General features: G+C 42.8%; 2 protein-coding genes and 2 pseudogenes across 2 annotated transcripts in view; all 4 read left to right on the forward strand.

Moving 5' to 3' along the window:
- The window catches only part of LOC115191468 (tripartite motif-containing protein 16-like), a 13,188-nt pseudogene extending 10,821 nt beyond the window's left edge, over positions 1–2,367 (forward strand).
- A 14,843-nt stretch (positions 2,368–17,210) lies between these two features.
- Positions 17,211–31,337, forward strand: LOC115191464 (tripartite motif-containing protein 16-like). The gene is made up of 6 exons (XM_029749311.1): positions 17,211–17,839; positions 18,171–18,266; positions 29,201–29,434; positions 30,148–30,307; positions 30,433–30,492; positions 30,728–31,337. The coding sequence occupies exons 1-6, from the start codon at positions 17,243–17,245 to the stop codon at positions 31,246–31,248; spliced, it is 1,668 nt and encodes a 555-aa protein (XP_029605171.1). The 5' UTR covers positions 17,211–17,242; the 3' UTR covers positions 31,249–31,337.
- Positions 31,338–38,385: 7,048 nt separating this feature from the next.
- LOC115191414 (tripartite motif-containing protein 16-like) lies at positions 38,386–52,325 on the forward strand (annotated as a pseudogene).
- A 10,597-nt stretch (positions 52,326–62,922) lies between these two features.
- The window catches only part of LOC115191415 (tripartite motif-containing protein 16-like), a 10,054-nt gene continuing 5,476 nt past the window's right edge, over positions 62,923–67,500 (forward strand). Inside the window, exons 1-2 of the mRNA XM_029749270.1 lie at positions 62,923–63,576; positions 64,826–64,921. Coding sequence (XP_029605130.1) covers positions 62,992–63,576; positions 64,826–64,921 — 681 coding nt within the window. The 5' untranslated portion in view covers positions 62,923–62,991. The remainder of the gene's footprint in view (positions 63,577–64,825; positions 64,922–67,500) is intronic.

Consider the following 67,500-nt stretch of genomic DNA (forward strand, 5'->3'; position numbering starts at 1 on the left):
TGTCTCTCTCTGCCTCTCTCTGTCTCTCACCCTCTCTCTCTCTCTCTCTCTCTCTCTCTCTCTCTCTCTCTCTCTCTCTCTCTCTCTCTCTCTCTGTCCCCCTCTCTCTCTGTGCCCCTCTCTCTCTGTCCCCCTCTCTCTCTGTCCCCCTCTCTCTCTGTCCCCCTCTCTCTTTCCCCCTCTCTCTGTCCCTCTCTCTCTGTCTCTCTGCCTCTCTCTCTCTCTCTCTGTCTCACTGTCTCTCTCCCTCTCCCTCTCTGTCCCCCTCTCTCTCTTTCCCCCTCTGTCTCTGTCCATGTGTCTCTCTCTGTCTCTGTCTCTCTCTCTCTGTCTCTCTCTCTCTCTCTCTGTCTCCCTCTCTCTCTGTCCCCCTCTCTCTCTGTCCCCCTCTCTCTCTGTCCCCCTCTCTCTCTGTCTCTGTGTCACTGTCTCTTTCTGTCCCTCTCTCTCTCTCTCTCTGTCCTTCTCTGTCCCTCTCTGTCCCTCTCTCTCTGTCTCTCTCTGTCTCACTGTCTCTCTCCCTCTCCCTCTCTGTCCCCCTCTCTCTCTGTCCCCCTCTGTCTCTGTCCATGTGTCTCTCTCTGTGTTCTCTCTGTCTCTCTCTCTCTGTCTCTGTCCCCCTCTCTCTCTGTCCCCCTCTCTCTCTGTCTCTGTGTCTCTGTGTCTCTGTCTCTTTCTGTCCCTCTCTCTCTCTCTTTCTCTCTCTGTCCTTCTCTGTCCCTCTCTCTCTGTCCCTCTCTCTCTGTCTCTCTCTCTCTCTCTCTGTCTCTGTGTCTCTGTGTCTCTGTCTCTCTCTGTCCCCCTCTCTCTCTGTCCCCCTCTCTCTCTGTCCCTCTCTCTCTCTGTCCCTCTCTTGCTCTCTCTCTCTCTGTCCCTCTCTCTCTCTCTGTCGCTCTCTCCCTCTGTCCCTCTCTCTTTCTCTCCCCGTCTCTCTCTGTCCGTCTCTCTGTCCCCCTCTCTCTGTCTCTCTCTCTCTGTCTCTGTATCTCTCTGTCCCTCTCTCTCTCTGTCTCTCTCTCTCTCTCTCTCTGTCCCTCTCTCTCTCTCTCTCTCTCTGTCCCTCTCTCTCTCTCTCTGTCTGTACCTCTCTCCCTCTCTGTCCTTCTCTCTCTCTCCCTCTCTCTCTCTCTCTGTCTCTCTCTCTCCAGAGTTATCAGTCTATCTCCAGTATCAGTGTATCTTAAGACTTACCCAGCTTCGTTGTCCGTCCTCTTCAGTAATTTGGAGATGTGAGTAAGACTGTGTCTGAACTGAGAGAGAAACTAGAAGACGTCCTTAAAGGACAATGGACCAAGATCTCCACTACAGGTGTGTTGAAAACAATAAGAACATCAACTTTAGACCATTGAAAGTTCCCTACTAGTCATATACATGTGGAATATGGTATGATGATAACATTCCCTCTCTCTGTCAATGTGTTTGTGTGTCTGTAGTGAATATAGTGGATGTTGTACTGCCTCCAGAGCCCAAGACCAGAGAACAGTTGTTACAATGTGAGTCTCTTTATTGTGAAGTAACTAACAGTCTCTTTTTACTGACACTCCTAACAATCCCTCTAGAAAGATATAGCAATAGTAGATCTAATCAAAGCCTGGGTATCTATCTGACTCCTCATATTTCTCTGATTTGATCTCTGCTGTGCTCTACTCAAAGACAGGGTAGATACAGAATCAGACTTAACTTATTGTTCTGACTCCCCTCATTGGTCTCTGCTCTGCTCTTCTCCCAGATTCCTGTCAGCTCACACTGGACCCAAAAACAGCATACACACTCCTCTCTCTGTCAAAAAGGAACAGAAAGGTGACCTATACAGACCAAGACCAACCATATCCTCACCATCCAGACAGATTCACCAACTACTGTCAGGTTCTGTGTAGAGAGGGTCTGTCTGGACACTGTTACTGGGAGGTGGAGTGGAGTGGTAATATTTTTACAGCAGTCTCATATAAAGACATCAGCAGAACAGAGACAGGGTGTGAAGGTGTATTTGGACACAATAACAAGTCCTGGAGTTTACAGTGCTATAGTGATGGTTATTGGTTCAGACACAATAATGTTGAGACTAAAGTATCAGGCCCTCAGTCCTCCAGAGTAGGAGTGTACCTGGATCACAAGGCAGGTACTCTGTCCTTCTACAGTGTCTCTGACACAATGACCCTCCTCCACAGAGTCCAGACCACATTCACTCAGCCCCTCTATCCTGGGTTTTATGTCGATGGTACTGCTGAGCTGGTTAATCTGTAGTATGGTCCACATAGATACTAGTCATGCTGGTGTAGTCTATAGCTGATCTGGTTAAACTGTAGTAGGGTCCACATAGATACTAGTCATGCTGGTGTAGTCTATTGCTGAGCTGGTTAAACTGTAGTAGGGTCCACATAGATACTAGTCATGCTGGTGTAGTCTATAGCTGATCTGGTTAAACTGTAGTAGGGTCCACATAGATACTAGTCATGCTGGTGTAGTCTATAGCTGAGCTGGTTAAACTGTAGTAGGGTCCACATAGATACTAGTCATGCTGGTGTAGTCTATAGCTAAGCTGGTTAAACTGTAGTAGGGTCCACATAGATACTAGTCATGCTGGTGTAGTCTATAGCTGAGCTGGTTAAACTGTAGTAGGGTCCACATAGATACTAGTCATGCTGGTGGTGATGGTCCCCAGATGTAATGATTCATTCTGCTCTGTTTTATATACAATGATTTAACTGATTTGATCTTCAGATGTTATGAATTAAAATTCAATGTATTCATATTTTTGTAAATGCAATTTTTTAATCTTGTACATTTCCATGAATCATGATGTATGGTGTTGATGTATATTGGTTGTCATTCAGAACCATTGATATGTTTTCTCAGTTGGTTCTCTGTCTCTATGTAATTCTCCTCAGTATCATTGATCAGCTTGTAGGCTCGGCCCTAATTGATGTGTTCTCTGTCACCTGGAGCTGCATGGAAAATGGTCCAGGAACAAAAGGACAATTCAGGACTAGTCAGCCCACTACAAGCTGGAATCACTTACTTTCTACTAAAGTATATGGTCTGGTTTCCCAGACACAGATTAATCCTAGTCCTGGACTATAAAGTATGTTCAATGTAGATGTCCAGGAAGCCGGCCCTAAATGTGTCATCTTTCATCCTCCCATACTGCTCAGTCCAGCAACATTAAACCTGTCCAGCTGGTGGTGCTATTGACCAAACAATAAAACCAGCAGATATCTTGACTTGCCACTCAGTATATCAGTAATGTTCAGAATAGTACTTTAATATCATTGGAGATTGATGGTCTTTTTAATCCACTATCCAGAGTCAGGAACAGATGAAGTTAGGTCTGCTACAGCTCAGTGATTTAAATATGATTTATGGTGATGGGAAATAAAAAATACAACACTAAACTTCATGTAGTAATAGTTTTCCTTTGTTATTTATTCCAAGGTGTGTCTTTAACTTGTAAATGGATTGTGTGGAGGTGAGCTAGTGGTGTGGCTGATAGAATAGAATGAAAAGGGAGGAGGGGAGGAAGAGGGGAGGAGTGAAGGGCTGTTCAAGAAACCAGATGAGGAAGAGAAAGATGTTCAGGGGAATTACTGTCTCTGTTCCAAATGGTTCCCTATTCCCTACGTAGTGCACTACGGTGCTTCTGACCAGGTCTAAAGTAGTGTTCTACATAGGGAATAGGGTGTAGATTTATTACAATATCATGCTTTAGTGTTTGGCACAAAAAAAATATTAGATCTCCACCCTCCCACTTCATGTCTGTCATCCCCCAGTTCTGTTAAGACTTCCTCTCATTGAACTGGGCCTCAATCTAAATGTTCACTTTGTATTGATAGTCCATACTGGGCTTTACTATGGTTCTACATACAGTACCTGTATTGATAGTCCATACTGGACTTTACCATGGTTCTACATACAGTATCTGTATTGATAGTCCATACTGGGCTTTACTATGGTTCTACATACAGTACCTGTATTGATAGTCCATACTGGGCTTTACTATGGTTCTACATACAGTATCTGTATTGATAGTCCATACTGGGCTTACTATGGTTCTACATACAGTATCTGTATTGATAGTCCATACTGGGCTTTACTATGGTTCTACATACAGTATCTGTATTGATAGTCCATACTGGACTTTACTATGGTTCTACATACAGTATCTGTATTGATAGTCTATACTGGTCTTTACTATGGTTCTACATACAGTACCTGTATTGATAGTCCATACTGGGCTTTACTATGGTTCTACATACAGTATCTGTATTGATAGTCCATACTGGGCTTTACTATGGTTCTACATACAGTATCTGTATTGATAGTCCATACTGGGCTTTACTATGGTTCTACATATAGTATCTGTATTGATAGTCCATACTGGACTTTACTATGGTTCTACATACAGTATCTGTATTGATAGTCCATACTGGGCTTTACTATGGTTCTACATACAGTATCTGTATTGATAGTCCATACTGGGCTTTACTATGGTTCTACATACAGTATCTGTATTGATAGTCCATACTGGGCTTTACTATGGTTCTACATACAGCATCTGTATTGATAGTCCATACTGGACTTTACTATGGTTCTACATACAGTATCTGTTCCTGGAGGGTTTCTGCTCACATATTCCTTTATCTCCACAACTTTATCTGATTCTCTCTCCCAGTGCTTTTACATTTGTGAGGAGTAGAGAAGGAAAGCTACACTTCAGGAGGAAGGAGAGATTATTGGGACGCCCCCATGGAGAGATGATAGAGGGATGTGAAAGAGGAGAGAGGTAATGGTTGTACTCCCCCATGGAGAGATGATAGAGGGATGTGAAAGAGGAGAGAGGTAATGTTTGTACTCCCCCATGGAGAGATGATAGAGGGATGTGAAAGAGGAGAGAGGTAACGGTTGTACTCCCCCATGGAGAGATGATAGAGGGATGTGAAAGAGGAGAGAGGTAATGGTTGTACTCCCCCATGGAGAGATGATAGAGGGATGTGAAAGAGGAGAGAGGTAATGGTTGTACGCCCCCATGGAGAGATGATAGAGGGATGTGAAAGAGGAGAGAGGTAATGGTTGTACTCCCCCATGGAGAGATGATAGAGTGATGTGAAAGAGGAGAGAGGTAATGGTTGGACTCCCCCATGGAGATATGATAGAGGGATGTGAAAGAGGAGAGAGGTAATGGTTGTACTCCCCCATGGAGAGATGATAGAGGGATGTGAAAGAGGAGAGAGGTAATGGTTGGACTGGACTTATTTATTCTCTCATTACTGACTTATTCTGTCTCAATAACATAATTGCAGTTTACAAGATAAGTACATTCAAGGAAGTATCCATGTATTACAGTTTTCACAGTGTAACAGAAATGTTGTCTGAAAATATAGCCATGAATTGTACATCTTGTCTCACACAATCATTGGTTCCTGTAGGTGCAGGGTAGAGATATGACGGGGAGACGGTCATACCCTCCTCCTCAGACCTTTTGGTCGAACGCCCAGAATATGTTAAATTAAGATAGGAGACGGTGCCAGACACATGCAGGAACCAACCCAATGAAACATGTCTATGTAGCTTTCTTGCTGTATACTGTCATAAAGTTGCCCTGTTGGGGCGGTTTATGACCCCCCATAAATACCATTCCCCCTTTTTCTCTCCACTCTACAGAATGGACTCTTGGAAAGACCTTTGTTAACGTAGAGAGAGTATGGTAACATCAAAAGGTTTACTTATTTATTCTCTCATTACTGACATTCTTTATCACTGAAGTAATTACACAACATGATTCATGTTAGATAGATAATGTTCTCTTCCTCCTATAAGAGTCATTGACGTGTTGAATGAGATAGGACCCTGCTTTCACCGGGGGATATTTGTTGGACCTGTCACAACTGGTGCACTAGCCGTTCTGGGGGGGGGAGGGGCAACAATTTTGGACCCCCTTGTGGCCCCCCTAAATGTGAGGTATGGCAACAATAACGTGAGGTATGACAATAAAGGTATGTGAGGTATGACAATAAAACGATATGACAACAATAACGTTTAATGTAACTGGCCCTTCTAACAGTACAACTGGCCCCAGCTTGGCCCCCCAGTTGAAATGGTCTAGAACCACCACTGAATGGGTGATGATGGCCTCCTCTTCCAGCTGCACAAAGAAAGCCAGGGACTGCAGTGTGCTCCAGTCTCCAGCAGGGGGCAGTAAAACCCTATGGACCTGAAAGGGAAAGTGAGGAGTAAAAATCAAAGGTGAATTTACATTGATGTTTCCACGGAGACCTGAGTCATATTCACTAGGAACCAAACTGAACTCAATCAGGGAGGGACTAACTGAACTTAAGAAAATAAATGTTTTCATTTTCTGTTGCTAAATGTTTTGCTACAGTGTGCCCTAACAAATACAACCCATTTTTCAAATACTTTGAGCATTTCCTTTAGTTTTCCAGGTGGGAGGGGTTTGTTTGTACTTTTAGGACTTTTCTATTGATTCCATTACAACAATCTCATTCAACCACTGCTCATTAAGTATTGAACATTATTTTAAATAGTAATTGAACGCAGGTCTGTTTCCACATGCAATAAGCCTGTAACGTCTTGTACGATCCCAGGTAAAGGTGTTTCAAATGGAAGGGCAAGTCTCACCACTGAGAGGAAAACATCAGTGGTCCACCTCTGCATCAGGTCAGCTATGTTGATCAGTACTGTCCCAGGGATGCTGGGAGCAGAGATGAACTCTCCTGACCTGGTACCACCTATGGAGTTGTCATTTTAATATCAGTTTAACCCCATTACTGCTATAACACACATCAACCATGTTAATAGAATGAAATGGATCCAGGTTCCATTTATTCTACAATAGATTTCATCACAGGCCACTTGGTAAGTGTGTTAATATCTCCAAAGTGGTCTGAAATCAAGATGACTGCAGGTCTCAATCCCAAACTAATGGGGGGAAATGTCTCCATCTAATAAGATGGTATTTAGAGGTATGGAGAAAAACTAGTTGGACAAACTTTACTATTGGGGAGAACAAATTCTATTAACTGATCGTCTTTGGTCTGCAGCGCTTTGAGGAGAACCGTGTTATTTTGAGTAACATTCAACAAAACAGCATGCATGTTGTCAAGTTGAGCGCTCCTGTTTGTAGATAACTCTTCTGATTTATCTAGTTTGGCGTGGACATCATCGTATTTAGTTTTGGCTAAATCGAGTTGTTCCTGTAGCATATGATTTTGTTCCTGTAGAAAACAATTTTGTTGAAGAGCTTGTGCTTGTTCATCGTCGTACGTTTTTGCAATTACATTTAATTGTTCAGTTTTCGAACGCAGTTCCATAGCTAGCAGAATTTTTCCCTTTTCTGCATTTGTCATTGTTTTCCCGGTTCTCTCCACCTGTCCCTTTATGTCTACCGTTACCTGCTCGTGCTTCAGCTGTGCACTGCGGTATTGGACAGATGCCAATCTCGGATGGCAAGACATTAGGGCTAGACTGGAGAGAACCTTTACGAGGCCTGCGCCCGATGGTTGATTTTGGAAAGCATTGTTGTCTGTTTTTCCACTAATGGCATAATTAGGGTTGTTATCGCTGCTGAGGTCAGAGATCAATCCATTTACGGGTGGAGGTTCACTAATTAGCGGGCGAGTGGGGACCACCCCCTCTGATAGCTTGCACATTATTAGAACATTTGAAAGAAAATGTGTTTTTCCTAATTTTCCAAAATTTGGTTTTGGAATGTGGGGAGCTGCAAAGACGATTTTAATCTATTTATAGACGTTAACCTCTCTGGCGCATGTGGGACGATTTCGTCCCACCTACGTAACAGCCACCTGAATTCAGTGGCGCGATTTTTGAATCGTTTGAAATACTATTACTTCAATTTCTCAAACATATGACTACTTTACAGCTATTTAAAGACAAGACTCTCCTTAATCTAATCACACTGTCCGATTTCAAAAAGGCTTTACAACGAAAGCAAAACATTAGATTATGTCAGGAGAGTGCCCAGCCAGAAATAATCAGACACCCATTTTTCAAGCTAGCATATAATGTCACATAAACCCAAACCACAGCTAAATGCAGCACTAACCTTTTATGATCTTCATCAGATGACACACCTAGGACATTATGTTATACAATACATGCATGTCTGTTCAATCAAGTTTATATTTATATCAAAAAACAGCTTTTTACATTAGAATGTGATGTTCAGAAAAAGCATACCCCCCGCAAACTTCCGTGGAATTTACTAACAGTTTGCTAAATTACTCACGATAAACGTTCACAAAAAGCATAACAATTATTTTAAGAATTATAGATACATTACTCCTCTATGCACTCGATATGTCCGATTTTAAAATAGCTTTTCGGATGAAGCACATTTTGCAATATTCTAAGTACATAGCCCAGCCATCACGGGCTAGCTATTTAGACACCCACCCAGTTCAGCCTTCACCAAAATCACATTTCCTATAAGAAAAATGTTCTTACCTTTCTTGTTCTTCGTCAGAATGCACTCACAGGACTTCTACTTCAATAACAAATTTAGGTTTGGTCCCAAATAATCCATCGTTATATCCAAACAGCGACGTTTTGTTCGTGAGTTCTAGACACTATCAGAATGCTACATCACGGTCACGAGCATGGCGCATGGCGTGACAAAAAATGTCTAAATATTCCATTACCGTACTTCGAAGCATGTCAACCGCTGTTTAAAACCAATTTTTATGCCATTTATCTCGTAGAAAAGCGATAATATTCCGACCGGGAATCTGCAATGAGCCTAAACAGCCGAATGAAATTTCTCCACGGGGGCGAATCGTGCACGCGCCTCATTCAATGGTCCTCTGATCGGCCACTTACCAAAGGCGATAATCTGTTTCAGCCTGAGGCCGCCTATATGCATATTCTAGCTTCTGAGTTGGTGTAGGAGGCAATTAAAAATGGGCACATATTTTTTCCAAAATTCTCAATACTGCCCCCTAGCCCAAACAGGTTAATTGGAAGAACCTAGAAAGGTATGTTCGACAATTTAACTTATTAAATTGAATGAGACGATAATCCATACAATCTCCATTGATTGGATATCATAAGTGTAAACCGTAGGTCAAATGTTGGGACCCTTCACCACTAGGGTACGCTCCTCCCTGGGGCTGAAGCCACATGGGATTCACTCCCGTCAGTAATGGGTTTTACTGAATGTGCCTTGCTAAAGCAGATTTTACTGATTAATCTATTTATGATATATCAAACCTGTATAGGCTATCTGGGAATTAACTTTGAATTACCTGAGAGGTTGCTTCATCAAGGTTAATATGCAAAGTTTAAGTTGTCTCGTTTAGTTGGAAGAACCTAGAAAGGTATGTTCGACAATTTAACTAAATAAATTGAATGAGGCAATGATACCCAAGCAATTCAGATTGCGGGGTTATCATAACAGTAATGTGGTTTAAATGTTTAGGGTACATTCACCACTATACTTTCCCTTAAGGCCGAAGCCACATGGGATTCACTCCCGTCAGTAATGGATTTTACTGAAGGTGCCTTGCTAAAGCAGATTTTACTGATTAATCTATTTATGATAAATCAAACCTGTATAGGCTATCTGGGAATTAACTTTCAATTAACCTGAGAGCATTGCTTCATCTAAGTTAAGTTTGGAAAAAGTTAATCATGTCTCATTGTAGACGCCCAATCAATTTTGGATATTATTTAAAAGATCCACTTGAGAAGGTAAATCTGGCAATTTCACTTGTTAGTTAAATTGAATGAGACGTCATATCCAGTAAATTGCGATTGTCTGGATATCTTACCGTGATCCACGTTTGGATTTCCCCAAGAGATGTACTGGCAATTCTTCACCACCAGGTGAAGTACAAAGGTCGGGACTCCCGTCGCGCTAGCGGAGGAATTTTAAACGTGGTACGGGGAGGGTAAAATGTTCCCTCTCTGTTAGCTTGCAGTAATGCTAAGCTCTTCCTAACTTTGTTCAGAAGTATCACTTCCAAGCACCAAAATAGGGTCCTCTCACAACGGAAAGGGTGGGTTTTCTAGTGACGTCTCACCTTAACCCCATTCAGCATATTCTGCTAGTGTTTATGCTGACCGGAGCGACACGGTACTTAAATACAGATACGCATACGGTCTGCCCACACTGTCTTAGTGCGGTAGGCGAATTACTCGGCTCGGTCCCCGGACAGTTAGCTTCTAATTTCTAACCTTACTCTAGAAGTTAATATTGACCGACAGAAATAGTATCGTTTGGCCTAACGGACTAAATCTGGAATTTATCCCTCACTGCTATCGACATAAGACCGGAGCCACTCTAAATAGCTTCTCCCAATGGAAAATACACAATCACTTTGTTTAGATAGCAGGCTGTTTGTACAATTCTGTTCGCACAATTGATATATAGAATTTCACAGCAAAGTCCAATTCTATCTTAGATTCCTCGCAGGGGGGCTCCATATATGTATTATCAAAATGACCCAACGTGCGTTTTAGTTTTAAGAGTCCTCACAGGGGGCGCCATAAATGTTGTGTCTTTGGGGTACCATTAAACTGAAGACATGTTTATCAATTGACTCCCTGTAATTATTATCACGTGATTAAACTGATGAATCGTTTAATTGTAATTAACTAGGAGGTCGGGGCACCAAGGAAAATATTCAGATTACAAAGTTATAATTTTCCTAATATAACTTTCCTATATTATAACATTATATATTATATTCTATTATAGTATAGTATAGGCCTATTATCTTCTGGTTTAAATGGTGTATTTTACCTCGCGTCCAGTCTCATTCCAAACGTCGTAAATTGTTGTATCTGCACGAACCCAGCCTTTACTAAGAGTCATCCATACATCAATTGTCTTAAAATCATTTATTTACGAAACTAAGTAACTCATAGAAAGTATACAAACAGTAATTATCGTCACAAAGAATTGGTAGAGTAATGTGCCCTAGTGGGCTAACAGGCCTGGCGGCCTGTTGAACAATGGGTCATAAACGGTCAGCTAAGGAGACACACAGAGTTCATTAATGTTAACAATTGACATGCTAATCAATTGCACATGAACGCTCACTCATTTGGGAACAATTTCAATCAATATTTATCTACGCTCAGTGTGTCGTCGGGATCCTTGTTGGAGCGTCATTCTGTTGGAGAGTTTTGTCCACGTTCTCTCTCTCTCTCTCTCTCTCTCTCTCTCTCTCTCTCTCTCTCTCAGAATGGATCTTTCAAAGCGACATTCATTAATGTCGTCATAGAATGGATGTTTCGTTGGTCTTCGCGTTCAATGATATAATTTCTAGCTGCAGACTAATTAATATCAAAGACTTGTTCTTACTCTGTCGATATCAATAGTCTAAAAGTTAACCACGTGGTATGGTTCACTTTCAGTAGATGGATTATATGGTCAAACCTATTGGCCAACTCGCAATGGAGTGGAGGCCTGGTCTGTTAGACAAGTAAATCAGGGTGGGTTTTATAGTGACCATAGAACAGGCTTGTCAAATGACGCCTGGTCCTGTCTGTGTCCCTGGGGGCGTGCCGATGACTGAGTTAACCTGTTACATCTAGGGGGCAGTAATTTCACGGCTGGATAAAAAACGTACCCGATTTAATCTGATTATTAGTCCTGCCCAGAAACTGGAATATGCATATAATTATTAGCTTTGGAGAGAAAACACTCCAAAGTTTCTGAAACTGTTTGAATGGTGTCTGTGAGTATAACAGAACTCCTATGGCAGGCAAAAACCTGAGATGCTTCTGTTCAGGAAGTACCCTGTCTGAACATTTCTTGCCCTTCTTTATTATCTCTGTCGTTTACAAAGGATCTCTGCTCTTACGTGACAATTCACACGTCTCCAATGAGGTCTCATAGCCCGGGAAAAACAGGAATGACGTAATTCAAAGCCCTGGCTGAAGCACAGGAAGGCAAAAGCTAAGTGGTCACTCGATGGTCTAAGCCTTAGGCGCGTGACACGCCCCGCCCCCGGCTTTCGTTTTTTTCCTCAGTTTACAGACAGGCAGATTCCCGGTCGGAATATTATCGCTTCTCTACGAGATAAATTGCATAAATATTGGTTTTAAACAGCGGTTGACATGCTTCGAAGTACGGTAATGGAATATTTAGAAATTTTTTGTCATATTTTGCGTCAAGCTCGTGGCCGAGATTTAGCGTTGGGATAGTGTCTAGAACGCACGAACAAAACGTCGCTGTTTGGATATAACGATGGATTATTTGGGACCAAACCTACATTTGTTATTGAAGTAGAAGTCCTGGCAGTGTATTCTGATGAAGAACAAGCAAGGTAAGAACCTTTTTCTTATAGGAAATGTGATTTTGGTGAAGGCTAAACTTGCAGGGTGTCTAAATAGCTAGCCCTGTAACGCCGGGCTATGTGCTTACATTATTGCAAAATGTGCTTCATCCGAAAAGCTATTTTAAAATCGGACATATCGAGTGCATAGAGGAGTTCTGTATCTATAATTCTTAAAATAATTGTTATGCTTTTTGTGAACGTTTATCGTGAGTAATTTAGTAAAATCACCGGAAGTGTTCGGTGGGAATGCTAGTTCTGAACGTCACATGCTAATGTAAAAAGCTGTTTTTTGATATAAATATGAACTTGATTGAACAGACATGCATGTATTGTATAACACAATGTCCTAGGTGTGTCATCTGATGAAGATCATCAAAGGTTAGTGCTGCATTTAGATATGGTTTGGGTTTATGTGACATGATATGCTAGCTTGAAAAATGGGTGTCTGAATATTTCTGGCTGGGTACTCTGCTGACATATTCTAATGTTTTGCTTTCCCTGTAAAGCCTTTTTGAAATCGGACAGTTTGGTTAGATAAAGGAGAGTCTTGTCTTTAAATAGCTGTAAAATAGTCATATGTTTGAAAAGTGTAAGTTTTCGGATTTAGAGGAGTTTGAATTTCGCGCCCCGCCCATCATTGGATATTGGAGCAATCGTTCCGCTAGCGGAACGTGTAGATGTAAGAAGTTAAGCTTGGTACAGAAATACAATTCTATCACATTAACATCAGTACATAGCATCTCAATGTATTACAAATAGCTTTATCCTTATTAATACATTTTATACAACCATGTGGATGCAAGTCTCATCGCTGAGGCTATTATATAAACCGTTTTATGGTAATATGGCTATATTGTCTCTTCTGAGTATCACAAAATTGTACCAAGCGGACCAGTTCGTAGCTGGATTCTTCACCAATCTTCCATACCTTCTCCAGAACACAAATGTCACTCGGTTCCCCAATTCTGTGAGTTGGAAGAATTTCCTGTGTCTCTCTATGGGCCATGTGGCCAGAGACTCTTCTCTGGAATTTTACCACTCCTTCACACAGGGACTGGGTGGGGGAAGGTAGGTTGCGGGATGGTGCAAGGGGGGAGGGGGTCAACTGTCCTCCCTGTACTCAAGGAGGCCAACGTCATGACAAGCCTTATTCTAAAATTGATTAAATAAATAATTTTCCTCATCAATCTACACACAATACCCCATAATGACGTCACACTACCCCATAATGACGTCACACTACCCCATAATGACGTCACACTACCCCATAATGACAAAGCGAAAACTGATTTTTAGAATTTTTTGCAAATGTATGAAACTAAAAAACAGAATTACCTTATTTTCAGACCCTTTGCTATGAGACTCGAAATTGAGCTCAGGTGCATCCTGTTCCCATTGACCATCCTTGACAACTTGATTTGAGTCCACCTTTGGTAAATTCAATTGATTGGACATGATTTTGTAATGGCTGTCGTAGAGAGGGGACCAAAGCGCAGCGTGTTGATTGCTCATGATGAATATTTATTTGAACTCAGAACACTAAAGAAAAAGTAACAAAGAGAAAACGAAAGCTCACAGTTCTGTCAGGTACAGAAAACTAAACAGAAAACAACTACCCACAAACACAGGTGTCAGGAATCCTGCTTCCTGAGTCTGTTTCTGCCTGAGATTACTGTTTTTTGTTTGGAGTGTTGTCTAAGGTTCCTGAACGCACCCTGTCTGGTTGCTAGGCAACGAAGTTAGGCGGGAGATCTAGTGATTACCCGCACCTGCATCTCATCAACCTTCTGCACACCTGGTCCTGATCATCACCTCTTCTTAAGCCCTGAGCTGACATCCATTCCCTGCCGGATTGTTAGCAACGAACATCATTCTCCCGGAACATTCAACTCCCTTGCCTGGCCGTCGGTGGATACAGTGACTTCATTGGATCAACCCATTCACTCTCATCAACTCACCTCCGCTGCCGTTCCGTCTCCTGGATCACTCAAATTACACATCAACACTACCAATAAATACTCACCTTCATTTTACTCACCTTGTCCTGGTCTGCTTCTGGGTTCTGTCTTAGAGAATCGTGACAACAGGTGGGAAAAGGCTGCAACGATAGACAGCTGCCTCTGATTTGAAACCATACCTGGCCAAAACATAGAAATAAAATGACATAGAATGCCCACCCCTGTCACGTCCTGGCCAGTAAAGGGGTTATGTGGTTCAGGGTGTGTATGTGTTCCTGTAGAGAGGGTATTTGGTTTATATGGTTTGGGGTGGTTGTGTATGTAGAGGGGTATTTGATTTGTTAGTCCAGGGTTTTGGTTATTGTTCTATGTTAGTTTATTTCTATGTTCAGTCTAGTCGTTTGTTTTCTATGTTTAGCTAATTGGTGTTGGGGCCTTCAGTTGGAGGCAGCTGTCTATCGTTGCCTCTGAAGGTCCTATAAATAGGTATGTGTTTGTCATGGGATTTTGTGGGAGATTGTTTTTGCACTGCTGTGTATAGCCTGCAAGACTGTTTAGCTTCGTGTGTTTTTTCTCTTGTTTTTGTGTTCATTTCAATTAAAAGTAAATATGAGCACCCAACCCGCTGCATATTGGTCCGATACTGATTTCTCCTCTTCAGAAGACGAAGCTTATGACAACCCCACAGCCTGACCTAAACAAAATAGAGAAATAAACCGTTTCTCTAGGTCAGGGCGTGACAGATTTGGAAAGGAACACACCTGTCTATATCAGGTCCCACAGTTGACAGTGCATGTCAGAGCTTGAGAGGATCTGCAGAGAGGAATGGGAGAAACTCCCAAATACAGGTGTGTCAAGCTTGTAGCGTCATACCCAGGAAGCCTCGAGGCTGTAATCACTGCAAAAGGTGATTCAACAAAGTACTGAGTAAAGAGTCTGAATACTTATGTAAATGTGATATTTCAGTATTTTTAATTTTTGCAAACATTTCTAAAAACCTGTTTTTGCTTTGTCATTTTTGGGGGGTATTGTGTGCAGATTGATGAGGTAAAAAAACAATTGAATCCATTTTAGAATAAGGCTGTAATGTAACGTGGAAAAAGTCAAAGGAGCTGAATACTTTTAGAATGGTCTGTAGTCCAGTAAAAATGTACATAACAAGTCGCATAATAAGTTACATGAACTCACTCTGTGAGCAATAATATAACTAGAGACAAAGTCTTTCCTGCCAGGAGACGTAGCCAGGAAAACTCCTGGTCCCTAATAGAAGACCAGAGGATTCAGTGGTGTCACTCTGGTCTTCTAGAACCAAGAGGGTGACCTGCAGGTAAACAAGACACCACTGAATCCTCTGGTCTTCTAGAACCTGCAGTGATTGTGTATTTGTAACATTCTGACACTGTTTCAATAGTGCTTTGATGAAGAAGCTCCAAAACTCTTTAACATTTAATATTTTTGAAGGGAATAAGCTGTTATCCTGAACTTTCTTTAACAACTGGACAATTCCACAGTAACGGAGTGACACTGAGACTCAGATTTACACTTTAAAATGTCAAACAGAATGAGGGTTTGTGCTCTTTGTGATGTCATTCTGTTACCAAACTTTGCATCTGCACTGATCTTCAAGTAAATGTGTTTAATTGTTAAATTATTTAGTTTTTTATTAAAAGTAGTTGTTGTGCATAGAGTTGTACGTTTTTTTTTTTTAACACTGAAAGCAACGACAACCACCGCAGAGCGAGCGGGCGGGCGGGCGGGCGGGCGGGCGGGCAGGCAGGCAGGCAGGCAGGCAGGCAGGCAGGCAGGCAGGCAAATGTACACAACAAACAGTCATCATTAACACTATACTGAGTGGAGACTATGGATATAATATATTATAATTTAATATAATGAATAGAATAAGGGTTTGGACATGAAATCACAGCCAGATGTTTTGACTTGACAGTGTGTCTCTATACCTCTCAGTCTCTAAACCACTAGGATACCTGTCACCTTGACAGTGTGTCTCTATACCTCTGTCTCTAAACCACTAGGATACCTGTCACCTTGACAGTGTGTCTCTATACCTCTCAGTCTCTAAACCACTAGGATACCTGTCACCTTGACAGTGTGTCTCTATACCTCTCAGTCTCTAAACCACTAGGATACCTGTCACCTTGACAGGGTGTCTCTATACCTCTCAGTCTCTAAACCACTAGGATACCTGTCACCTTGACAGTGTGTCTCTATACCTCTCAGTCTCTAAACCACTAGGATACCTGTCACCTTGACAGTGTGTCTCTATACCACTAGGATACCTGTCACCTTGCCAGTGTGTCTCTATACCTCTCAGTCTCTAAACCACTAGGATACCTGTTACTGATACTTTTAGAAATGGCCTTTTATGAGCATTTTATGCAATTGTATGTCATTTTACATGACTAGAGACCTTAGCAGATCATTTTTTTAATACCACAGTGTGTCTCTATACCTCTCAGTCTCTAACAGTAATAACCACACTGTAATGTTAGAACACAAGTGTATTATAAAGGTCATACAAATAATTATACTATAATTATTATACTACTATAATTATCGTACTTCATAGAAACTGTTACCCTTTAAATATTCTAACAACTGTATTTAATGTATTCCATATTAAGGGTCCTAACCTAGGAACTAAAATCTTTGTCTCCCTCTAGACGTTGTATGCAGTTCTCTCTCTCTCTCCCTCACTCCAACCCCTCCCTCTCTCTAACCCCTCCCTCCTTTTCTCTAACTTCTACCTCACTGGCTCCCTCCCTGCACACCTCCTTCCCTCGTTCCCTCCCTCTACCCCTCCTTCCCTCTAACCCCACCCTCCCTCTAACCCCACCCCTTTGGCAGAACAAGGAAGTCCCTCCCTCTCCCACAAACTCTCTTTCTGAGGAAACAAAACTATCTGAGTCTCTGTGTCGTCTGTCTGTGTGAGAGTGAACAACCGTCCAAATGGCTCAGCAGGGAGTTCTGCTGGACCAGGACCAGTTCTGTTGTTCTGTCTGTCTGGATGTACTGAAGGAACCAGTCACCATTCCCTGTGGACACAATTACTGTAGAAGCTGTATTGAGGACTGCTGGGATCAGGATGTTCTGAAAGGGGTCTATAGCTGTCCTCAGTGCAGAGAGACCTTCACTCCAAGGCCTAATCTGAGGAAAAATAACATGTTGGCTGATATGGTGGAGGAACTGAAGAAGACAGGACTCCAGGCTGCTCCCCCTCCTGCTCTGTGCTGTGCTGGAACTGGAGATGTGGCGTGTGATGTCTGCACTGGGACCAGAAAGCGGAAAGCCCTCATGTCCTGTCTGCCGTGTCTGGCCTCTTACTGTGAGACTCACCTCCAATCTCACTATGAATCTCCTGCTTTGAAGAAGCACAAGCTGGTAGAAGCCACCGCACAACTACAGGAGAAGATCTGCTCTCATCATGACAAACTGCTGGAGGTTTACTGTCGTACCGATCAGCAGTGTATCTGTCTGCTGTGTGTGATGGATGAACATAAAGGCCATGATACAGTGTCAGCTCTAGCAGAGAGGACTGAGAAACAGGTAAGACCAGAACAACTTGTTGGTGACTGTCTGATAAACAAAGAATTAAAGATACAGTAGGAACCAAGGCTGTTTGAATATGAGATCATTCAAATGAAATGGATCCTCAGCAGAACAAATATGAAGTCCAAAGTTCAGTCTCAACTCCTTGATACATGTAGTCCTACCATAAATACTATAATCATTCACATTGCAACATAATATCATATTGGAAAGGGACTTCCTCAGGATTGTAGACCTTCCTCTCTATGGGTCCTATGTCACATGACTATACTATTGATCTACTGGACGAATAAAGCTTGATAGCTCATTGAAGAGTGATTATCCACAGAGGCAGCTGGGGATGAGTCAGCAGAAGGTCCAGCAGAGATTCCAGGAGAGAGAGAAGGAGCTGAAGGAGCTCCAACAGGCTGTGGAGTCTCTCAAGGTGAGTATTGTTGACCAGAGGCGACACACAATTTCACATCTCTCCTCCAGTCAGAGAGAGAGAGAGAGAGAGAGAGGGGCACCTATCCAATCCCACTGACCCCACTGTTGGGAACAGGCTGTCTGGACCCCTTCCAGAGAGTAGACTGCTTAATCTAACCAACAGGATATGAACCCAGGTCCAAGACTGATTTTGCAGGCGGGGATACCTCATCACATAACCATGAGTAACTGACTCATGTCCCCTATACGTATTTCTCTCAATTCAATGGGTTTTACTGGCATATGTTTACATTGCCAAAGAAAGTAAATTAGATAATAAACACAAGTGCAATAAACTATCAGAAATTAATGTTACACTCATAGAGAAATGAGTGAGAATAGAGACATTTAAAATGTTATAATTCATGTTCAAACAGAGAGAGCCGTGCACCAGACTGAGTTCTGGAGGTGAAATGGAAATGAATGAGGGAGAGTTAAGTGAGGTAGAAGGTGTGGTGAAGAGCTCAGAACCAGAGCCTGGCATCAATGGACATGATAAAGAAGAATCTGGTGCAGTAGGAGTTACATTGTTGGTGAAAGTGGATCCATACCTTTTGACAGATTAATTTGTGGTTTCAGGGTGGGTGGGAAAGGAGTTGGGTGCAGGACATCATTGAAATGAGTGATTTCTGGGGGAGTGTAAAGCTTGGACGTGGAGCAATTGAAGTTGAAGACTCCTGGTGTTTGTGACACCTTTTAAAGTTGGTTTGCGGACCGCCATTATATCATAGAAGAAGTTGGTCATGTGGTTCCTGAGGAGGGCTACTGTTCTTTTTGCATATTTTCCAAATGTATTTTCTAGTTGTTAAGGGTTTGTTTATTAGTTTCCACTGTTTATGGGTTAGAGTTGAGGGGGGAGTAGGGTAGTTTGTTTGGGAGGTGTGATGTCCTCAACCGAGTGGAGAAGAAACGCTGTCTCTTCAGGTGCGTTCTGGAGAATGGTGTGGAGGAATTATTGATCATGGTCGGTGAACAGGTGGGAGAGGAACATATACACTCTGTATCCAGAATGAACAAGGCGGTGGTTGTGGTAATGTAAAAGGTGAGTCTTGTTACCCGGCTAGTTACCAGTATGATTTATGTGAGGGGTGTGTTGGTGCTGATTTCGACAAGAGTAGTGGTGTCTAATCTGCCTCCGTTTATTACGGACGAACAGATCCGTAAAGAGTTGGTTCGTTTTGGTCAATTTACAAGTGGTTTTCGTTTTGTGGCTCTCGGCTGGGTGTCTCTTTTTGTAGACAAGTGTTTGTTTCTTTACTAAATTCAAGGTTAAACAGGGAAGGGATGGTACACAGGGTTTGTTTAGGGCCGACAAGCGCGACCAGCCAGCAGCGGGGGCAAGGACTAGGATGGACACTATATTTTTAACCACATTTACTTATAAAACGAGTTAATTGCATCCGCCAAATAGCCCAGTTATATAATATTACCATATGTCCCAGCTGTTTGCCGTAGTTTTGAAGTAAACACGAAAAAGCGGGGCTTATTTTAGGTCATGTTTCACCCTGCCAGCTCCTATTAGTTGTATTGAAAAAACAGGTCTTATTTTAGGTCATGTTTTACCCTGCCAGCTCTTATTAGTTGAATTGAAAAAAACAGGTCTTATTTTTGGTCATGTTTCACCCTAAAAGCTCCTATTAGTTGTATTGAACACTGTGGCACCAACTCACCTTCTGAAAGTTCTATTCCCAGTCCATTGTTCTGTGTCACAATGTCAGCTTCACTATTGTTATCAATGAGACCAGCCCGCGTTAACCTTGTTGGTTTACCTCAGGTAACTTATTATTAACTAGGTTACAGCTACTTGGTGAGGAAGCTCACTGTTCACCTGGTTACACGTTGTAGTGACGTCAAAGTTCGTAGGCATTATTAGTTATTTTATTATATTTATTATTGCAAGGCAGAACACTTGATAAACAAGACTCATTTGTTTTATATGTTAAATGTGGTTTGAACTGGGTGACATAGTAACCTCTATGTGAAAGTCCAACAATTGGCGTGGGACAGGTGAGGCAGGTTTGAGACTGATCTCAGGAATTAAATACACTTTATTTCTCAGCTGTCTCACCAATGTCTTTACATGAATTAATAACTTTTAATTGGTAAATATTTCCAATAGATGACAGCTTAAGACCACGAAGCATCAGTTATAGGCTACAAGCAGCAATATGATTGACATAAAATAGCATGCAACCAAAGACTATATGTCCCATGATTTTCTAAAATGGTCACTCATTACTTTACAGTTAGCTATATATCTCTTGTTAGTCCTGTGTTGATTTTGGGTGATCAAAACAATATTAACTATAGCAGGTATTGAACCCTGGTCAAATAACCACTAGTCAGATGTGCTGACCTCAACCCTAGTAAACATGCATTATAACATCATGTTAATATGTCATATTGGGAGGAAACAGCCTCGGAATAGAAAAGACGATGCATCTTCCAGCCCGACAATAAATGACATCATGCAGCCCTCACGATTAGTAAATGTACCTCAACATGCCCCTCTCTTGTGGGAGAAGGCAGAGTGCTCGCTGCTCGCAGACGGAACAAGCTTTTGGAGGGGCTTGTTGAGTTGCATACTTGACCTAAACTAATCTGAACTGTCTTATGCTGCCATCTATTGGAATTATTTAGCATTATCAGCAGTACTGAATACAGTGTATATCCTTACTAAAGTAGTAATTACTCAGAATTGCAAAATATAAAGTGTTATAGTTAATTTTATCACTAACAACCATAAAATAACCATTTATAGCATAATGTAACTGACATAAACCAAAAAACATCATAAATTTAGTTTATTATGTAAAATGTATATATTTAAATAGGTGACATTATCTGCCAAAGTAAAACCCCCTTAACATATAAACACAGACACTGGATACAGACACTGAAAATGAGCTTTTTTAATATAAATCTGGTAGCTCTCAAAAGAACCTTTGCTTTGCTGAACAGTTTTCATGAGTGTGCTGCCTCCCTGCCTTCAGAGGAGTCTGTCTGTGAATAATGAAGTTAATAAGTATATTTTAAATGTAACCTTTATTTAACTAGGCAAGTCAGTTAAGAACAAATTCTTATTTTCAATGACTGCCTACCATGGAACAGTGGGTTAACTGCCTTGTTCAGGGGCAGAATGACAGATTATTCCCTTGTCAGCTCGGAGATTCAATCCAGCAACCTTTCGGTTACTGGCAGAATTCTCTAACCACTAGGCTACCTGCTGCCCGGCCAAACCCTCTAACCACTAGTCTACCTGCTGCCCGGCCAAATGCTCTAACCACTATACCTGTCGCCCAGCCAAACGCTCAAACCCATAGACTACCTGCCACCTCTATGCTCTAACCACTAGACTACCTGCTGCCCGGCCAAACGCTCTAACCACTAGACTACCTTTCGCACGGCCAAACACACTAACTACTAGACCACCTGTCACCCGGCCAAACGCTCTAACCACTAGACTACCTGCTGCCCAGCCAAACGCTCTAACCACTAGGCTACTTGGTCTAGTTTACGTTTACATGTGAGTAATTTAGCAGACACTCTTATCCAGAGCCACTAGGGTTATGAGACCAAATCTGCCTAAAAAAGGCGATTTACAGATTTTTCACATAGTCGGCTCGGGGATTCGAACCAGCCACCTTTCAGTTACTGCCCAACGTTCTTAACCGCTAGATTACAAACCACTAAATGTTAAACACAAAGTCAAATGGTAGTAGATAAATGGTAAGCTGGTTAAATAAAAGACTGCTGTTATAACTTTCAGACTGCCATTGTTTTGGGGAAATAGGGACATGTCTATTTCTCCAATTATCTGTAATAGATGTATTTATTTTAGTGGTTTGAAGTTCTACACTATTTTAATCAGGATAACTTATTGTTTCTAATGATGTAAGTTTGAGCAGTAGTTATGGTATGTCTGTTTATTTCACTAAATATCTCACAATGTGTAAATTTAGATGCTTTCATGTCAGACACCATTTTAATCAGGAGAATCTGCTCTTTCTAATGACATAAGGTTGGGCAGCGTCCTCTGCTGTTATCGATCACTAGACCAGAAATAGTCAGAAGTTGCCCGTTTTTTCCTACTTCCTGGAAATGCAGACATAAACACACTTGGCACCATCGAGGTGCGGATGTTTACTTTCTACACAAGTTGTTATTTTTCAGTTTGGTCCTAAGAACAGGTTTTAGTGGTAAAATAAAAAGGTAGACATTTTTTGGTGCCATTTAGGGGAAATGGAATTCTAAGGATCATTCCAGTCAGAAGAGGCTCTGTGAAGGTTCGTGTAGTAACTTGACAAGGAATGCCCACACGCATTTCGATATTACTTTCCTTTACTTTCAACCCAAACCTAATGGTGTATTGCCAGGTACAAACGGTACAAATATAGTAGAACTATATAGCCCACTCCACCGGTGGTAGAATCACATTGCACAGAACTCACTCTTAGTGATGACATCATCAAAAGGGAAAGGTCACGGTCATAACCATGTCATTATTTATATAGTGTCCACGCTATAACACTTCTCCCCCCTCAATTTAAATCCCCCCTGTAAGGAAAACATAAGGTTAACATTTAAACCACATCAGTGTTTTCTTCTCTTTACTACACCACACTGTAGAACTTCTGCTGGTGTTACCATAAATGTAAACAAAACAACAACAACAAAATGACAGTCTTTATTTCTCTTCAACTAGGTCTGCTGCTCAAAACAAACACTAACACCACGAGTCTCTCAGTCTCAACTACAGAGTTAGTCTTTCAGGAGGCTTGTGACTACGCTGTGATCTGCACAGTACTCCTGGTACGAGACACAGGTAAGGCGTGTCCCAGTGGAGCTGGGTCTGAGGGCACAGGAGCGGGTTGGGTGTTTGTGAGAGAATGTCCATCACCCTCTGCTGGAACCACTGAATGCCCCTGTTCCACAGATGCTGTTTCCTGTGGGGTTTCAACTTGTATAGTACCACCCACAGCTGTTCCATCTGAAAACATGGTCTTGTCTTTGTCATAGCGCAGGCGAAGATGGTCCTGGTGTCTGCGCATGACTCGCCCATCAGTCAGTTTGACCACAAAGGAGACGGGACCACTCTGACTCAGAATGATACCTGGCAACCAGCGTTGGCTGCTTGTGAAGTTGTCTCTCCCTTGCGTGGTGGTCATGTCTCTCTTTTTGTTTCTCCTGCTTCCGTTCCACTCATGCTCTGATGTTCGGACGCAGTAGATCCAGGTGAGCTTTTGGCTTTCTGCCCATTAACATCACCGCTGGAGCCTGTCCTGTTGTTGTTTGTGGCGTGATGCGGTACTGGAACAAGAACCGAGAGAGCCTAGTTGTGATGGTTCCCCCAGTCATCCTTTTGAGCCCCTCTTTCAGTGTCTGCACAGCCCGCTCCGCTAAGCCGTTTGAGGCCGGGTGAAACGGGGCGCTGCGGACATGGCGAATCCCGTTTCTCCGCATGAATTCTTGGAACAAGTCACAGGTAAACGTTGTTGCGTTGTCAGACACCAGAGAGTCCGGCAGACCATGGGTTGAAAACACCTGCCAAAGCTTTTCGATGGTTGTGGTCGCTGTGATGTTGCTCATGATGTGCGCCTCCAGCCACACCATGACAAGGAACATGTGAACATGAAAGGGCCTGCAAAATCTATATGCAGCCTGGACCATGGGCGGTCAGGCCACTCCCACAGATGTAGTGCCGCGGGCGGCGCCATCTTCTGGTTGATCTGGCACTCAGAACATGATTTAACTTTGTCTTCTACCTCCTGATCCATGTTAGGCCACCAGATGTAAGATCTGGCTAAACTTTTCATCCGGGAGGCACCCGGGTGAGCCTCATGGACCTCATCCATGACTTGTGCATGGCCAGGGGGTGGAACAAGCACTCTGGACCCCCAGAGTATGCAGCCATCCTGCACACTCAGCTCAGTTTTGCGCTTTGCATAAGGTCTTAGTCCATCATCCTCTATGACAGGAGGCCAACCCTGCATCAGGAATCTTTTCACTTGGGACAGGATAGGATCCCGGTCTGTCCACTGTTTGATCTGTTTGGCATTCACAGGTGAGTTTGACAATCTCTCCATTAGGAAAATTGTCTCGGGAGGCACCACAGTTGTGGCAGGCATCTCTGGTAGCGGGAGACGGCTGAGCGCGTCTGCATTTGCATTGTCCTTACCCGCTCTATACACTACCGTGTACTGGTAAGCTGACAGTGTCAGGGCCCAGCGCTGTAACCTTGCTGAAGCCATGGGCGGAATGCATCTTGATTCACTAAAAAGGCTCATCAGTGGTTTGTGGTCAGTGCATATGGTGAAATGACGACCGTAGAGGTACTGATGGAAGCGTTTCACAGCAAAGACTATTGCCAGACCTTCCTTGTCAGCACTCGTCAGCGTACGTGATGCGAATTCAATGGGTCTCTCTGACCCGTCCTCCATCTGATGAGAGAGTACTGCCCCGACGCCATAGGATGAGGCGTCACATGACAGGATGATCTCTTTGTCTTGGTCAAAATGAACCAGAAGTTGTGCTGATTGTAGTAGTGCTTTCACTTCCTTGAAAGCTTTCTCTTGTGCTGGCCCCCACTTCCATTTACAGTCTTTGTGGTGCAACTGATAAAGTGGAGCCAACACTGTTGACAGCTCCGGGAGGAACTTACCATAGTAGTTCACCATGCCTAGGAACGACCTGAGCTCTGACCCATTCTTGGGGTTTGGAGCATCCTTGATTGCCCTGACTTTGTCCTCCACAGGACACAGACCCTGCGCTGTGCACTTGGTACGCTTCAGGCGCTGCCCTGCCTCAGAGAATCTCTTTAACCGCTTGTCGGTCGCCTAGGATAGGGGGCGCTACAGCGATTTTGATGAAAAAAATTGTGCCCATTTTAAACGGCCTCCTACTCAAACTCAGAAGCTAGGATATGCATATAATTAATACTTGTGTATAGAACACACCCTAAAGTTTCTAAAACTGTTTGAATTGTGTCTGTGAGTATAACAGAACTCATATGGCAGTCAAAACCCCGAGACCGATCGTAACAGGAAGTGGAATTCTGAATTGTGGACTCAACTTCATCGCTTTGCCAATAAATCTCACCGTGAGCAATGGTTCATTGAGCACTTCCTATTGCTTCCACTAGATGTCCCCAGTCTTTACAAGTGGTTTGAGTCTCCTACTGTGAAAACTGACAGAATGAGAGTCTGTGGAACGTGGTCACATGAGGAGGGCCATCACCATTATGACGCCGGCGCCCCTGGCTACCCTCCCCTTTCGAAACGTTTAGAAAGACAATGCAATCGTCCCCCTTGAATCTTATTGGAGCTCTGGTTGAAAAAGGCCCTAAAGATTTATGTTATACAACGTTTGACATGTTTGAAAGAACCTAAATAAAAAAAAAGCATTTTATTGAAAGAGGAGTCCCGCGTCCGACGGCACTTTTGGAGCAGCCTTCAGAACGCGCTAACAAAAACAAGCTATTAGGACGTAAAGGATTCACTTTTTCGAACGAAAATACATTTGTTGTGGACCTGGGATTCCTGGAAGTGCTTTCTGATGAAGATAATCAAATGTAAGGGATTATTGACAATAGTATACAAGAGCAGATTTGATATGCGATTGTTCCAAGATGGCGCTGACCTGTAACGGTAGCCTATTTTTCTGAGTATCGCATCCCCTTTTATCGCAAAGTGGGATTACCCAGTAAAGTTATTTTTAAATCTGGCATTACAGGTGCTTTCAAGAGATATTCATCTATAAATCTTAGAATGACAATATTACATTTTAAAAATGTTTTCGAATAGTAATTTAGTAAATTGTAGCGCTTTTCACCGGATGCATTTCAGGGAAAATAGTTAGTCAACGTCACGCGCCGATGTAAAATGCTGTTTTTATATATAAATATGAACTTTATCGAACAAAAGAATGCATGTATTGTGTAACATGATGTCCTAGGAGTGTCATCTGATGAAGATTGTCAAAGGTTAGTGCTGCATTTAGCTGTTTTTTGGTTATTTGTGATGCATGTGGTTGGTCGGAAAATGGCTATGTGGCTACTTTTACGATATACTCCTCTAACATAATCTAATGTTTTGCTTTTGATGTAAAGCCTTTTTGAAATCGGACAACGTGGTTCGATTCAGGAGAGGTGTATCTATAAAACGATATAACAGAGTCCTATATTTGAAAAAAAAAATATTACATTTTGTTATACTAATGGCGATAGGATTTTTCGCTGGATGTCCGCTGGATGTCCGTCCCGCATACGGGACGAGCCCGACAAGAGGTCACCTGGTCCAGATGGTGGAGGTGCTCCTCCTCCGTCTCCCCTGCAACCAGGATGTCATCCAGGTACACTGCTACATGAGGGATCCCCTGCAGCAGATTGTCCATTGTCCTCTGGAAAATGGCTGGGCTGGACGCCACTCCGAAAACCAAGCGGTTGTACCTGAACAAGCCTTTGTGCTTGTTGACTGTGACATACTCTTTTGAGTCCTCGTCCAGGAGGAGCTGTTGGTAGGCGTGACTCATGTCAAGCTTTGAGAACGTCTTGCCTCCTGCGAACAAGTCCTCCACCCGTGGCAGCGGGTAAGCGTCTAGCTTAGAGGCCCTGTCGATGGTGAGTTTGTAGTCCCCACATATACGCACCGTGCCGTCACTTTTCAGAACGGGAACGATAGGAGCTGCCCAGCGGGAGAACTGAACGGGAGTAATGACGTTTGCTTACTGCAGCCGCTCCAACTCATCTTCCACTTTCTTTTCATGGCGTAAGGCACTGTCCTGGGCTTGAAAAAGCGAGGCTCGGCCTGAGGATCCACGAACAGCTTAACTGCAGTGCCCTGCAGTGTGCCCAGTTCATCTTTGAAAATCTCTGGGTACTTTTGAATGACATCCTCAGTCACTCGGGTGTGTTTTATCTCACCCCAGCTCAGTTGTATTTTGTTTAGCCAGTCACGCCCTAGTAAACTAGGCCCATTCCCTTTCACCACCAGGAGCCGTGCTCTCGCTTCCTGGCTGTTGTATGCAATGTCCACCTCTAGAGCCCCCAGCAATGGTATGGTCTCCCCGGTGTACATACGCAGTCTGATCCCTGCCGGTGTGAGGGCAGAAACCTGTCTTGAGCCACATTTTTGTTTGTAGGTCTCCTCACTTATGACAGAGGCAGAAGCCCCTGTGTCAACCTCCATCCTCATCTGCTTTCCATCTACCTCCACTGTAGCATAGATAGGCTCTGCGCGCGGCTCCCTCACATTAAACATGTTGTAGGAACAATGCTCTTCCTCCTCCTCTGTGCTCTCTAGGTGGTGAGCTGCTGACTGAGGCTTTGGTGCTGTGAACTTGCCCAGCCCAGTCCGCCCACCCTCTGGCTTGCTCCTAGGACCCCTGCATTTTTTTCCTAAATGTCCCTTTTTGTTGCAATTGTGACAGACAGTCTCCATGAACTTACAGTTGTTACCATAATGTGTCCCTCCACATCTGAAACATTCCACTGCTTTTCCCCTTTTTCCTGCCACCTCTTTTGTCACCTGATGCACTGCACAACTTTCCCTGTTGGCCTTTTGAATATTTTTCACATTACTAGCGGCCATCTCCATCCCTTGAGATAGTTCCAATGCTCTCTTGAAAGTCAGTGTGGCTTCCCCCAGCAACCGGTGCTGTATGCTGTCCTCATTAATGCCACAGACTAATCTGTCACGGAGCATGTCCTCTAACATAGCCCCAAACTCACAATGTTCAGAGAGTTCACGTAATTCAGCAACAAAGTTAGCAACAGACTGACCTGTTTTCCGAAAATGGCAGTTAAACTTGAACCTCTGGACAATCACTGACGGCTTTGGATTGTGGTGAGTCTGAACGAGAGCAACTAGATCCCCAAAAGGAATTTCTCCCGGTCTCCGTGGTGTAGCCAAATTCCTCATTAGCTTGTAGGTTTTAGCCCCACACACACTCAAGAGAATAGAGCGCTGTTTAGCCTCATCTATGATTCCATTTGCCAAGAAAAAGTATCTCAACCTTTCCACATATTCCGTCCAGTCCTCGTTGTCTTCCACAAACTCAGTGATAGTCCCAAACATTGCCATTATAACACCAACTTGTCCTTGATCCTCGCTAGCGATTTTCACTTGCTGCTGATTGTCCCCGTCGGCGTTTCCGTCCAGCGTCACCTGCTCTCCGTCGTTCATTAAGCTAACTGACTACCTCCACTGTTTCTTAGCTAGCATCCACCTAGCCCTGTACAAGTTGATAAAGTTTTATCCTCGTCGCCAAAAAGGTGTAGTAACTTGACAAGGAATGCCCACACGCATTTCGATATTACTTTCCTTTACTTTCAACCCAAACCTAAAAGTGTATTGCCAGGTACAAACGGTACAAATATAGCAGAACTATATAGCCCACTCCACCGGTGGTAGAATCACATTGCACAGAACTCACTCTTAGTGATGACATCATCAAAAGAGAAAGGTCACGGTCAATACCAATAATAACCATGTCATTATTTATATAGTGTCCACACTATAACAGTTCGTTTCAATTCATTTGCTATGGCCTCGCTAGTGTTCCAGCTCAGACAACGTTCTTTGGCCGTTTTGACTCGCTCTATTGTCCAGCCTACTAGGACTCAGGGGACAGAGGCTGGGTCAAGCTCTGCTACGGGGCAGGCTACTGGAGGGGGGAACAGGAGGGAGGAGAGTAGAGCAGGGCCAAGCGGTGTTCTGTACCTGCCTGTCCAGGAGGGGGGACAAGGCCTGGTGGACCTGGAGAGCAGGGTGGCAGCGTTCTGACTCAATGAGGTGCAGAGGTTACTGTACCTACTCTCTCTCTCTCTCTCTCTCTCTCTGTCTCTCTCTCTCTCTCTCTCTCTGTCTCTGTCTCTGTCTCTCTCTCTCTCAACAGCGCTCTGCACAGGCAGCAGTGGATGCCAGTGATCAGATCTTTACTGAGCTGATCCGCTCCATTGAGAGAAGGAGCTCTGAGGTGAAGGAGCTGATCAGAGCCCAAGAGAAGGCAAAAGTGAGTCAAGCTGAAGGACTCCTGGAGCAACTGAAGGAGGAGATAGCTGAGCTGAGGAAGAGAAGCACTGAGCTGGAGCAGCTCTCACACACAGAGGATCACATCCATTTCCTCCAGGTAACTAAACTGCCTTGTTACATGTGATATGAAATTAACTTAATGTGAAACTATTCATCTCAATCATTATGTTGTCCTGTCTGTCTGTCTGTCTGTCTGTCTGTCTGTCTGTCTGTCTGTCTGTCTGTCTGTCTGTCTGTCTGTCTGTCTGTCTGTCTGTCTGTCTGTCTGTCTGTCTGTCTGTCTGTCTGTCTGTCTGTCTGTCTGTCTGTCTGTCTGTCTGTCTTTATCTCTCTCTCGCTCTCTCTCTGTGTCCCTCTCTCTCTCTCTCTCTCTGTGTCCCTCTCTGTCTCTCTCTCTCTTTCTCTCTGTCTGTGTCCCTCTCTCTCTCTCGCTCTCTCTATCTCTCTCTCTCCCTCTATGTGGGTCTCTCTCTCTCTCTGTCCCTCTCTCTATACGTGTCTCTCTCTCTCTCTCTCTCTCTCTCTGTGTCCCTCTCTCTCTCTCTGTGTCCCTCTCTCTCTCTCTGTGTCACTCTCTCTCTTGCTCTGTGTCCCTCCCTCTCTCTCTCGCTCTGGGTCCCTCCCTCTCTCTCTCGCTCTGGGTCCCTCCCTCTCTCTCTCGCTCTGTGTCCCTCCCTTTCTCTCTCTCTCTGTGTCCCTCCCTTTCTCTCTCTCTCTGTGCCCTCTCTCTCTCTCTCTCTCTCTCTCTCTGTCTCTCTCTCTGTGTCCCTCTCTCTCTGTCTCTCTCTCTGTCTCTCTCTCTCTCTCCAGAGTTATCAGTCTCTCTCCAGTATCAGTGTTTCTTCAGACTTACCCAGCATCGTTGTCAATCCTCTTCAGTACTTTAGAGATGTGAGTGAGACTGTGTCTGAACTGAGAGAGAAACTAGAAGACTTCCTTAAAGGAGAATGGACCAATATCTCCACTACAGGTGTGTTGAAAACAATAAGAACATCAACTTTAGACCATTGAAATTTCCCTACTAGTCATATACATGTGGAATATGGTATGATGATAACATTCCCTCTCTCTGTCAATGTGTTTGTGTGTCTGTAGTGAATATAGTGGATGTTGTACTGCCTCCAGAGCCCAAGACCAGAGAACAGTTGTTACAATGTGAGTCTCTTTATTGTGAAGTAACTAACAGTCTCTTTTTACTGACACTCCTAACAATCCCTCTAGAAATATATAGCAATAGTAGATCTAATCAAAGACTGGGTATCTATCTGACTCCTCATATTTCTCTGATTTGATTTCTGCTGTGTTCTAATCAAAGACAGGTTAGATACAGTATCTAACTTAACTTTTGTTCTGACTTCCCTCATTGGTCTCTGCTCTGCTCTTCTCCCAGATTCCTGTCAGCTCACACTGGACCCAAACACAGCAAACACACGCCTCTCTCTGTCTGAAGGGAACAGAAAGGTGACCAATACAGACCAAGTCCAACCATATCCTGACCATCCAGACAGATTCACCAACTACTACCAGGTTCTGTGTAGAGAGGGTCTGTTTGGACGCTGTTACTGGGAGGTGGAGTGGAGTGGTGATGTTTATACAGCAGTCTCATATAAAGACATCAGCAGAACAGGGACAGATAGTGGATTTGGATACAATAACAAGTCCTGGAGTTTACAGTACTATAGTGATGGTTATTGTTTCATACACAATAATGTTGTGACTAAAGTATCAGGCCCTCAGTCCTCCAGAGTAGGAGTGTACCTGGATCACAAGGCAGGTACTCTGTCCTTCTACAGTGTCTCTGACACAATGACCCTCCTCCACAGAGTCCAGATCACATTCACTCAGCCCCTCTATCCTGGGTTTTGGCTCTCTGATTTTTCCTCTGGTACTGCTGAGCTTGTTAAACTGTAGTAGGGTCCACATAGATACTAGTCATGCTGTTGTAGTCTATAGCTGAGCTGGTTAAACTGTAGTAGGGTTCACATAGATACTAGTCATGCTGGTGTAGTCTATAGCAGAGCTGGTTAAACTGTAGTAGGGTCCACATAGATACTAGTCATGCTGGTGTAGTCTATAGCTGAGCTGGCTAACCTTTTGGGGGTAGGGGGCAGTATTTACACGGCCGGATAAAAAACGTACCCGATTTAATATGGTTATTACTACTGCCCAGAAACTAGAATATGCATATAATTATTGGCTTTGGATAGAAAACACCCTAAAGTTTCTAAAACTGTTTGAATGGTGTCTGTGATTATAACAGAACTCATATGGCAGGCAAAAACCTGAGAAGATTCCTTACAGGAAGTGCCCTCTCTGACTATTCCTTGAGAATCTTGTCTCTGTTTATTGAAGACTGAGGAGCTTTGCTGTGACGTGACACTTCCTACGGCTCCCATAGGCTCTCAGAGCCCGGGAAAAAGCTGAATGATATCAAGGCAGCCCCAGGCTGAAACACATTTGCGCTTTTGGCAAGTGGCCGATCAGAGGACAATGGGCTTAAGTTAACTTAATTTAGTACATTTTTTGTAAATTCACCGGAAGTTTGCGGGGGTATGCTAGTTCTGAACGTCACATGCTAATGTAAAAAAAGCTGGTTTTTGATATAAATATGATCTTGATTGAACAAAACATGCATGTATTGTATAACATAATGTCCTAGGGTTGTCATCTGATGAAGATCATCAAAGGTTAGTGCTGCATTTAGCTGTCTTCTGCGTTTATGTGACATTATATGCTAGCTTGAAAAATGGGTCTCTGATTATTTCTGGCTGGGTACTCTGCTGACATAATCTAATGTTTTGCTTTCGTTGTAAAGCCTTTTTGAAATCGGACAGTGTGCTTAGATTAATGATATTTATATCAAAAACCAGCTTTTTACATTAGCATGTGACGTTCAGAACTAGCATACCCCCCGCAAACCTCCGGCGAATTTACTAACAATTTACTAAATTACTCACGATAAACGTTCACAAAAAGCATAACAATTATTTTAAGAATTATAGATACAGAACTCCTCTATGCACTCGATATGTCTGATTTTAAAATAGCTTTTCGGTGAAAGCACATTTTGCAATATTCTAAGTAGATAGCCCGGCATCACAGGGCTAGCTATTTAGACACCCAGCAAGTTTAGCCTTCACCAAACTCCGATTTACTATTAGAAAATTTTGATTACCTTTCCTGTTCTTCGTCAGAATGCACTCCCAGGATTTCTACTTCAATAACAAATGTTGGTTTGGTCCAAAATAATCCATAGTTATGTTCCAACAGCGGCGTTTTGTTCGTGCGTTCAAGACACTATCCGAATGGTAAATAAGGGTCACGCGCACGCCGCATTTCGTGACAAAAGATTTCTAAATATTTCATTACCGTACTTCGAAGCATGTCAACCGCTGTTTAAAATCAATTTTTATGCCATTTTTCTCGTAAAAAAGCGATAATATTCCGACCGGGAATCTGCAATTAGGTAAACAGACGAAATAAAATATATCACTGGGTCGACTCGGGCACGCGCCTAAGCCCTTTATCCTCTGATCGGCCACTTGGCAAAGGCGATAATGTGTTTCAGCCAGAGGCTGCCTCGATATCATTCAGCTTTTTCCCGGGCTCTGAGAGCCTATGGGAGCCGTAGGAAGTGTCACGTTACAGCTAAGATCCTGACTCTTCAATAAACACAGACAAGAAGAACGACACCTTGTCAGACAGGCCACTTCCTGCATGAAATCTTCTCAGGTTTTTCCCTGCCATATGAGTACTGTTATACTCACTGACACCATTCAAACAGTTTTTGAAATTTTAGGGTGTTTTCTATCCAAAGCCAATAATTATATGCATATTCTAGTTACTGGGCAGGAGTAGTAACCAGATTAAATCGGGTACGTTTTTTATCCGGCCGTGTAAATACTGCCCCCTAGCCCTAACAGGTTAAAATGGTGTAAAATAGTCATATGTTTGAGAAATTGAAGTAATAGCATTTCTAAGGTATTTGAATAACGCGCCACAGGATTCCACTGGCTGTTACGTAGGTGGGACGATTTCGTCCCGCCGACCCTAGAGAGGTTAAACTGTAGTAGGGTCCACATAGATACTAGTCATGCTGGTGTAGTCTATAGCTGAGCTGGTTAAACTGTAGTAGGGTCCACATAGATACTAGTCATGCTGGTGGTGATGGTCCCCAGATGTTATGATTCATTCTACTATGTTTTATGTACAACGATTTAACTGATTTGATCTTCAGAAGATGTTATGAATTAAAATAAACATTCAATGTATTCATATTTTTGTAATTGCAATGTTTTAATCTTGTACATTTCCATGAATCATGATGTATGGTGTTGATGTATATTGGTTGTCATTCAGAACCATTGATATGTTTTCTCAGTTGGTTCTCTGTCTCTATGTAATTCTCCTCAGTATCATTGATCAGCTTGTAGGCTCGGCCCTAATTGATGTGTTCTCTGTCACCTGGAGCTGCATGGAAAATGGTCCAGGAACAAAAGGACAATTCAGGACTAGTCAGCCCACTACAAACTGGAATCACTTACTTTCTACTAAAGTATATGGTCTGGTTTCCCAGACACAGATTAATCCTAGTCCTGGACTAAAAAGCATGTTCAATGTAGATGTCCAGAACCATTGATATGTTTTCTCAATTGGTCAAGTTTTCCGTAGTGGCGTTGAACAGAACTAAACTATATGGACTGGTTTCCTGGACATGGAACAGATAGTAACTAAACTATATGGACTGGTTTCCTGGACATGGAACAGATAGTAACTAAACTATATGGACTGGTTTCCTGGACATGGAAAAGATAGTAACTAAACTATATGGACTGGTTTCCTGGACATGGAACAGATAGTAACTAAACTATATGGACTGGTTTCCTGGACATGGAACAGATAGTAACTAAACTATATGGACTGGTTTCCTGGACATGGAACAGATAGTAACTAAACTATATGGACTGGTTTCCTGGACATGGAACAGATTAAGTGTGAAAAAAGTATGTTCAATGTAGATGTCCAGGAAACCGGCCCTAAATGTGTCATCTTTCATCCTCCCATACTGCTCAGTCCAGCAACATTAAACCTGTCCAGCAGGTGATGCTATTGACCAAACAATAAAACCAGCAGATATCTTGACTTGCCCCTCAGTATATCAGTAATGTTCAGAATGGTACTTTACAGTTTTTCTCAATTGCTAAAACACTAAAACCCATTGGCTGAACAAAGTTCTCAGTTGCCTGGACTCATTTAGCTAATTATGCAGTCTGTTGTCAATACCTTAAACCATTTCACATGGTAAAACACAATTTGCAGATCTCACTTAGACTTTTCAGCAAAACTCTAAACACATTCTCATTCTCAAAACACATTCTGCACTCTAATGCACATGTCATCCATACTGGTAAACACAAGTGGCAACAATCGAATAAAAATAGAGAACACATGTCATTGATAGAACACAACCACTCAAAATTGATTTACCCTGTTTCAAATGATGCGACACCAATATAACCAATATAAGCCGCACCAATATAAGCCAGTTCAGAAAGCAAACAGGTTGTTGAAGGTGGGAAGGAGAAAGTCTGAGAATGGATAGAAGAAGCAATGTGAGAGGATGAGGACGAGTGTGTATGCGAGGTGGGCGACAAGGAGGAAGAGGAGGAGGGCAAGAAAGTGGAAGAGGAGGACGAAGAGGAAAAGGAAGACAAAGAGTGGAAATATCTGATGAAATTCGAGCAACAGTTATAGACCATGTTCTTGTCCATGGACTGACAATGAGGGAAGCAGGACTTAGAGTGCAACCCAATTTGAGCCGATTTTCTGTGTCCACCATAGTAAGGACATTCAGAGAAGAGAACAAGTACAGTATACTACTGTATTTTTGTAATTGCAAATTTACTGTACTACACTATATGCAGCTGTTTCAATAGACATTTGTAAAGTTAATCACTGTATGTATTGTACTGCATGAATATGTTTCGTAACTGCACAACTACTTTTTGTAGAATTGCAAGGCTGCCACATGCAGGTGGAAGGACAGCTATATTCACTCGGGAGCAAGAGGCCGTTATAGTTGGCATGGTCCTTCAAGATAATGCAATACGACTCAGAGAAATCCAGGAACGAGTGATACAAGACAACACACACTTCCAGGGAATCAGCAGTGTGAGCATTTCCACTATTGACCGTGTCCTCCATCGTAACAGGATGCGAATGAAACAAGTATACAGAGTACCTTTTGAGCGCAACTCACCAAGGGTGAAAGAACTGTGAGCTCAGTATGTGCAAGTAAGTGTACATTCAGAAACATTTACTGTAATCCAGATTGTCTACAGTACTAACACATACTATGTGAATGACATTACTCTTCAGTACATACAATGTATGTGAATCAGAAGTGCATACAGTAGGCCTAATTGTACTCTACAGTATAGCACTGTCTCTGTACGACTTACAAAATCCTACATACAGTATATTGTATTTCTACACAGACAATATTTGACTTGGAATCCTTGGACAGACCCCATGAGTTCATCTTTGTCAATGAAGCAGGCTTCAATCTAACAAAGAGGAGAAGGAGAGGCCGAAACATGATTGGACAGCGGGCCATGGTCAACGAGGTGGCAATGTCACATACTGTGCTGCTATCAGCAACCATGGTGTTCTACATCACCATGTTACACTCGGGCCATATAACACCCAGCACCTTCTAAGATGTATTGCCAATCTAAGAGATATTTTATTTGAGCAGCAGGTTCAAGAGCAGCAGGGTCAAGAGCTAAATAAGAATCCCATTCCCACCTATGTGATAGTGTGGGACAATGTCAGTTTCCACCGAGCTGCTCAGGTAATGGAATGGTTTAATATCAATGGGCAGTTTATGAACTTGTACCTCCCTCCATACTCGCCTTTCCTGAATCCGATTGAGGAGTTTTTCTCCTCTTGGAGATGGAAAGTGTATGATAGACAACCCTACACTAGAGTAAATCTGCTGCAAGCCATGGATTTAGCCTGTGGTGATATAGGTGAGGATTCATGTCAGGGCTGGATACGGCACACAAGAGGCTTCTTCCCCCGTTGCCTCAGGAGGGACAATATTGCTTGTGATGTCGACGAAGTGCTCTGGCCTGACCCAGCCCAAAGACAAGAAGAAGCACATTAATCACATGTTTACTTTGATTTTTGTCCCTTTTAGTATTGTATACTGTAGTACAGTGCATTGTAGGCTGTATACTGTACAATGGACAAATTGTATGGCCCTGAACATTGTGCTTTCCATTTATTAACAGTACTGACTGCTCAATAGATTTTGACTGGTTGCAGGTTCATATCAACAAAGAACAAGAATTAGAGTATCACAGAGACAAAGGACAAGTTTGTGAGATGCAGGGTACAGTACTGTATAAATAGGGGTACAAGGAGGAGGAAGAACAAAAAACAAAATTGCAAAGAGCAAAGCAGAGTAGTAATTTCTGATCAATTTTTAGCTACTATGATAGAACATGTTGTTTTCGTTCATCAAAAGACAATGATGGAAAAATATGAATATTTTTTTAGATTAAAAATGTACTTCTCCCTGAGAATTGTATGTTTTGAACAATGTGTTTTCTATTTTTCGGTGTATTGTTTACTGACTGCTTGAGAGTGTATATCATTTTGATGACTTTGTTTATGATTTGAGAGCAGTGTTTGATTTTGAACACAGGTAAAGCTGTTTTGAGGCGAATGTTTCATTTTGCGAGAGGAGTCAGAGGTTATGTAAACACTGCCTGAAGATGAGGTTTAGTGTTTAATGTTTTCAGGAAATAGAGTAAGGTTTCAGAAATTGTGTTTTAGCAATTGAGAAAAACTGTAATACAGAAAGTATTTGGAAGTAGATGGACCAAACAGCAACAACCGTTTCAGTAACGGTTACAAAACCTTTTTTCTTGCTTGTTGACAGTGATACTGTATGTTGTTATCTACCTTAGTTGAGCAAGTCACTCTGGAGAAGCTAACGGACTAAAATACGAATGTATATGTGAAAATCAACATACCAAATGTACCACAAAGCACACTGGGTATTATTATTATTGGCCTTGTTTGGGGGCGGAGCTCATTAGAATAATACTCAGCATGCTTCACAATATTTTACTTTTACATTTGAGTCATTTACCAGACGCTCTGTTTAGTGCATTGATCTTCAGACAGCTAGGTGAGACAACAACATATTACAATCGTATCAAGTACATTTTCCCTCAACAAAATATATATCAACATTTTTACATACACATTTATATTTAGTTCATTTAGCAGACAGTCTTATCACACCATAGTACTATCATACTGCTGATACCAATGTTGTCATTTAGCAGACAGTCTTATGACACCTTAGTACTATCATACTGCTGATACCAATGTTGTCATTTAGCAGACAGTCTTATCACACCATAGTACTATCATACTGCTGATACCAATGTTGTCATTTAGCAGACAGTCTTATCACACCATAGTACTATCATACTGCTGATACCAATGTTGTCATTTAGCAGGCAGTCTTATCACACCATAGTACTATGACTGCTGATACCAATGTTGTCATTTAGCAGACAGTCTTATCACTCCATAGTACTATCATACTGCTGATACCAATGTTGTCATTTAGCAGACAGTCTTATCACACCATAGTACTATCATACTGCTGATACCAATGCAGGGTGAAAGGGGACCTCAAGATGTGAACCGATATAATAAATGGTAAAGAAAAGTATTTAGTGTCAGCTGTGCCACTAGAGATTCTGGGTTCGAGTCCAGGCTCTGTCGCAGGCGGCCGCGACCGGGAGACCCGCGACAGAGCATAATATAAATACTAACCATCTCTGCCTACTAACCAACACACTGTCATACTTCCTTATCAAAGAAACCACACCACCTCTACATACAGAAAATACAGTCAAGTAGGAAACCACTCCCTGTCCTCTGGTGTAGAGTTCCATGAAACACAAAGTCATCTTTCACACTGAACAGAAAGTCATCTTTGACAATCAACAGAAAATCATCTTTCACACTGCCATTGCTTAACCTACAGGAGAGAGCACCAAAATGGCAGAGAATCAGGAACTGTTCTGTTGCTCCATCTGTCTGGATCTACTGAAGGATCCGGTGACTACTGCCTGTGGACGAAGTTACTGTAGAATCTGTATTGAGGGCTGCTGAGATCAGGATGTTCTGAAAGGGGTCTATAGCTGTCCTCAGTGCAGAGAGACCTTCACTCCAAGGCCTAATCTGAGGAAAAATAACATGTTGGCTGAGCTGGTGGAGAAACTGAAGAAGACAGGACTCCAGGCTGCTCCCCCTCCTGCTCTGTGCTATGCTGGACCTGGAGATGTGGTGTGTGATTTCTGCACTGGGACCAGAAAGCAGAAAGCCCTCATGTCCTGTCTGCTGTGTCTGGCCTCTTACTGTGAGACTCACCTCCAACCTCACTATGAATTTCCTGCTTTCAAGAAGCACAAGCTGGTCAAAGCCACCGCACAACTACAGGAGAAGATCTGCTCTCATCATGACAAACTGCTGGAGGTTTACTGTCGTACCGATCAGCAGTGTATCTGTCTGCTTTGTGTGATGGATGAACATAAAGGCCATGATACAGTGTCAGCTGCCGCAGAGAGGACTGAGAAACAGGTAAGACCAGAACAACTTGTTGGTGACTGTCTGATAAACAAAGAATTAAAGATACAGTAGGAACTAAGGCTGTTTGAATATGAGATCATTCAAATGAAATCGATCCACAAATATGAACACACACCTTGAGTATATAGATATGTTAACCCAGATATTCCAAATGTAACACCATTTTCTGAAGTCAAACACCATTATCAATCTGACTGCCCTTTAATGAGTCCAAAGTTCAGTCTCAACCTCTTGATACATGTAGGCCAACTGTAAAACTATAATCATTCACATAGCAACATAATATAATATTGTAAAGGGACTTCCTCAGGATTGTAGACCTTCCTCTCTATGGGTCCTATGTCACATTACTATACTATTGATCTACTGGACTAATAAAGCTTGATAGCTAATTGAAGAGTGATTCTCCACAGAGGCAGCTGGGGATGAGTCAGCAGAAGGTCCAGCAGAGATTCCAGGAGAGAGAGAAGGAGCTGAAGGAGCTCCAACAGGCTGTGGAGTCTCTCAAGGTGAGTATTGTTGACCAGAGAAGACACACCATTTCACTTCTCTCCTCCAGTCAGAGAGAGAGAGAGGGGCCCCTCTTCAATCCCACTGACCCCACTGTTGGGAACAGGCTGTCTGGACCCCTTTCAGAGAATAGACTGCTTAATGTAACTGATGGGATATGAACCCAGGTCTACCGTGGGATAAACCAACATCTTGACCATTACATCAAGAGGACATTCCCTATTGGGCCGACACTGATTTAGAAGTTGCAGGCGGGGCTACCTCATCACATAACCATGAGTAACCATGACTGACTCAGGTCCCCTATACATTAACATGGAGCTCTCTCTCTCAATTCAATTCAAAGATCTTTATTGGCATGGGAAACATATGTTTACATTACCAAAGCAAGATAAATAGATACTAAACAAAAGTGAAATGAAATAAACAATTTGAAATGAAAAGTAAACATTACAGTCATAAAAGTTTCAAAGGAATAGAGACATTTCAAGTTTTCGCTCCGTGTCACGCAACAAGATCTGTTTCATGTTTTGCTCTTATGAACAGGACACCATTGAAATGTGTGATTTCTTGGGTCACGTTAAATGTGGAGGTGGAACAATTGAAGTTGAAAATTCCTAGTGTTTGTGATGCCCGCCGATTGGTATGACGCAGACCCGGTGGTGAGCGTGGTGAAACAGAGGAGTCACTGTCAGTCCTTTTGAGTCTTTACCCGACAAAGTCATGTTGGGATATATCAGTTATCCTGTTAGAGTCTTTGTGTTGAATCCACTGAGCTGTTTCAGGTGCAACGTTTATGGTCATGTTGCAGCAGTTTGTAGGAGGGAGATTACAAGATGTGGGAAGTGTGGAGGAGGTCATGGGTTAGAGGATTGTGTAGTTTTGGTGGATAAAGTTCTGTGTGTCAACTGTAGGGGTGTCCATGTTGCTGGGGATCAGAGGTGTCTGGTGAGAGAGAGGCAAGTTGAGGTGCAGAAGGTGTCGTATGCTGAAGCAGTGAAGAAAGTAGAGGAGGATGGTCAAGGGTGAGGAATCCTGAGAGGATCCCTGTGAGTAGTAGATCTGTGACAGCACAGAGGGATAGGCCAACGAGGGATGTTCAGTTGAATTCATAGCAATGGTTATCAACTGTACCTCAGAAATAGAACGTAAATCACAGACAATAGATGTTGTGGTGGCAGCTGCAGAGAAGTATTTTGTCATATAAGATTTGACTTCAGAAGATTTCCAGGGTGTGTTGAGTGGTGGTGTCCCGTCCTCCCAGGTCGTTGGCATGGTGCAGGAGCAGATAGGGTCAAAGTAGTGGAATGGGGTAGTGGGTTTTTAATGAGTGTAGGGTTAGTTGGCATGGTGCAGGAGCAGATAGGGCCAAAGAAGTGGAATGGGGTAGTGGGTTTTTAATGAGTGTAGGGCTAGTTGGCATGGTGCAGGAGCAGATAGGGTCAAAGTAGTGGAATGGGGTAGTGGATGAGTGTAGGGTTAGTTGGCATGGTGCAGGAGCAGACAGGGTCAAAGTAGTGGAATGGGGTAGTGGGTTTTTAACGAGTGTAGGGTTAGTTGGAAGGGTGTTTTTTTATTTGAAAAAATATGAAATGTTCCTTTTCCTATTTTGTATCAGAAAGTAAAAAAGATTTATATTATAGTCCAGTTGGGGCGGTAATACAACATATTGGATGCCAACCGCCGTTAACCTCCAGAGAAGAAGAAACGTTATATTATGTCAATGTACAGTGTTGTAACGATGTCTCTCTCTCTCATTCCATCACTTTCGTGGTAGTTGGTTGTGTGGGTCTCTGGTTATGAATCGGGTGCTGACAGACAATCGTTGATGGATATTTATAGAGCTCTGATCAGGATGACAATTGATTACGGGTGTATAGTTTATGGAACAGCAGCAAAGACTTAAGCTGGACAGAATCCAGTATATAGCTTTAAGGATATGTATTGGTGCATTTAAATCAACATCTGTATGTGTCTTACTAGTGGAGGCAGGTGAGATGCCTTTGGGTATACGGCGTAATAAAATGTCATTATATTATTGGGTTGCAAGGCTGTGAGGTTGAGCATCCCACTGCTACTGTTCTAGATGACTGTTGGGAATATACTAGTAGACAAGACAGTGGTTTTGGTTGGACAGTTGGAAAGTTGCTGATGAGAGTGGTTTGAGGGAGTTAGAGGTTGGCCCTTCTGTGGTGAATGTTCCTCCAGGGTTACTCCCAGATCCTGTTGTTGATCTAACCTTGGTAGACAAAAGGAAAAAAATGGTCAGAAGTAGTGAGATTCTGCTGGGTCCCAGCACATTCAGGTGTGGAAGGGAATGAAATTGTAGACCAGTTATCTAAAAGAGCTTTAAAACAAGATATAATATATATTAATGTTCCACTGGGTAGCTGGTTAGCTAAAAGAGCTTTAAAACAAGATATAATATATATTAATGTTCCACTGGGTAGAGGTGAGGACATATGTAAGATCAGAGACATTTTGACAGATGTGTGGCAGAAGAGATGGGGACTCTGAGCACAAGGGACGGCATTTATATGTCCTCTAATGGTCGGTGGACCAAGGTTCAAAGGTCAGATTAGGAAGGAAGAGGTGGTGTTTACTCGATTGTGCTTAGAGCATTGTACATTGAACAGGTCCTTACATCTGGTTGGCAGCATGTGAATGGTTTGTGTCTGGAGGGTTTTGTCAATGAAACGGTGGAGCATGTGTTGTTATATTGTTGTAAGGATGTTGAAGAGAGGGAAAGATTGAAGTGTATGGTCATTGAGGTTGGATGGGGTTGGAGGGGGGGTTGGAAGGCATTTGGGGGAGGGATGGGGGAGGGTCTATTTGAAGTTAGTAGGGCTCTTTTTTATTTTCTCAGAAGTACTGAGTTAGGTAGGAGGATTTAGAAATGGTGTAAACCGTGATTGAACACACTCCAGCACAGTAGGTGGCGCCATGCACCTTTAACGTTGGTTTGCGGACCGCCATTATATCATAGAAGAAGAAGGTGTTGTGTGAGGGTTTTGTGGTTCCTGAGGAGGGCAACTATTCTTTTTGCGTATTTTCTAGTTGTTAAGGGTTTATTTATTGGTTTCAACTGTTTATCGGTTAGAGTTGAGGGGGGAGTAGGGTAGTTTGTTTGGGAGGTGTGATATCCTCAACCGAGTGGAGAAGAAACGCTGTCTTCAGGTGCGTTCTGGAGAATGGTGTGGAGGAATTATTGATCATGGTTGGTGAACAGGTGGGAGAGGAACATATACACTCTGTATCCAGAATGAACAAGGCGGTGGTTGTGGTAATGTAAAAGGTGAGTCTTGTTGCCCGGCTAGTTACCAGTATGATTTATGTGAGGGGTGTGTTGGTGCCGATTTCGACAAGAGTAGTGGTGTCTAATCTGCCACCGTATGAACAGATCCATAAAGAGTTGGTTGGTTTTGGTTGGGTGTCTCTTTTCGTAGGCAAGTGTTTGTTTCTTAACTGAATTCAAGGTTAAACAGGGGAGGGGTGGTACACAGGGTTTGTTTAGGGCAGACAAGCGCGATCAGCCAGATAAATCTAGTTCACTGCATCCGCCATAGAGCCCAGTTATATAATATTACCATGTGTCCCAGCTGTTTGCCGTAGTTTTGAAGTAAACGCGAAAAAGCGGGGCTTGTTTTAGGTAATGTCTCACCCTGCCAGCTCCTATTAGTTGTATTGAAAAAACAGGTCTTATTTTAGGCCATGTTTCACCCTGCCAGCTCCTATTAGTTGTATTGAAAAAACAGGTCTTATTTTAGGTCATGTTTCACCCTGCCAGCTCCTATTAGTTGTATTGAAAAAACAGGTCAAATTTTAGTTGATGTTTCACCCTGCCAGATCCTATTAGTTGTATTGAAAAAACAGGTCTTATTTTAGGTCATGTTTCACCCTGCCAGCTCCTATTAGTTGTATTGAAAAAACAGGTCTTATTTTAGGCCATGTTTCACCCTGCCAGATCCTATTAGTTGTATTGAACAAACAGGCCTTATTTTAGGTCATGTTTCACCCTGCCAGCTCCTATTAGTTGTATTGAACACTGTTGCACCAACTCACCTTCTGAAAGTTCTATTCCCAGTCCATTGTTCTGCGTCACAATGTCAGCTTCACTATTGTTATCAATGAGACCAGCCCGCATCAACTTCTATGGGCTACGTGGGACGCTAGCGTCCCACCCGCGGTACACACTATCAACAGCCTGTGAAACATCAGGGCGCCAAATTTGAAAACTATTGTCATAATTCAAATTTCTCAAACATACAACTATCTTACACCCTTTGAAAGATAAACATCTCCTTAATCTAACCACGTTGTCCGATTTCAAAAAGGCTTTACGGCGAAAGCATAAAGTTAGATTATGTTAGGACAGTACATAGACAAAACATTACACACAGCCATTTTCAATGCAAAGACAGGCGTCACCAAAAGCAGAAAACCAGCTAAAATTATGCACTAACCTTTGACATTCTTCATCAGATGACACTCCTATGACATTATGTTAGACAATACATGCATTTTGTTCTATCAAGCTCATTTTTATCTCCAAAAACAGCATTTTACAGTGGCGCGTGACGTTCAGAAAACGTATTTCCCCCAAAACTCTCGGTGAACAGCACAACAATCTACAAAAATACTCGTCATAAACGTTGATAAAATATTAAACTGTTATTCAAAGAATTATAGATTAACATCTCCTGAATGCAACCGCATTGTCAGATTTCAAAATAACTTTACTGGGAGAGCACACTGCAATAACCTGAGTACTGTGCTCAGAAAAATACACTACGCAATACAGATACCCGCCATTTTGGAGTCATAATGTACTGAAGCGCGCGGGACTTTTCGTCACGAATGTGCAAAAAATATATATTTACGTTCGTTCAAACATGTCAAACGTTGTATAGCATCAATCTTTAGGGCCTTTAGAACGTGAAACTTCAGTAATATTCCAACCGGACCCATGCTATGTCTTGAAAAAAGTTTTGGAACATAGGTCCTTTCTTACGTGAATGCACGCAATGAACTGAAGTGGTTTTCTCAGTGACCTGATTCCCAGCCTGCTTGTTCGGTCCGTGTTTGCCGCAAAAGGCAAAAAAAAAGACTGTTGACATCTAGTGGAAGCCTTAGGAAGTGCAAAATGAACCCTAACTCACTGTGTGTCAGAAAGGTAAGGACTTGGAAAAAAATACAGGCACCAGATTTTCATTTCCTGCTTGGAATCTTCTCAGGTTTTTGCCTGCTATATGAGTTATGTTATACTCACAGACACCATTCAAACAGTTTTAGAAACTTCAGAGTGTTTTCTATCCGAAAATCACTAATAATATGCATATTCTATTTTCTGGGCCAGAGTAGTAACCTGTTGAAATTGGGTACGTTTTTCATCCGGCCGTGAAAATACTGCCCCCGAGCCCCAACAGGTTTTAACCTTGTAGGTTTACCTCAGGTAACTTATTATTAACTAGGTTACAGCTACTTGGTGAGGAAGCTCACTGTTCACCTGGTTACACGTTGTAGTGACCTACAGTGTTAGTGAGTAGAACAGATGGTTGGTGCAAAGACATCAAATGTTAAATATGTTTAAACATATTTTATTTCAGAAAAAGGTTTAAAACCTAAACAAAACGTATGTCCCTGTCCTCTTTTTCAAGATGTGGCTGATTTAAACAGCCAGAAAATATATTTTTTTAAATGAATAAATATATATATATTTTTATATGTTGTTTCTAAATGGCTGCTGGGTAATTTGATATGCGTTGAAATCTGTTGGTTCGTAGGCATCAAATAGAAAGAATGCTGCGCAGGTTCACTGAGTTTTAAACCAAAAGGATAGGTGGAGCTCATTGATTTGTAGCTCTGACACAGTTGCTACCTCAGATTATGCCCACAGAAGACCACAGGGAGAAGCAAGAGAGATATAAACCCATACAGTTTCTCTTTAAATACCCTGAACCTAACAATCAATCAAATGTATTTATGAAGCCCTTTTTACATCAGCAGATGTCACAAAGTGCTGTACAGAAACTCTAACCCTACGTATAACCTATTTTAGCCTGAACCTTAATTCTAGGGTAGGGTAGCCTACAACTATTTTAGTAATAATATTATGTTAGTAAATACCATTTTACTACTAAATAACATTTGTTATTTTTTTAAATTAAACCTATTTAAGCATTTGCTTTTTATTAGTTATTTTATTATATTTATTATTGCAAGGCAGAACACTTGATAAACAAGACTCATTTGTTTTATATGTTAAATGTGGTTTGAACTGGGTGACATAGTAACCTCTATGTGAAAGTCCAGTAATTGGCGTGGGACAGGTGGGGCAGGTTTGAGACTGATCTCTGGAATTAAATACACTTTATTTCTCAGCTGACTCACCAATATCTTTACGTGAATTAATAACTTTTAATTGGTAAATATTTCCAATAGATGGCAGCATAAGACCACGAAGCATCAGTTATAGGCTACAAGCAGCAATATGATTGACATAAAATAGCATGCAACCAAAGACTATGTCCCATGATTTTCTAAAATGGTCACTCATTACTTTACAGTTAGCTATATATCTCTTGTTAGTCCTGTGTTGCTTTTGGGAGATCAAAACATTATTAACTATAGAAGGTATTGAACCCTGGTCAAATTACCACTAGTCAGATGTGCTGACCTCAACCCTAGTAAACATGCATTATAACATCATGTTAATATGTCATATTGGGAGTAAACAGCCTCGGAATAGAAAAGATGATGCATCTTCCAGCCCGACAATAAATGACATCATGCAGCCCTCACGGTTAGTAAATGTACCTCAACATGCCCCTCTCTTGTGGGAGAAGGCAGAGTGCTCGCTGCTCGCAGATTGAACAAGCTTTTGGAGGGGCTTGTTGAGTTGGATACTTGTACTTGAACTAAACTAATCTGATCTGTCTTATGCTGCCATCTATTAGAATTATTTAGCAACTGCAGCAGTACTGAATACAGTGGATATCCTTACTAAAGTTGTAATTACTCAGAATTACAAAATATAAAGTGTTATAGTTAATTTTATCACTAACAGCCATAAAATAACCATTTATAGCATAGTGTAACTGACATAAACCAAAAACATCATACATTCAGTTAATTATATTAAAATGTATATATTTAAATAGGTGACATTATCTGCCAGAGTAAAACCCACTTAACATGCACTGCTCAAAAAAATAAAGGGAACACTTAAACAACACAATGTAACTCCAAGTCAATCACACTTCTGTGAAATCAAACTGTCCACTTAGGAAGCAACACTGATTGACAATAAATTTCACATGCTGTTGTGCAAATGGAATAGACAACAGGTGGAAATTATAGGCAATTAGCAAGACACCCCCAATAAAGGAGTGGTTCTGCAGGTGGGGACCACAGACCACTTCTCAGTTCCTATGCTTCCTGGCTGATGTTTTGGTCACTTTTGAATGCTGGCGGTGCTTTCACTCTAGTGGTAGCATGAGACGGAGTCTACAACCCACACAAGTGGCTCAGGTAGTGCAGCTCATCCAGGATGGCACATCAATGCGAGCTGTGGCAAGAAGGTTTGCTGTGTCTGTCAGCGTAGTGTCCAGAGCATGGAGGCGCTACCAGGAGACAGGCCAGTACATCAGGAGACGTGGAGGAGGCCGTAGGAGGGCAACAACCCAGCAGCAGGACCGATACCTCTGCCTTTGTGCAAGGAGGAGCAGGAGAAGCACTGCCAGAGCCCTGCAAAATGACCTCCAGCAGGCCACAAATGTGCATGTGTCTGCTCAAACGGTCAGAAACAGACTCCATGAGGGTGGTATGAGGGCCCGACGTCCACAGGTGGGGGTTGTGCTTACAGCCCAACACCGTGCAGGACGTTTTGCATTTGCCAGAGAACACCAAGATTGGCAAATTCGCCACTGGCGCCCTGTGCTCTTCACAGATGAAAGCAGGTTCACACTGAGCACGTGACAGAGTCTGGAGACGCCGTGGAGAACGTTCTGCTGCCTGCAACATCCTCCAGCATGACCGGTTTGGCGGTGGGTCAGTCATGGTGTGGGGTGGCATTTCTTTGGGGGGCCTCCATGTGCTCGCCAGAGGTAGCCTGACTGCCATTAGGTACCGAGATGAGATCCTCAGACCCCTTGTGAGACCATATGCTGGTGCGGTTGGCCCTGGGTTCCTCCTAATGCAAGACAATGCTAGACCTCATGTGGCTGGAGTGTGTCAGCAGTTCCTGCAAGAGGAAGGCATTGATGCTATGGACTGGCCCGCCTGTTCCCCAGACCTGAATCCAATTGAGCACATTTGGGACATCATGTCTCACTCCATCCACCAACGCCACGTTGCACCACAGACTGTCCAGGAGTTGGCTGATGCTTTAGTCCAGGTCTGGGAGGAGATCCCTCAGGAGACCATCCGCCACCTCATCAGGAGCATGCCCAGGCGTTGTAGGGAGGTCATACAGGCACGCGGAGGCATGTTTTGGAAGTGTTCCCTTTATTTTTTTGAGCAGTATATAAACACAGACACTGGAGACAGACACTGAAAATGAGCTTTTTTAATATAAACAATGAAACTGACATAAGGCGACTCCGGGATGCTGGCCTTCTGGCATTCTCGGCAGAGTTGCAAAGAAAAAGCCATATTTCAGACTTACCAATACAAATATCAAGATGGGAAAAAGAACTGGCACTGGACAGAGGACCTCTGCCAAGAAGGTCTGCATCCCGGAGTCGCCTCTTCACTGTTGACGTTGAGACTGGTGTTTTGCGGGTACTATTTAATGAAGCTGCCAGTTGAGGACTTGTGAGGCTTCTGTTTCTCAAACTCGACACACTAATGTACTTGTCCTCTTGCTCAGTTGTGCACCGGGACCTCCCACTCCTCTTTCTATTCTGGTTAGAGCCAGTTTGCGCTGTTCTGTGAAGGGAGTAGTACACAGCGTTGTACGAGAGCTTTAGTTTCTTGGCAATTTCTCACATTTAATAGCCTTCATTTCTCAGAACAAGAATAGACTGACGAGTTTCAGAAGAAAGTTATTTGTTTCTAGCCATTTTGAGCCTGTAATCAAATCCACAAAATGCTGATGCTCCAGATACTCAACTAGTCTAAAGAAGGCGAGTTTTATTTACATTTTTAGTAATTTAGCAGACACTCTTATCCAGAGCGACTTACAGTAGTGAATACATACATTTCATGCATTTTTTTTGGTACTGGACCCCGTGGGAATCAAACCCACAACCCTGGAGTTGCACACACCATGCCGGCGTTGCAAAGACCATGCTCTACCAACTAGGCCACAGTTGGTAGAGCATGAATCAGAACAACAGTTGTCAGCTGTGCTAACATAATTGCAAAAGGGTTTTCTAATGATCAATTAGCCTTTTAAAATGATAAACTTGGATTAGCTAACACAACATGCCGTTGGAACACAGGAGTGATGGTTGCTGATAATGGGCCTCTGTACACCTATGTACAGTTGAAGTGGGAAGTTTACATACACCTGAGCCAAATTCATTTAAACTCAGTTTTTTTTCACAATTCCTGACATTTAATCCTAGTAAAAAAATCCCTGTTTTAGGTCAGTTGGGATCACCACTTTATTTTAAGAATGTGAAATGTCAGAATAATGGTAGAGAGAATGATTTATTTCAGCTTTTATTTCTTTCATCACATTCCCAGTGGGTGAGAAGTTTACATACACTCAATTAGTATTTGGTATCATTGCCTTTAAATTGTTTAACTTGGGTGAAATGTTTCGGGTAGCCTTCCACAAGCTTCCCACAATAAGTTGGGTGAATTTTGTCCCATTCCTCCTGACAGAGCTGGTGAAACTAAGTCAGGTTTGTAGGCCTCCTTGCTAGTTCTGGGATTGATATGCACTTTTTGCACCAAATTAGCTTCATCTCAAGGAGACAAAACACGTGGGAATCGAACCCACAACCCTGGTGTTGCAAACACCATGCTCTACCAAATGAGCCACACGGGACCATAGGTAGGCCTCCATTGTAGGCCTCCATTGTAGGCCTCCTTGCTCGTTCTGGGATTGATTTGCACTTTTCGCACCAAAGTACGTTCAGCTCTAGGAGACAGAATGAGTCTCCTTCCTGAGCAGTATGACGGCTCTGTGGTCCCATGGTGTTTATACTTGCGTACTATTGTTTGTACAGATGAAGGTGGTACCTAGAGACATTTGGAAATTGCTCCCAAGGATAAACTAGACTTGTGGAGGTCTACAATTTGTTTTCTGAGGTCTTGGCTGATTTGTTTTGATTTTCCCATGATGTCAAGCAAAGAGGCACTGAGTTTGAAGGTAGGCCTTGAAATACATCCACAGCTACACCTCCAATTGACTCAAATGATGTCAATTAGCCTATCAGAAGCTTCTAAAGCCATGACATTTTCTGGAATTTTCCAAGCTGTTTGAAAGCACAGTCAACTTAGTGTATGTAAACTTTTGACCCACTGAATTGTGATACAGTGAATTATAAGTGAAATAATCTGTCTGTAAACAATTGTTGGACGGCAGCGTTCTGACTCAAAGCGGTGCAGAGGCTACTGTACATTCTCACTCTCTCTCTCTCTCTCTCTCTGTATCTCTCTCTCTCTCTCTCTCTCTCTCGCTCTCTCTCTCTCTCTCTCTCTCTTAACAGCGCTCTGCACAGTCAGCAGTGGAGGACAGTGATCAGATCTTTACTGAGCTGATCCGCTCCATTGAGAGAAGGAGCTCTGAGGTGAAGGAGCTGATCAGAGCCCAAGAGAAGGCTCAAGTGAGTCAAGCTGAAGGACTCCTGGAGCAACTGAAGCAGGAGATAGCTGAGCTGAGGAAGAGAAGCACTGAGCTGGAGCAGCTCTCACACACAGAGGATCACATCCATTTCCTCCAGGTAACTAAACTGCCTTGTTACATGTGATATGAAATTAACTTAATGTGAAACTATTCATATCAATCATTATGTTGTCCTCTCTCTCTCTGTCCCTCTCTCTCTCCCCGTCTCTCTATTTCTCTTCCCTTCTCTCTCTGTCCCTCTCTCTCTCTGTCCCTGTCTCTCTCTGTCCCTGTCTCTCTCTGTCCCTGTCTCTCTCTTTGTCTGTCTCTCTGTCCCTCTCTCTCTCTCTGTCCCTCTCTCTCTCTCTCTCTCTCTCTCTCTCTGTCCGTCTCTCTCTCTCTGTCCGTCTCTCTCTCTCTGTCCGTCTCTCTCTCTCTGTCCGTCTCTCTCTCGCTGTCCCCCTCTCGCTGTCCCACTCTCTCTGTCCCACTCTCTCTGCCACCCCCCACTCTCTCTCTCTCTCTCCTCTCTCCTCCCTCTCCTTCTCTCTCTCTCTCTCTCTCTCCTCTCTCTCTGTCCGTCCCTTCTCTCTCTCTCTCTCTCTCTGTCCGTCCCCCCTCTCTCTCCCTCTGTCCCTCTCTCTCTCTCTCTCTCTGTCCGTTCTCTCTCTCTCTGTCCGTCTCTCTCTCTCTGTCCGTCTCTCTCTCTCTGTCCGTCTCTCTCTCTCTGTCCCTCTCTCTCTCTCTGTCCCTCTCTCTCTCTCTGTCCCACTCTCTCTGCCCTCCCTCTCTCTCTCTCTCTCCCTCTCCTCTTTCTCTCTCTCTCTCTCTCTCTCTCTCTCTCTCTCTGTCCGTCCCTCTCTCTCTCTCTCTCTCTCTATGTCCGTCCCCCTCTCTCTCCCTCTGTCTCTCCCTCTCTCTCTCTCTCCAGAGTTATCAGTCTCTCTCCAGTATCAGTGTATCTTCAGACTTACCCAGCATCGTTGTCCGTCCTCTTCAGCACTTTGTAGATGTGAGTAAGACTGTGTCTGAACTGAGAGAGAAACTAGAAGACTTCCTTAAAGGAGAATGGACCAAGATCTCCACTACAGGTGTGTTGAAAACAAAAGAACATCAACTTTAGACCATTGAAAGCTCCCTACTAGTCATATATATGTGGAATATGGTATGATGATAACATTCCCTCTCTCTGTCAATGTGTTTGTGTGTCTGTAGTGAATATAGTGGAGGTTGTGCTGCCTCCAGATCCCAAGACCAGAGACCAGTTGTTACAATGTGAGTCTCTTTATTGTGAAGTAACTAACAGTCTCTTTTTACTGACACTCCTAACAATCCCTCTAGAAATATATAGCAATAGTAGATCTAATCAAAGACTGGGTATCTATCTGACTCCTCATATTTCTCTGATTTGATCTCTGCTGTGCTCTAATCAAAGACAGGGTAGATACAGTATCTGACTTAACTTATTGTTCTGACTCCCCTCATTGGTCTCTGCTCTTCTCTTCTCCCAGATTCCTATCAGCTCACACTGGACCCAAACACAGCAAACACACGCCTCTCTCTGTCTGAAGGGAACAGAAAGGTGACCTATACAAGCCAAGTCCAACCATATCCTGACCATCCAGACAGATTCACCAACACCTACCAGGTTCTGTGTAGAGAGGGTCTGTCTGGACGCTGTTACTGGGAGGTGGAGTGGACTGGGGAGTGGGTTTATACAGCAGTCTCATATAAAGACATCAGCAGAACAGGGTCAGGTGAGGCATTTGGACACCATAACAAGTCCTGGAGATTACTGTGCTGTAGTGGTGGTTATTGTTTCAAACACAATAATGTTGTGACTAAAGTATCAGGCCCTCAGTCCACCAGAGTAGGAGTGTACCTGGATCACAAGGCAGGTACTCTGTCCTTCTACAGTGTCTCTGACACAATGACCCTCCTCCACAGAGAACAGACTACATTCACTCAGCCCCTCTATCCTGGGTTTAGTCTCAATGGTACTGCTGAGCTGGTTAAACTGTAGTAGGGTCCACATAGATACTAGTCATGCTGGTGTGGTCTATAGCTGAGCTGGTTAAACTGTAGTAGGGTCCACATAGATACTAGTCATGCTGGTGTAGTCTATAGCTGAGCTGGTTAAACTGTAGTAGGGTCCACATAGATACTAGTCATGCTGGTGTAGTCTATAGCTGAGCTGGTTAAACTGTAGTAGGGTCCAAATAGACACTAGTCATGCTGGTGTAGTCTATAGCTGAGCTGGTTAAACTGTAGTAGAGTCCACATAGATACTAGTCATGCTGGTGTAGTCTATAGCTGAGCTGGTTAAACTGTAGTAGGGTCCACATAGATACTAGTCATGCTGGTGTAGTCTATAGCTGAGCTGGTTAAACTGTAGTAGGGTCCACATAGATACTAGTCATGCTGGTGGTGATGGTCCCCAGATGTGATGATTCATTCTACTCTGTTTTATGTACAATCATTTAACTGATTTGATCTTCAGATGTTCTGAATTAAAATAAACATTCAATGTATTCATATTTATTTAAGTGCAATGTTTTAATCTTGTACATTTCCATGAATCATGATGTATGGTGTTGATGTATATTGGTTGTCATTCAGAACCATTGATATGTTTTCTCAGTTGGTTCTCTGTCTCTATGTAATTCTCCTCAGTATCATTGATCAGCTTGTAAGCTCGGCCCTAATTGATGTGTTCTCTGTCACCTGGAGCTGCATGGAAAATGGTCCAGGAACAAAAGGACAATTCAGGACTAGTCAGCCCACTACAAGCTGGAATCACTTACTTTCTACTAAAGTATATGGTCTGGTTTCCCAGACACAGATTAATCCTAGTCCTGGACTAAAAAGCATGTTCAATGTAGATGTCCAGGAAACCGGCCCTAAATGTGTCATCTTTCATCCTCCAATACTGCTCAGTCCAGCAACATTAAACCTGTCCAGCAGGTGGTGCTATTGATCAAACAATAAAACCAGCAGATATCTTGACTTGCCACTCAGTATATCAGTAATGTTCAGAATAGTACTTTAATATCATTGGAGATTGATGGTCTTTTTAATCCACTATCCAGAGTCAGGAACAGATGAAGTTAGGTCTGCTACAGCTCAGTGATTTAAATATGATTTATGGTGATGGGAAATAAAAAATACAACACTAAACTTCATGTAGTAATAGTTTTCCTTTGTTATTTATTCCAAGGTGTGTCTTTAACTTGTAAATGGATTGTGTGGAGGTGAGCTAGTGGTGTGGCTGATAGAATAGAATGAAAAGGGAGGAGGGGAGGAAGAGGGGAAGAGTGAAGGGCTGTTCAAGAAACCAGATGAGGAAGAGAAAGATGTTCAGGGGAATTACTGGCTCTGTTCCAAATGGTTCCCTATTCCCTACGTAGTGCACTACGGTGCTTCTGACCAGGTCTAAAGTAGTGTTCTACATTGGGAATAGGGTGTAGATTTATTACAATATCATGCTTTAGTGTTTGGCACCAAAAAATATTAGATCTCCACCCTCCCACTTCATGTCTGTCATCCCCCAGTTCTGTTAAGACTTCCTCTCATTGAACTGGGCCTCAATCTAAATGGTCACTTTGTATTGATAGTCCATACTGGACTTTACCATGGTTCTACATACAGTACCTGTATTGATAGTCCATACTGGACTTTACTATGGTTCTACATACAGTATCTGTATTGATAGTCCATACTGGGCTTTACTATGGTTCTACATACAGTATCTGTATTGATAGTCCATACTGGGCTTTACTATGGTTCTACATACAGTATCTGTATTGATAGTCCATACTGGACTTTACTATGGTTCTACATACAGTATCTGTATTGATAGTCCATACTGAGCTTTACTATGGTTCTACATACAGTACCTGTATTGATAGTCCATACTGGACTTTACTATGGTTTTACATACAGTATCTGTATTGATAGTCCATACTGAGCTTTACTATGGTTCTACATACAGTACCTGTATTGATAGTCCATACTGGGCTTTACTATGGTTCTACATACAGTATCTGTATTGATAGTCCATACTGGGCTTTACTATGGTTCTACATACAGTATCTGTATTGATAGTCCATACTGGTCTTTACTATGGTTCTACATACAGTATCTGTATTGATAGTCCATACTGGGCTTTACTATGGTTCTACATACAGTATCTGTATTGATAGTCCATACTGAGCTTTACTATGGTTCTACATACAGTACCTGTATTGATAGTCCATACTGGGCTTTACTATGGTTCTACATACAGTATCTGTATTGATAGTCCATACTGGGCTTTACTATGGTTCTACATACAGTATCTGTATTGATAGTCCATACTGGGCTTTACTATGGTTCTACATACAGTATCTGTATTGATAGTCCATACTGAGCTTTACTATGGTTCTACATACAGTATCTGTATTGATAGTCCATACTGGGCTTTACTATGGTTCTACATACAGTATCTGTATTGATAGTCCATACTGGGCTTTACTATGGTTCTACATACAGTATCTGTATTGATAGTCCATACTGAGCTTTACTATGGTTCTACATACAGTATCTGTATTGATAGTCCATACTGGGCTTTACTATGGTTCTACATACAGCATCTGTATTGATAGTCCATACTGGGCTTTACTATGGTTCTACATACAGTATCTGTATTGATAATCCATACTGGGCTTTACTATGGTTCTACATACAGTATCTGTACCTGGAGGGTTTCTGCTCACATATTCCTTTATCTCCTCAACTTTATCTGATTCTCTCTCTCCCACTTCCCTTCATGGATTTAAAGGAAATGACTGGTATATGTAAACTCCCTCTACTCCATGTCAACACCAATCCAATGCTTTTACATTTGTGAGGAGTAGAGAAGGAAAGCTACACTTCAGGAGGAAGGAGAGATTATTGGGACGCCCCCATGGAGAGATGATAGAGGGATGTGAAAGAGGAGAGAGGTAATGGTTGTACTCCCCCATGGAGAGATGATAGAGGGATGTGAAAGAGGAGAGAGGTAATGGTTGTACTCCCCCATGGAGAGATGATAGAGGGATGTGAAAGAGGAGAGAGGTAATGGTTGTACTCCCCCATGGAGAGATGATAGAGAGATGTGAAAGAGTAGAGAGGTAATGGTTGGACTGGACTTATTTATTCTCTCATTACTGACTTATTCTGCCTCAATAACATAATTGCAGTTTACAAGATAAGTACATTGGAAATGCTCCCTCCCTCCTTTAAAAGTCATTGACGGACCCTGCCTTCACCTGGGGATATTTGTCAAATTATTTGTCAAAACATTTTGTCACCTGGTGATTTAGGATGGGTCTTGGTTTGTTCTAACATGTTACTGTGTCACCGGGATCTGATTACTGTGGGGTCACCGTGATCTGATTACTGTGGGGTCACCATGATCTGATTACTGTGGGGTCACCATGATCTGATTACTGTGGGGTCACCACGATCTGATTACTGTGGGGTTTCCGGGATCTGATTACTGTGGATCTTCCATGATACTTCTGCGATATGGATTGAATCCAGCCCTTGGTTTGGGTCCAGACAACATGGTCACATGTAATGGTTTTGACATCATATACACAACATATATATTGAATACTCAGATACTGCTCAACAGAGACAATAAGAGCACAACCCTTATATATGGTGACTGTATATTGATGTTGTAGTTTGTCCCTTTAGGGCACCTGTAACGCCCCCCTGCTTATGTACATTGGAATCCTTGGAATGTTTTGTCCTGTGATGAAACAATGGCCACGTTAGTTTCTACTCCCGTCTCCTTAGTTACTGTCCTTCTATTAGTTGTAGAAGTAATACAGCGTGTTCTACAACACTGACCTGTTGTGGTTCCACTATGTGGATCAATGATCAATAACCAGTATTCATTATGTATGTTATCATGTATCATACATGTCATCTACATGTTTCTACTTTAAACACATTTTATTACTGTAGGGTCTCTACATCCTTATATAGCAGACAGACCAGTTTAACATCTATAGTTTTACCAAACGGTTAAGTGATTCATCATTAAGCTCAGTTGGATTAAGTGATGGTCAGGTGTATTTAACTAAAGAACAAGAAAATCATATGAAAGTATTGTGAACATTGCATTGTGAAAGGCAATGACTTTATATGGAAGGTATTTCTAGATGCCACTGATTAGGTTTGGTGAAAAAGTTACTGTCATTTTGTGTGTTGCACATTAGTCAATTGAAATATGCTTAAAGTAATAAAAACATTAAAATATATTTTTGATGATCTGTGTTGAGTTTTGTACTAAGAGTTGTGAAATGTTACCACACCTGGTAAAATAGTACCAAAGTGATAACACAACTGTAGGAGCGTTACAGTGGGGAACAGGTTGTCTGGAGTCCAGTAACAGTGGATATGTACCCCCTCCTCTCTCTCTGTGAGGTAACAGTGGACATGTACCCCCTCCTCTCTCTCTGTGAGGTAACAGTGGACATGTACCCCCTCCTCTCTCTCTGTGAGGTAACAGTGGACATGTACCCCGTCCTCTCTCTCTGTGAGGTAACAGTGGACATGTACCCCGTCCTCTCTCTCTGTGAGGTAACAGTGGACATGTACCCCCTCCTCTCTCTCTGTGAGTTAACAGTGGACATGTACCCCCTCCTCTCTCTCTGTGAGATAACAGTGGACATGTACCCCCTCCTCTCTCTCTGTGAGGTAACAGTGGACATGTACCCCCTCCTCTCTCTCTGTGAGGTAACAGTGGACATGTACCCCCTCCTCTCTCTCTGTGAGGTAACAGTGGACATGTACCCCCTCCTCTGTCTCTGTGAGGTAACAGTGGACATGTACCCCCCTCCTCTCTCTCTGTGAGTTAACAGTGGACATGTACCCCCTCCTCTCTCTCTGTGAGATAACAGTGGACATGTACCCCCTCCTCTCTCTCTCTGTGAGGTAACAGTGGACATGTACCCCCTCGTCCCTCTCTCTGTGAGGTAACAGTGGACATGTACCCCCTCCTCTCTCTCTGTGAGGTAACAGTGGACATGTACCCCCTCCTCTCTCTCTGTGAGGTAACAGTGGACATGTACCCCCTCCTCCCTCTCTCTGTGAGATAACAGTGGACATGTACCCCCTCCTCTCTCTCTGTGAGGTAACAGTGGACATGTACCCCCTCCTCTCTCTCTGTGAGGTAACAGTGGACATGTACCCCCTCCTCTCTCTCTGTGAGGTAACAGTGGACATGTACCCCCTCCTCTCTCTCTGTGAGGTAACAGTGGACATGTACCCCCTCCTCTCTCTCTGTGAGGTAACAGTGGACATGTACCCCCTCCTCTCTCTCTGTGAGGTAACAGTGGACATGTACCCCCTCCTCTCTCTCTGTGAGGTAACAGTGGACATGTACCCCCTCCTCTATCTCTGTGAGGTAACAGTGGACATGTACCACCTCCTCTCTCTCTGTGAGGTAACAGTGGACATGTACCCCCTGCTCTCTCTCTGTGAGTTAACAGTGGACATGTACCACCTCCTCTCTCTCTGTGAGGTAACAGTGGACATGTACCCCCTCCTCTCTCTCTGTGAGGTAACAGTGGACATGTACCCCCTCCTCTCTCTCTGTGAGGTAACAGTGGACATGTACCCCCTCCTCTCTCTGTGAGGTAACAGTGGACATGTACCCCCTCCTCTCTCTCTGGTTAATAATACCTCCTTTATGGATGAGTCCTCACCCCTGAACACCTCCAGACCTTTTGAAATGGTTAATAATACCTCCTTTATGGATGAGTCCTCACCCCTGAACGCCTCCAGACCTTTTGAAATGGTTAATAATACCTCCTTTATGGATGAGTCCTCCCCCCTGAACCCCTCCAGACCTTTTGAAATGGTTAATAATACCTCCTTTATGGATGAGTCCTCACCCCTGAACCCCTCCAGACCTTTTCCTAATCCTGATCCCTCAGCATGGTTAGACTTTTGATTAAATTATTATAACTATTCATTAAATTCAATACATTTCATTTCAATAAATGATTCAATTTAATATTTGTGACATTCTTTAAACATTTGATGTGAGCGTTCACATTTATTATAATGTACCGTGTCTGTACTACAACCCACCAGAGAGGTAGAGACAGCAGGATGACTACAGGGTTACCACCACACAGTCCTGTATATATTAATGTACTGTGTGTCTGTACTACAACCCACCAGAGAGGTAGAGACAGCAGGATGACTATAGGGTTACCACCACACAGTCCTGTATATATTAATGTACTGTGTCTGTACTACAAACCACCAGAGACGTAGAGACAGCAGGATGACTATTGTCATGGAAATTAATTAATTAATTTATTGTTTAATTTATTTCTTTATTTTACCCCTATTTCGCCACAATTTCGTGGTATCCAATTGGAAGTTACAGTCTTCTCCCATCGCTGAACCTCCCGTAAGGCGAAGGTCGAGAGCCGTGCGTCCTCCGAAACACAACTGCTTCTTGACACAATGCCCTCTTAACCCGGAAGCCAGCCGCACCAATGTGTCGGAGGAAACACCATACACCACCTGCCAGCCAAACCCTCCCCTAACCCGGACGACGCTGGATCAATTGTACGCCACCCCAAGGGTCTCCCGGTTGCGGCTGGCTGCAACAGAGCCAAGACTCAAACCAGGATCTCTAGTGGCACAGCTAGCATTACGATGCAGTGCTTTAGAACACCGACCACTTAGGAGGCCTGCCATGGAAATTCTAACCAATAGGAAGAGAGACTAGATTATTCAAACAGCAACTTTATTATCAGATTTGAACATCTGGATCAGTTGACCATCACTCAATAGTCCAGAGTCTAAAGCCCAACAAACAGGGTGGGGCCTCAGCTTTTATAGAAAAGTACAACTTCTTTGTCTATGTGGCAGTTAACAGCTGTGTGAAGACAGTGGAGGCACAGAGTGCAGACAGTGATAACCACCAGTTTAATTACTCTTTTCTGATGATATTTAGGTGCTGCTGCTCCAGCTAGTTTCTGTTCTCTGGTATGTCTCCACCCAGTTGTGCCCTTTGCAGATACCAACAAACAGGATATGTCACTTACTGTGGTCACACCCAAACTTCTCTTGGCCACATTCCTGAGTTACACAAAGACAGTTTGTATCAGTGCAACCATACTAGCTAATAACTATACATCATTCTCTGAGTAGAAAACAGATTGACAGAGGAGACATACAGGTAGTGGGTTAGTGTGTGTTACTGATCCTAGACAGAGGAAACATACAGGTAGTGGGTTAGTGTGTGTTACTGATCCTAGACAGAGGGGACGTACAGATAGTGAGTAGGGTGTGTTACTGATCCTAGACAGAGGGGATGTACAGGTAGTGGGTTAGTGTGTGTTACTGATCCTAGACAGAGGAAACATACAGGTAGTGGGTTAGTGTGTGTTACTGATCCTAGACAGAGGGGATGTACAGGTAATGGGTTAGTGTGTGTTACTGATCCTAGACAGAGGGGATGTACAGGTAGTGGGTTAGTGTGTGTTACTGATCCTAGACAGAGGGGACGTACAGATAGTGAGTAGGGTGTGTTACTGATCCTAGACAGAGGGGATGTACAGGTAGTGAGTTAGTGTGTGTTACTGATCCTAGACAGAGGGGATGTACAGGTAGTGGGTTAGTGTGTGTTACTGATCCTAGACAGAGGAGACATACAGGTAGTGGGTTAGTGTGTGTTACTGATCCTAGACAGAGGGGATGTACAGGTAGTGGGTTAGTGTGTATTACTGATCCTAGACAGAGGGGACGTACATAGTATAGTATAGTATGGTGAGGGCGTGGCAGGGGGGTGTTTGCTTTGTGTATTTTGGGGTTTTGGGTTGTTTTCTATTTCTATGTTTATTCTAGGTTGTTTATTTCTATGTTGAGTTTGTTTGGGGTTGGTCTCTAATTGGAGGCAGCTGTATCTCATTGCCTCTGATTAGAGACCATATTTAAGGAGGGGTTTTTTCTCATTGTGTTTGTGTGTGGTTATTTTCTGTTTAGAGTTCAATGTTCCTGACAGAACTGTTTTGGCTGTCGTGCGTTTTGTTGTTTTGTTTAAGTGTTCTAATAAAGTAAAGATGATGAGCACTCAACACGCTGCGCCTTGGTCTACGCCCTTCGACGGTCGTGACAATAGGCCTATGTGTTCATCTTATCATATTTCTCCAATGCCAAATCAGTGTCTTGTTTGCAATGAAACTGTCTCTGTTTGCAAATAATAAAATCTGAGACATCATTATGCATGGTACTTTCAAAAGTTAGACCTACTTTTACATTATTTATTAAAAAATAATACTTTCCACCCCAGACAGACTGGGCCTACCTTTCCACCCCAGACAGACTGGGCCTAACTTTCCACCCCAGACAGACTGGGCCTACCTTTCCACCCCAGACAGACTGGGCCTACCTTTCCACCCCAGACAGACTGGGCCTACCTTTCCACCCCAGACAGACTGGGCCTAGCTTTTCATCCCAGACAGAGTGGTCATAACAATACAGTAATATGTAAGGTTTAACTGATGGCTACTCTTATTCCGTGGCTTAACCCAACTAGAGACGGTCACACGTGTTTCCCTAAAAGCTGACTGGGTTTAAACATCTTCTATTTTACATAAAGTTAAAGCTCAATCAACTGATAGCGACAGAATTAGATTACTTTCCAAGCAAAGTGTATTTTTTTGTCTCCTCGGCAATAGGTTGTAGCTCAGCCAATGAATGTCAAAGAATCTTAATATCCCCATATGCATTCAGACTCACGTCTTTCCTGGGTATTTAACAGTTTATTTATGGCATAATGCATTGTGGACCAAAGCGCTGTAATACAGTGCCTTGCAAAAGTATTCACCCCCCTTGGCGTTTTTCCTATTTTGTTGCATTACAACCTGCAATTTAAATTGAGTTTTATTTGGATTTCATGTAATGGACATACTCAAAATAGTCCAAATTGGTGAAGTGAAATGAAAAAAAACTTGTTTAAAAAAATTCTAAAAAATAAAACAGGAAAAGTGGAGGGTGTATATGTACCCACCCCCTTTGCTACGAAGCCCCTAAATAAGATCTGGTGCAACCAATTACCTTCAGAAGTCACATAATTAATTACATAAAGTCCACCTGTGGGCAATCTAAGTATCACATGATCTGTCACATGATCTCAGTATATATACACATGTTCTGAAAGGCCCCAGAGTCTGCAACACCACCAAGCAAGCAGCACCATGAAGACCAAGGAGCTCTCCAAACAGGTCAGGGACAAAGTTGTGGAGAAGTACAGCTCTGGGTTGGGTTCTAAAAAAATATCAGAAACTTTGAACATCCCACGGAGCACCATTAAATCCAATATAAAATTATTTAAGAATATGGCACCACAACAAACCTGCCAAGAGAGGGCCACCCACCATAACTCACAGACCAGGCATGGAGGGCATTAATCAGAGAGGCAACAAAGAGACCAAAGATAATCCTGAAGGAGCTGCAAAGCTCCACAGCAGAGATTAGAGTATCTGTCCATAGGACCACTTATAACATATGGAAGAATGTACTCTGGTCAGATGAGACTAAAATTGAGCTTTCTGGCCATCAAGGAAAACGCTATGTCTGGCACAAACCTAACACCTCTCATTACCCCGAGAACATCATCCCCACAGTGAAGAATAGTGGTGGCAGCATCATGGTGTGGGGATGTTTTATATTGGGAGGGACTGGGAAACTGGTCTGAATTGAAGGAATGATGGATGTCGCTAAATACAGGGAAATTCTTGAGGGAAACCTGTTTCAGTCTTCCAGAGATTTGAGACTGGGACGGAGGTTCACTTTCCAGCAGGACAATGACTCTAAGCATACTGCTAAAGCAACACTCGAGTGGTTTAAGGGGAAACATTTACATTTCTTGGAATGGCCTAGTCAAAGCTCAGACCTCAATCCAATTGAGAATCTGTGGTATGACTTAAAGATTGCTGTACACCAGCAGGAACCCATCCAACTTGAAGGAGCTGGAGAAGTTTTGCCTTGAAAAATGGGAAAAAAATCCCAGTGGCTAGATGTGCCAAGAGACTTGCAGCTGTAATTGCAGCAAAAGGTGGCTCTACAAAGAATTGACTTTGGGGGGTGAATAGTTATGCACGCTCCAGTTTTCTGTTTTTTTCTCTTATTTCTTGTTTGTTTCACAATAAAAAATAATTTGCATCTTCAAAGTCGTAGGTATGTTGTGTAAATCAAATGATACAAACCCCTCAAAAATCTATTTTAATTCCAGGTTGTAAGGCAACAAAATAGGAAAAATGCCAATGGGGGGGTGAATACTTTTCACAAGGCACTGTAGATTACATTACAAGGCATTCGGAAATTATTCAGACCCCTTGACTTTTTCCATATTTGGTTACATTACAGTCTTTTTCTAAAATTGATTAAAAAAAATGTAATCATGAACTGAAATTTAACCTATGAATTAAAATATTTGTCTCCTTCTCGATGTTGCATGCAGTTCTCTCTCTCTCCCTCCCTTCCTCTAACTCCTCCTTCACTCCCTCCCTCTATACTCACCTATCTGGCAGAACCAGAAAGTCCATTCCTTCCAAATACTCACTTCTGTGGAAACAAAACATATCTGAGTCTCTGTGTCGTCTGTCTGTGTGAGAGTGAAAACAACCGTCCAAATGGCTCAGCAGGGAGTTCTGCTGGACCAGGACCAGTTCTGTTGTTCTGTCTGTCTTGATCTACTGAAGGAGCCGGTCACTACTGCCTGTGGACACAATTATTGTAGAATCTGTATTGAGGGCTGCTGGGATCAGGATGTTCTGAAAGGGGTCTATAGCTGTCCTCAGTGCAGAGAGACCTTCACTCCGAGGCCTAATCTGAGGAAAAATAACATGTTGGCTGAAATGGTAGAGAAACTGAAGAAGGCTGCTCTCCCTCCTGCTCTGTGCTATGCTGGACCTGGAGATGTGGCATGTGATGTCTGCACTGGGACCAGAAAGCAGAAAGCCCTCATGTCCTGTCTCGTGTGTCTGGCCTCTTACTGTGAGACTCACCTCCAATCTCACTATGAATCTCCTGCTTTCAAGAAGCACAAGCTGGTCAAAGCCACCGCACAACTACAGGAGAAGATCTGCTCTCATCATGACAAACTGCTGGAGGTTTACTGTCGTACCGATCAGCAGTGTATCTGTCTGCTGTGTACAATGGATGGACATAAAGGCCATGATACAGTGTCAGCTGCAGCAGAGAGGACTGAGAAACAGGTAAGACCAGAACAACTTGTTGGTGACTGTCTGATAAACAAAGAATTAAAGATACAGTAGGAACTAAGGCTGTTTGAATATGAGATCAATCAAATGAAATTGATCCTCAACAGAACAAATATGAACGCAACCTTCAGTATATAGATATGTTAACCCAGATTCTCCAAATGTAACACCATTTTCTAAAGTCTGTTTGGTTCTGAACAGACAGAATAAAAACTCAAACAGCTGCAAAGACAATGTATGATTACACAGCACATATATTTATAACCTCATACTAGGCAGGGTCAACTCCTTACACATCTAGACAGCCAATACATCTCTGTTGCTAGGCAGGAACTGAATTGGTTCCTGTCACTGGTTTAGTCATGGCCCTGCCTGATGCTAGAACCTTGGTGGGTGTGGAAGTGTATGTGTCTGAGATAGGACTGTAGTAGGAGGGTCGTTGGGGTGGGCCCCTCTGGCCCCCCTCCCAGAGGCTTCTTCTCACTTCATCTGTTGACTTGACCTCGAGACGAATTCCTGGCTCCTCTCTAGTTCTGCAGCTGGCCTGCCTTATCAGAGACTAACTAGACTGTTGAATTCCTGGCTCCTCCCTAGTTCTGCAGCTGGCCTGCCTTATCAGAGACTGAAACTAGACTGTGGAATTCCTAGCTCCTCCCTAGTTCTGCAGCTGGCCTGCCTTATCAGAGACTGAAACTAGACTGTTGAATTCCTAGCTCCTCCCTAGTTCTGCAGCTTGCCTGCCTTATCAGAAACTGAAACTAGTTGCCCTTTGTCTCCCTCTTTTAGGAACATTGATATTTAACAATAACATGTTTGAACAGAATATTTCAGCACTTCCCCTTGTCTCTCTCAGTAACTTTCCAACACCAAGTTCCTATCCACCCTTCATTGACCCCAACATATACATTCCTTATACATGTAAAGTCATCAATACGTTATAGTATGGTAACATGAATAAGTATATTTCTAGCTAGAATCCAACAAGTCAAACATCATTATCATTAGTTATCAAACGTCATTATCATTCATTATCAAACACCATTATCATTAGTTATCGAACACCCAATCAGCTCCTGATTTGTGTTCTGTTAAAACTATAATTATTCACATGACAACATAATGGTGTATTTTCACACAGGCACATCCTCAATATTTGTATCCCTATATTCTATTGGCCCTACGTCACATTACTATACTATGACAAATAAAGCTTGATAGCTCATTGAAGAGTGATTCTCCACAGAGGCAGCTGGGGATGAGTCAGCAGAAGGTCCAGCAGAGATTCCAGGAGAGAGAGAAGGAGCTGAAGGAGCTCCAACAGGTTGTGGAGTCTTTCAAGGTGAGTATTGTTGACCAGAGGAGACACACCATTTCACTTCTTTCCTCCAGTCAGAGAGAGAGAGAGGGAGAGACAGGCTCCTATCCAATCCCACTGACCCCACTGTTGGGAACAGGCTGTCTGGACCCCTTTCAGAGAATAGACTGCTTAATGTAACTGACGGGATATGAACCCAGGTCTACCGTGGGATAAACCAACATCTTGACCATTACATCAAGAGGACATTCCCTATTGGGCCGACACTGATTTAGAAGTCGCAGGCGAGGCTACCTCATCACATAACCATGAGTAACCATGACTGACTCATGTCCCCTATACATTAACATGAAGCTCTCTCTCTCTCTCTCAATTCATTTCAATTCAATTCAAAGGTCTTTATTGGCATGGGAAACATATCTTTACTATGCCAAAGCAAGTGAAGTAAATAATAAACAATCATGAATGAACAGTAAACTTTACACAACATTTATTTTCAAAAGAACAGAGACATTTCAAATGTTATAATTCAAGAGCAAACAGAGAGAGCCGTGCGCCAGACTGAGTTCTGGAGGTGAAATGGAAATGAATGAGGGAGAGTTAAGTGAGGTAGAAGGTGTGGAGAAGAGCTCAGAACCAGAGAAGTATTTGGTCATATGAGATTTGACTTCAGAAGAGTTCCAGGGTGTGTTGAGTGGTGGTGTCCCGTCCTCCCAGGTCGTTGGCATGGTGCAGGAGCAGATAGGGTCAAAGTAGTGGAATGGGGTAGTGGGTTTTTAATGAGTGTAGGGTTAGTTGGCATGGTGCAGGAACAGATAGGGTCAAAGTAGTGGAATGGGGTAGTGGGTTTTTAATGAGTGTAGGGTTAGTTGACATGGTGCAGGAGCAGATAGGGTCAAAATAGTGGAATGGGGTAGTGGGTTTTTAATGAGTGTAGGGTTAGTTGGCATGGTGCAGGAGCAGATAGGGTCAAAGTAGTGGAATGGGGTAGTGGGTTTTTAATGAGTGTAGGGTTAGTTGGAAGGGTGTTGATTTATTTGAAAAAATATGAAATGTTCCTTTTCCCATTTTGTATCACAAAGTAAAATAGATTTATATTATTGTCCAGTTGGGGGCAGTAATACAACATATTGGATGAAAACCGCCGATAAACTCCAAAGAAGAATAAACATTATATTTTGTCCATTTACAGTGTTGTAACGATGTCTCTCTCTCTCATTCCATCACTTTCATGGTAGTTGGTTGTGTGGGTCTCTGGTTATTAATGGGGTGCTGACAGACAATCGTTGATGGATATTTATAGAGCTCTGATCAGGACGACAATTGATTACGGGTGTATAGTTTATGGAACAGCAGCAAAGACTTAAGCTGGACAGAATTCAGTCTATAGCTTTAAGGATATGTATTGGTGCATTTAAATCAACATCTGTATGTGTCTTACAAGTGGAGGCAGGTGAGATGCCTTTGGGTATACGGCGTAATAAATTGTCATTAGCTTATTGGGTTGCAAGGCTGTGAGGTTGAGCATCCCACTGCTACTGTTCTAGATGACTGTTGGGAATATACTAGTAGACAAGGCAGTGGTTTTGGTTGGACAGTTGTAGGTATCAATGTTATTTTGGAGAAATGAGAGAATGGGTGTAGTAGTGAGATTCTGCTGGGTCCCAGCACATTCAGGTGTGGAAGGGAATGAAATTGTAGACCAGTTAGCTAAAAGAGCTTTAAAACAAGATATAATATATATTAATGTTCCACTGGGTAGAGGTGAGGACAAATGTAAGATCAGAGACATTTTGATAGATGTGTGGCAGAAGAGATGGGACTCTGAGCACAAGGGACGGCATTTATATGTCCTCTAAAGGTCGGTGGACCAAGGTTCAAAGGTCAGATTAGCAAGGAAGAGGTGGTGTTTACTCGATTGTGCTTAGGACATTGTACATTGAACTGGTCCTTACATCTGGTTGGCAGCATGTGAATGGTTTGTGTCTGGAGGGTATTGTCAATGAAACGGTGGAGCATGTGTTGTTATATTGTTGTAAGGATGTTGAAGAGAGGGAAAGATTGAAGTGTAGGGTCATTGAGGTTGAATGGGGTTGGAGGGGTTGGAAGGGATTTGGGGGATGGGGAGGGTCTATTAGAAGTTAGTAGGACTCTTTTTATTTTCTCAGAAGTACTGAGTTAGGTAGGAGGATTTAGAAATGGTGTAAACCGTGATTGAACACACTCCAGCACAGTAGGTGGCGCCATGCACCGTTAACGTTGGTTTGAGGACCACCATTATATCATAGAAGAAGAAGGTGTTGTGTGAGGGTTTTGGGGTTCCTGAGGAGGGCTACTATTCTTTTTGCGTATTTTCCAAATGTATGTTGTAGTTGTTGAGGGTTTATTTGTTAGTTTCCACTGTTCATCGGTTAGAGTTGAGGGGGGAGTAGGGTAGTTTGTTTTGGAGGTGTGATGTCCTCAACCGAGTGGAGAAGAAACGCTGTCTCTTCAGGTGCGTTCTGGAGAATGGTGTGGAGGAATTATTGATCATGGTCGGTGAACAGGTGGGAGAGGAACATATACACTCTGTATCCAGAATGAACAAGGCGGTGGTTGTGGTA

Source organism: Salmo trutta, chromosome 4 (assembly GCF_901001165.1).
Source record: "Salmo trutta chromosome 4, fSalTru1.1, whole genome shotgun sequence".
In the NCBI taxonomy this organism is placed as follows: domain Eukaryota; kingdom Metazoa; phylum Chordata; class Actinopteri; order Salmoniformes; family Salmonidae; genus Salmo; species Salmo trutta.

What these genes read in the sequence shown, in the direction of transcription:
- LOC115191464 (XM_029749311.1), top strand. Translation starts at nt 17,243, where the DNA reads ATGGCTCAGCAGGGAGTTCTGCTGGACCAGGACCAGTTCTGTTGTTCT. An exon ending in CAGAGAGGACTGAGAAACAG is followed by an intron (nt 17,840 to 18,170) that starts GTAAGACCAGAA and finishes GATTATCCACAG; the next exon opens with AGGCAGCTGGGGATGAGTCA. An exon ending in GACCAATATCTCCACTACAG is followed by an intron (nt 30,308 to 30,432) that starts GTGTGTTGAAAA and finishes GTGTGTCTGTAG; the next exon opens with TGAATATAGTGGATGTTGTA.